Source organism: Olea europaea, chromosome 10, assembly GCF_002742605.1.
Source record: "Olea europaea var. sylvestris chromosome 10, O_europaea_v1, whole genome shotgun sequence".
NCBI lineage: Eukaryota > Viridiplantae > Streptophyta > Magnoliopsida > Lamiales > Oleaceae > Olea > Olea europaea.
Genome location: NC_036246.1, coordinates 37,066,690 through 37,138,778, shown reverse-complemented (window position 1 = coordinate 37,138,778; position 72,089 = coordinate 37,066,690). Strand labels below are relative to the sequence as shown.

The 72,089-nt window shown below is 39.1% G+C and overlaps 2 protein-coding genes across 2 annotated transcripts; both read right to left on the bottom strand.

Moving 5' to 3' along the window:
- Positions 1 to 2,722: 2,722 nt before the first annotated feature.
- On the bottom strand, positions 2,723 to 6,259 carry LOC111402083. The gene is made up of 3 exons (XM_023030136.1): positions 5,856 to 6,259; positions 3,549 to 3,572; positions 2,723 to 3,425 (listed from the first exon to the last, which is right to left on the bottom strand). The coding sequence occupies exons 1-3, from the start codon at positions 6,049 to 6,051 to the stop codon at positions 3,103 to 3,105; spliced, it is 543 nt and encodes a 180-aa protein (XP_022885904.1). The 5' UTR covers positions 6,052 to 6,259; the 3' UTR covers positions 2,723 to 3,102.
- Positions 6,260 to 55,356: 49,097 nt separating this feature from the next.
- On the bottom strand, positions 55,357 to 56,862 carry LOC111400613. The gene is made up of 2 exons (XM_023028015.1): positions 56,641 to 56,862; positions 55,357 to 56,520 (listed from the first exon to the last, which is right to left on the bottom strand). The coding sequence occupies exons 1-2, from the start codon at positions 56,860 to 56,862 to the stop codon at positions 55,357 to 55,359; spliced, it is 1,386 nt and encodes a 461-aa protein (XP_022883783.1).
- Positions 56,863 to 72,089: the final 15,227 nt, after the last annotated feature.

Sequence of the window (72,089 nt, the reverse complement as noted above, 5' to 3'; positions counted from 1 at the left end):
TACATGCTGTCCACCCATAAGCTACTCTGGTGTCCCACATGACTAATATGCCTCCAGAAACCCTTGATGATCCCATAAACTGACACCCCATATGCTGTCCTCCCCATAAGCTACTGACCACTGCCCTCGAGATGACCTCTATCTTGGTTTCTTGTAAGCAAACAAGATCCGCTCCCCAGCCCCTTAGCAGATGTCGACCACCCATCATTTTCCCAACTTCATTAAGTCCCCTTACATTCTAGCTAATGATTCGTGGTATCATTTTAACAGTCCGACATCCCTCCCTAGTACTCTATTCTTGTACTCTCCACCCTTGCCATCATAATTAATTGACCATTCGAGCCTCTTAAGTTCACGATCACCCTTTCTTCTTAGTTTGCCTTCTTGTTTACTCATCTCCTGTCCCCTATTGGCCTCCAAATCCTCAAATAATTGTAGTAATCTGTTTTCGTAACCATCACAAGACACGCCCATTAACTTACTGAAATCCTGAATTTTCTGTAGAACCTAGTTCGAAGGTGGGTGTCCAGCTTCGAATCCAATCAAATCCCCTGTTTTCTCCATCTGTATAACATCACTTTCTATTTCTCCCGTCTTGGCTCCATCTACCCACAACACCAGTGCTTTTTCCGTCCCCAAGTCACTTACCTTCATTGACTTAGAGTTCCTTCTATTATATGTATTCGCAACCCTTGTTGTCAAAGGTGTCGCGTCGTGCTCTATCACCCCTGAGGTAACTAGATCCTCCGACAGTACATGCCTCGTCCCTTGGTCACCTAGTAAAAGCCCGTCATCGTGTGGGACCGTGTCCATTGCACCCATCGTTACTGTCTCCAAGTTCACCATATTCGGCTCCCCTTCTTTAGACAAAGGTACCACCTCTAGGTCTACATTGGTCCCCGTGTCTACCTCATCCATATCCATCCCCTCTAAGACATCACCTTTGTCATATTTAGAGTGTCCCTCATCCGTTTCAGTCCGATCAATCGACTCACAAGTGATTTCGAGTCTTCCCTGCTTAACTTGATTATGTGCCGATTCCTTCTTATTCAAGCCCAATGCTTGTTTTCCAACAGCTGGATACGCATCCATACCCACCCCACACCTGTGGTAACATAACAACTTCTTGGGACCCATTTCATACTCACTTCCCACTAGCCTAATCAATTCCTCCAACGCTCCTTTCAATTCCTGGACACGGGCCATAATTTCAACCTTATTCAAACAACAATCCTGACCTTCGTTTACACTGACATTGACAGTCATCTCCTTTTGCTGTTGCCTTCGCTGGTCAGCATGCTTCGAGGCATGTAAGTTTGCTGTTACGTCTGCATAAGTCAATCTTTGTCGATTACGTTCATTTACCGATCGACGTTTGGCTTTATCCCCAACAACAAAAGAATCAACAACAGTTTGAAACACTCGCGAGATTGATGCCCATCCTTCTCCATTGGCACCTTCCGGCACCATCACAACTCCCTTCCGATGTCTATCCCCATACTGCGCTATCATCAAGTACCTACCACGGCGGTTCGCACAACGCTATGCCAAGAAGGCTCTTGATGACTCATTGAACCTAGAAACGAAATCCTCATGCTTACTAGTCACCCTCAACTAGTTCGCCATATTCACCATCCAAAGTGCACTGAACATTCCCATGCTAATTGCATTCGAAATCTTCGAGCCCCTTTCGGTCATTCTAACAGCACCAAGATTGGTAACAGAAATTGCAAACTCCTTCGCCTCAATTGAATTCATCCACTAACTTCCTTCCCTGATTGTATGTGAACGACATATTAGACGGCAAAATAGGCATCGTTATTGGACTGGGGACATTTTGCCCGTCATTCTGGTTTTTCGGCGCCAACGCGTGGGGTGACTATGGCCGAATTTTGCTGAATCTGGATTGGGCAACCCTATTTTCCGACCTGTACTTCGATCTTGACATCGGTGTCTCCAACTAGGGTGGCGGTGCTACGGTTTCCACCTAGGGTCGTCGCCTGATTATGTGGCTTATTAAGTAGCGTAAGGCCGGTGAATGAGGATTGGCCGATCGACATGATGTTGCAATCATCGACGACTGTAGCGATCGGTGGTGATGAGGTGTTCGGCGGTTGGCTAAGAGTGTGGCTTTTGCATGTTGGGTAGGAGAGATCCATTTCTATAGGCTCAGAGAAAGTTTGCTCACATGTTTTTTCACCGTCGTGGAGAGAATTGTTTTAGAATTCAAAAATTTCTAATGATCCTTTTAGTATTTGTCCAAGTTTATAGCATTTGAAAAGACAAGTGTGGCCAATCACTTCGTAACACAAGTCAAAATTAAGTCAACAACATTTAATTTTATCATTAGACCATCCGCATTTATTTTATATTGCTAACAGTGTAATCCTACCCATACATCAGGGGTTCATAACAGTGTCCAACCCTTTCATATAGAGGGAGACCCACTTCCAATAAAATATAATTTTTTCTAAATGAATCCCTTTATGTAAGAGGGTAGACAACGTTATGGACGTCGCATTATGTACAAATAGCATATTTCTTACTAATATTCTGGAGGTGCCAAGCTAGATGGAATGTCCATATGCATCCTATCCTCGACATTAACAGCTGTGTGTATATTTTTATCACAAGGAAAAGAAAACAATTGTAATCGTAAATAAAAAACAAGATTTTAACTTTATAAACTGTAAAAAGAAGTGTAAAGTGAACCACTGTGATATAAACCGAACATCTCTCCCAGTTTTGGGCACATTGAAGGACGAATATAATCAATACTTTCAACTATTCCAACATATAGATGAATATGTTCCAAACTGAAATTACTCCAACAATTTTTTCACGTACCTTTAGTAATGCTATCACGTAACACTTCTCCAAATGGAATCTTGTTACAAGTTTTCAACAAATAAATTGAATAGGGAAAAAGTCCAAAATTCCGAATACACGCTCAAATGGATTATCTGCTTTAGACTTGGATAATACTCACATACCTCATGCCCTCTTTGAGATTAGATGTGGTGGACAGAACTTCCATCTACTTGGGATAATTATATATGAAACCAACGGCGCTTTGCATAACCTGCATATCAGTGTTACTACTTACTGGGAATGAGAACGGGTGGTTCCCTCCTTCCATCCTCTTTGGCGTGCTCTCAGCTCCCACATAGAAGTCAGCCCTTTTTGTGCCAGTAGAGTTGCTTCAGCCTTTTCTCTAGCCTCTTCACATGTCTCCATCCCAGAATTGCACTTGTCTGCCTCTTTTTGGTATTGGGATGTCATTTTTTTAGCCTCAAGCAGTGCCATATCACCACGCTGCTGATTTTCCAAAGCTTCGTCTTCTCGCAGTTTTAATTCCTCTGACAATAGCTCTGCAAAGTTTTTTTGAGTATCTTCGGTCACATCAGGATCACGCTTTGCACAATCTGCAGAAAAGGAAGACAAACAGAAGAAAAGGCTTACTCTCAGGAATCAATGCACGGACATAATTTGAAAAGTCAAGGTAGTCCTGTATCTTCAGACTAAATAAATAAAAACATGGTTCTGACCTGCAAAGGATGCATTACTCAGTCCTGCAAGAGGGAAAAAAATGTAATCAGCAAAATCAAGATTTTGACAAGAACACCTGATGAAACATGGAGAAGGATGTCCATGTGTACATCGAGGAAAACCTTACCTAGGTCCTATTAGATACATGAATATCAGAAACGAGAAAAATAAATTACAAAGCACATACTACTATAAGAAAAAGAAGAGGCAGTCTACCGGCAAGAATTACACATGCTATGGAGAAAACAGTCGGTGCATGTTTAGATAATGAACTATTTGTCATAAGGGGTTCTTTTCATGTCAGAGACACTACAGGTTAAAGATCAGAACATGACCACCCAATAAATAAATCAAAGAATGAGACAAACCAACAATAAATGAGTCAGGTTACCTAGCACAAATATGATGTGACCTACTAACATAAGTTTATCCTTGCACAACTCGCTAGTTAATACTCCCTCAATCTTGAACTGAATGTCATAGGATAAACTCACATGGAGTGTTGGTAGGAGTTTAAAAGGTCAGTATTTGATGCAAGTTCAATTTTTCATCCCGAAACCAGTGTCCAACAATATTAATCAGTAACATCACATACTTTAAGAATACTGTTGGAAGAAAATGTCTATTCTAGGAAACAAGGCATTATTTCTAGACATGTTAGAAAGGTTGTGAGACAATTTAATTCCAAACAAAGGAATATTTGTGTTGTTTTTTATTCCAGATTTCTCTTGAGAACCTATAACTAGTTGATGTTCTATAGAGCTAAGACACTAGTCATTGAAGAAAGTTACAATACTGAAGTAAGCAGATAAACAGCCTAATATGATACTTCATCAAATAACCATCCCCTAAGTCCACTAGCAATAAAGAGCGTTTGAGCATTGAAAAATGGGTGGCTGCATTGAAATAAACAAAAATGAGTACCCAGAGGACTTTCTATGGTACCAGTTACATGTTTTTCTTGACTTCTTGACCTCTGAATGAGCATTTAAGGAAGGGTAAAATATTTGCAGCTTTATAACTCATTATTAAATGTCACGATGTGGAAATATGATGTACATATTATTAAAATAAACATCACATCCCACAATTCTATACTTGGCAAGTACGTAAATGATCATATAGGATAAACAACTCTTTTCATTTGACCAGTTAACTATCCATTATAGAAAGATATATCTCAAAATTATGAAGCAACACATTTGTTAGATGGTTTCATGTAAAGTCCAGCTAGGTGGTATAAAAAATTACAAAAAAATTGTAAGTGCAGCATGGCCAAAATAAAGGAATTTCTCAATTAGTATAGCATTGGCAATGCCATAATTAGAAGAGGGAAAAAAGAACACAAAGAGACATATTGAAAATTTTCAGTCTTGACCGGAGCCAGGAGAGTAGAGCTGTAAAGGCAAGGTTCACAAAATATTGTGGGAGCAAAATTGAAAATTATAAGGATATTTTTTGAAAATCTTGTGTGAAATCTTGAACAATCTATTGTAAAATCTTAGATTTCAAATTTAGTGTGGGGGAGATTCCACTGCCGCTAGTGTAGATCCGCCCTTGGTCTCAACAAACAAACAACAAGTGGAAGGCTCCATAGTGAACTTCGAATATTACTCCGATTAAAAATCTAGAAACAATCTAGACATCATGTTTCTTTCCCTTAGATCCCGCGTCCCTTAACCTAAAACCACCAATCAATACGAGGATAAATATGTGAATAGAAATGCATAAATATTAAGCCTTCTTACTGGAAAGGAATTAAATTCTGTTTTTTAAGAAAATCACAATTAACATCAATAACCAGAAAAACAAAGTAACATCAATTTCTTAGCTTTCCTTGTAGTTTATTTTCTCTCACATTGTCCTATTGCCACGGAACAGATTAAAATAATTTTATATGAAACACTTAATACCAAGAATTATGGAGTTATTCACGAGTTCATCGAATTTTGGCATATTTTACAGCTAAGAATCGAGAAGTATAACAAGAATGCAAGATAAATTTACTTATGAGAATAGAAAAACAAAGTTGATCATGGATTTCTAATAGTTGCTCAACATATCCACGAGTAAGAAGCAACCTTTAGTAATTTTGCACCTTTGTTCATCAATTTCAATTGAGCAATGACGGGAAAAAATTGATGTGGGTATCGATCAAAATGTGCTATATTGTGCGCAGATAAACTTCTAGCGCGAAATTACATATTCCCAGATGGTCAAATATGTGAAGTACCACTTTACCATCAGAGATCAAAGCAGATCCAAGTGCATATATGAATGTATATATGCAGTATGCGTATTCATACCTTGCGGAATGGTGAGATGAGGCTGAGAATCACAGTCACAAATGCAAGCAGGGCAAGTGGAGGCGGAAGAAGAGCGGCTGACGGCAGCTAAGCCTTCCAATAAGTGCCAATACAGAGGTGGGCCTACTATGTACCCTGCCAGGCACAATGCTATCAACCCCACAACAGCTTTCAAAACCCTAATTTTCACTGCCATATTTTGACAAAACTCTGTATTTCTGTTAGTGTCTTGCGTTTGTTTTTCAGCAGAGATGCATATACATATACGTAGCTGTATGTAAATGTGCAATGAGTGTTGAGAATAGTGGAATTTGTAGAAGATGAAGAGCAATGAGATCAGAATGTGAAAAGCAGGGAGGGATCACGATACCACCGACAGAAACCCGGGCCCAACCCTGACTGATGGGGAAATAAATACACGTAAGTCACCTGTGTCGTCAACAAGTTCCATTTTAGTCCCTCTAATTCCAATTTAAATTTTTAAATCACCGAATTTACGTTTTCTGTTCAACTTTGACACCCCAAAGGTTGTTGAGATCACGTTGGTAGATCCGAAAGAGAGGTTGATTAATTATACACGATGCAACATCTACAATTTGTATAGAACTTAATCATCAGACGACACTCTCGTATCCATACTTACAATATCTAATATTCACGGAACATAAAAACTTCTAGGGTGCTTATTTTCAAAATTTTTACTCATTTAAAGTATTGGAGTATTTTCGGATGATTTTCATCCTTGTCATGTCCCATGATTTAAACCTCATTTTTATCAGCTTTTCAATAACACGTTTCGTTAACTTTCATTAAAATATAGTGAAGGCTCAAGTTTGACAATTGGAAAATTCAATTCTATCTTTGTCAATGTATCAAATTTTTGTATCAAAAATGAAATAATTGATTTTTTGTGTAAGTTATTTATTTTACTATTTTATATTTTTTAATAAAGATTTTTGAAAGAAATTATAACTTGGATAATTCTATTTGTAGAGTTAAATGTTTCATTAGCCACTGAACTTTTGGGTATGTCACGATTTACTCAACGAACTTTTGAACTTGTCCCATTGGCCACTGAACTTCACCCCGTTACTGCCCATTACTCACCCGATCAGATCTGTTAGTTGACGTGTGTACGTGGCAGATGGAAATCTAGCTGGTCGGTTAAATCCTTAGAAGTGTTAAATGAATTTCCACTTAAGCATCCACGTCAGCATTGGAAGCACGCCTTTCTTTCTCCCACAAAATCAAACACACCTAACTCGAGATAATCATTTAACTCAATTCTCCAGTTCGTGAAATCAAACAATACCCATCCAACTGGAAGCCCTAATTTCCCCAGATCGTCTCGAATCGAAGCTCCAAATCAGGACACCTTCATCGCCCTGGTACCATAATCAACTTTTCGGTGGAGCGCGATCGTGATTTGAACTGCATCGAAGGTAAATTTCACATGCAATTGAAATCTAGAACCTTCGAAATTTGTTATTCCCTGTGTTGAAGCCCAATTATTTGAGTCGAGCCTTGATCCACCACTTAGCCCTAATTGTAACTTACCTTGTTTGGACAATACCCTTGGCATATATTCCTCTCAATCTCTCGGCCTCCATTTTAGAGTGAAAACCCCTCTTTGTGAGTCTCTCCCTCTCGGTCGTTTCTTCCCTCCCTCTCTGTGACCTTTGTGGTTGACATATTGTGGGTATTTTCTTGGCCTTCTCCTTCCTATATCCATAGCAACCGGACCTTGGTGGCACAAGGTGATATTGGAGTTGTCTCAAGAAATGGTGTCGATGTTTTGAGTAAACTGAGCCCGGTTTTGCATTGCTTGGCTGTGGAATTCGGTCCTACAGGTGGTATCAGAGCTAGTTGAAGCTTTCCCGGCCTGAAATTTGTCAAAAAATCGGTGGCAAATCGCGTTTTGGTGTTGAGGACCGCGGCTGCAACCTTGATTTTCGGCCAATCCAGCCACTTTCCGGCGAAACCGAACCCATATCTAGGTTCAGCAGGCTGAGGCGCTCCCTCGGCTGTGGTTCGTGGCGGCGGCGGCGGCGCGTGGCGACGGTTCCGGGCGAGCTTCCTTCGGGCAGTTTGCTTATTTTATTCCCCTGAACGCACTGACACTGTTTATTTTCTGTTTCAGGTTATATAGAAAAAGTTGGACAATTTTGCCCTCGGTGGATCGACGGTTGAATCTGCATATATCTACTGAATTACTTTAGGCCAAGATTGCGGTCCTAAAGCAGTAGATTCGCATCTCTCTCGATAATACGGACTCAGACACGTCCGCTCTGGTAAATTGGCTTAACCCGTTAATTTTTCAGCATTAGCGCGTCACCGTGTGGGGTGACAATAGGTTGGGGGTTGTCATTGCTTGGCAACCATTGCTTGTGCTAGAATTAGGGTTATGTGCTCTTAATTGATCCTTTTGATTGAGTATTTGGTTTTTTGGGGTTTAAAATCAGTTTTGTAATTCTTGGTGATCAAAATTATTGTGGGACTAGTTATCTGCTAGACGTATTTTTGCTACATTGTTATTTCCGCTGCTTACTTATTCCGTTAGAAATACCGTGACTTTACCCTTTCGAACATTCCCTTGATCTAAGACCGCGAGTCTTACGAAACCCTGGGAATCTAGAACGGAGTATATTATTGTGACCCCTAGGACTACTTTGTATGGTTTGATTGTGATTTTGTGCATTTTTGGCTATTGTGTGAAGATGACAACTCATAGTTTTGATTTGGGAATTTTTAACGGAAAGGGTGACTTTGCTATTTGGCAACAAAAAATGAAGGGTATTTTAGTCCAACAAAAGGTTTCAAGAGCCATTGAAGGCAATTTTTCAACTGATTTTTCACAAGAACAAAAAGAAGAAGCCGATGAGCTTGCTTATACCTCAATTATCCTACACTTGTCTGACGCTGTTTTAAGAAAGGTGGGTAAATTAAAAAACACCAAAGAACTTTGGAAGAAATTAGAAGACTTGTATTTGCTTAAGTCTACACCTAATAAGCTCTACCTGCTTGAACGTTTTTTCAGTTTCAAAATGGATTCTTCAAAGGATCTTGATGACAATCTAGACGTGTTTAACAAACTGGTGCAAGACATAGTTAATTGTGATGAGACTGTGTCCGAAACTTATAAGGCTATAATTTTGCTAAATGCAATCCCTGATTCCTATAAGGAAGTTAAGAATGCCATTAAGTATGGCAGAGACACGTTAACACCTGAAATTGTCATAGATTCCCTTAGAAGTAAAGAAATGAAAATTTAGGCTGAAAAACATGATAAAAGGAATGGTGAAGTACATATGATGCGAGGTAGAACTCAATTTAGGCAAAATAGTCATGAGGGATATCAAACTAGTGGCGAGTCAAGTGGTAATGGATGGAAAAAGAAGGAAAAAGGTAGGTCCAGATCAAAATCTAGAACTAAGGCAAGAAAATGCTATGGTTGTGGAAACACAGGGCATTTTATAAAGGATTGTCATAAGGAGAAGGGTAAGCTAAAAGCTAAGGAGAGAGATGAGGTAAATGTGTTAGCATCCACTTCTGATATAAGTGGTGGTGAGGTCTATATGATTACAAGTCCAGCTGCATACACTGCTGAATTAAATCTAACTGCTAATTCCCGCATTCATGAGTGGATACTTGATTCTGGTGCATCTTTTCATGTGACGTCGGAAAAGAGCTGGTTTTGTAAGTTGCATGAATCTAAAGTTGGGCATGTTGTGCTGTGTGATAACTTTGCCTATACTATCGCTGGAATTGGTGACATAAACGTAAAATTTGACACGGGTTTTGTGTATACGTTAAAGGATGTTAGATATATTCCTGAATTGTCTAGGAATTTGATTTCAGTAGGGAGACTTGAGAAGGATGACTTTACTGGTAAAATTGGAAATGGTATGCTAAAAATGATCAAGGGTGCTTTAGTTTCCATTAAGGGAATTAAGAAAAACGATATATACATTATTACTGGGGAAGTGATTAGAGATATGAATTCCTCTATCTCCTCTGTCAAGATTGCTCACACACACACATGGCACAATAGGCTTGCTCACGTAGGAGTCAAGGGACTTAAGCTACTTAATGAAAAGGGTGCTTTTGGTAATGACTGTGTGTTAGATTTGCCATTTTGTGATCATTGTGTGCTTGGTAAGCATCACATAACTTCTTTCTCCACGAGTGTTAATAGAGCTAAAGGCATGCTCGAATATGTGCACTCTGACCTTTGGGGCCCTGCCAGTAACCCCACATCTGGTGGTAATAGGTATTTCCTGTCTATTATTGATGACTACACTAGGAAAGTGTGGGTCTATCTTTTGAAGGATAAATCTGATACCTTCAATAGTTTTAATATTTGGAAGAGACAAGTGGAGAACCAGACTGGCAAGAAAATCAAATTTTTAAGGACTGATAATGGCCTAGAATTCTGCAATAAAGAATTTGATAGTATGTGTAAAGAAAGCGGCATAACTAGACATAAGACTGTTCCCTACACCCCTCAGCAAAATGGGGTAGCAGAAAGGATGAATAGAACCATACTTGATAAAGTACGTTACATGATGATCAGTTCGGGTGTTCCCAAGTCATTTTGGGGTGAGGCTGTTATGACAGCTTGCTATTTGATTAATCTTACACCCTCTGCTGCATTGAATGGTGATACTCCACATGAGAGATGGTCTGGTAAACTGAGTGATTACTCGATACTTAGAACGTTTGGCTGTACAACTTTTTCTCATCAAAGTGAGGGTAAGCTGGAACCTAAAGCTAGGAAGTGTGTTTTCTTAGGATACCCCGAAGGTGTTAAGGGTTATGGATTATGGGATAGAAGCCAAAACGGAGTTAAGATCATCATAAGTAGAGATGTCACGTTTAACGAAAAAGAAATGCCGTGTATTAAAGGGAAAACTGAACCCGAAAGTGAAGTAGAATCGGGTGAAGAGAGAGACCAATTTAAGGTGGAGTTAGGAAAACTCAATCCACCTGCCCCTACTGTCTCAAATGAGGTGGAGACTCAAACTCAGGAACCCGAAGCTGAAAATAGTAACGAAATAGTGACAGAAGAACACTATGAGGAAGAGAACCCCTTAGCTAACTATAACTTAGTTAGAGATAGAGAGAAGATACAGTCGAGGGAACCTAGAAGGTTTGATTTTGAATCTGAATTAGCTTTTGCCCAGTCTAGTTATGAGGAACTAGCTGAAAAAGAGCCAAAGTCTTTTGAAGAAGCAATAGGCAGTGATCAATCTAATGAATGGCTTAAGGCAATGAAAGAAGAGATGAGTTCTCTGGAAAAGAATCATACTTGGGAGCTAGTACCTAGGCCTAAGAACAAATCAATTGTTGATTGTAAATGGGTTTTTAAGGTTAAGGAAGGAACTAGCAGTTTGGAACCCCTAAGGTTTAAAGCTAGGTTAGTGGCTAAAGGCTACACACAGAAGGAGGACGTTGATTATAATGAAATTTTCTCACCAGTTGTTAAGTTCACCACTATTAGGGTCATGCTCGCATTGGTTGCACAATTTGACTGGGAACTTGAACAACTTGACGTAAAAACTGCTTTCTTACATGGTGAGCTTGATGAACAAATTTTCATGAATCAACCTAAAGGCTTTAAGGATAAGTCAAAACCTGATTATGTGTGTTTTTTGAGGAGATCCTTGTATGGGTTAAAACAATCTCCTAGACAGTGGTACAAGAGGTTTGATTCCTTTGTACTCACTATAGGGTTTCAAAGAAGTAAATTTGATCACTGCCTGTACTTTCAACACAATGAGACTGATGATAATTATCTGTTTTTGTTGCTCTATGTGGACGACATGCTTTTGATTGGATCATCCTCTAAGTGGATAAATGACATAAAAACAAAATTAAGTGGTGAATTTGACATGAAAGAACTAGGTAAGGCTAAGAGAATCTTAGGTATTGAAATTGAAAGAGATAGGTCAAATTCTGTTTTGTTTTTACATCAGTCTCCATATATATCCAAAGTATTGAAGAAGTTCAATATGAGTGAATGCAAACCTATCACGTTGCCCCTTGCTAATCATTTTGTTCTATCTAAGGAACAATCCCCTTGCAATGAGCGTGAAGTTGAATACATGAGTAGAGTACCTTACTCAAATGTGATTGGTTCCATAATGTACTTGATGGTTTGCACTAGACCTGATTTAGGTTTTGCTGTTAGTACTCTCAGTAGATATATGGCTAATCCGGGACCTGAACATTGGGAAGCGCTAAAGTGGCTGTTAAAGTACTTGAAGGGTACTAGTAACGTAGGCTTAAAGTTTAGTGCTAATAGAGAAGGCATAAAATTAAAAGGTTTTGTAGATGCTGACTATACGGGTGATAGGAACTACTTCATGAATTATGTGTTCTGAATGATTATGTGGTAGTGTATTCCGATAGTCAGTCATCCATACATTTATGCAAAAATCCTGTTTTTCACGAGCGCACTAAACACATTGATGTAAGACTCCACTTCATTAGAGATATAGTATCTCAAGAGGTGGTAAGACTTGAGAAAGTTCATACCCACTATAACCCATCTGATATGGGGACGAAGGTACTGCCACTGGCAAAGTTTAGGAGTTGCAAGGAACTTCTAAACATTGGTACAGGTAAATGATTTCCAATTTTATTGTTTTTCAATTAGAGGTGTCACTAATGGGAAACAATTTTCTTTGCAGGTCCTTTGACACCAAGGTGGAGGTTGTTAGGCAATTTTTGTTGTCAAACGACCTCCCCGGGCAATGATGTAACCTCGGTTGTTTATTATCAATCGGCCTCGGCCTAATGATTGATTAGCACGTCGACACAATTAACGAGACAACACAATCCACTTTGTTATGGAGCGTTCGAAGTAACCTATTTTATAGTGTTACTCACGGTTCTCGCACCATTCCTTGGAAGGCTATGTGTTGAGGCCCAATTATTTGAGTCGAGCCTTGATCCACCACTTAGCCCTAATTGTAACTTACCTTGTTTGGACAATACCCTTGGCATATATTCCTCTCAATCTCTCGGCCTCCATTTTAGAGTGAAAACCCCTCTTTGTGAGTCTCTCCCTCTCGGCCGTTTCTTCCCTCCCTCTCTCTGACCTTTGTGGTTGAAATTTCAATTACTTTTCAACTGCTGAATTACAGAAGCATTCTGGTAAGTAGTAAAATGCCAACTGACACATCACAACATATTATCATAAATCCTGCCAACATATTAATATGTTCTCAAAAATATATACCCATCACAAATCAGCAAATGCTACTTCCAAACATTTATATGTTCTCAAAATATATACCCAAGCTGTCATGCCAGTGTTCTGTCAAAATATATACCCAAGCATTAATATGTTCTCAGCAAATACCAATTGAGACTTCAAAAGCTAGTCCAAAATACCGGTGTTCTGTCAAAAAGCATGTACCGTTTGTTAGATTTGATGGAGAAATATATGCCCATTCAAAAATCAGTATAATGGCAGATTCTGTCCAACGTCCGACAAAAATATGTGGTTAAAGCTTTCCCTCAAAACACATAATTACTGCTTGCGAATGCTCGGCCCTGCCGATGCCATCTGCTTCATGCATTGTCGTCTTCCTGCCCTTGATGTGTTCCTACTGGCAAATTCCGCATTCCCCTTGAAATACCTGCTCCTGTAATGCAATAATGATTGTCGAGCCAACATTCGTACGGAGAGCCTCTGTTGCATAAGACTGCAACCCCCGACACTGCTGTTACAAATTTCCTACCAAAACTTCTTTCGCATACCTTCGTATCTTCCACGCCACATTTATGCTAATATCAGTACAGAGATCCTTCTTCACTGTTGCCAAAATAAGCTCAGTTTTCCAGTCCGGTCAGCCTTGAATTACTCTATATATCGACGTGTCAAGAATATGTAATTGCAGTGTCTATTAAATTGATCCCGACTATAGCTCGAAGTGTAAGATTTTACTTGCAATCTCTCGAATGCATCCATTCTAGAAGCCCATATTCGTCATTTGCAACCCAGTTTACAAATTCCTTGCACTCGTCTTTCCTCGTTTGCCCTAAATTTTACGTTGTGCCCATTCAATGCACCGTACATTCGAACCGCCTCTCTGAACTCTGACGCGGAACTAAAAATTTGCCCTACCTCAAATTGAGGATTTTTCATGTCCTCATCAAAAGTAAATTCGGGGAACTGATAACTGTCATCCTCAATGGATGAACATTGAGAGCGTAGTTCGTCTGATGAGGGTAGTTCCAGTTCATCCAACTCATTATCTCTGACCTCTTCTCGTTCTTCTTGAGCTTCCAATCCAATTTCAATCCCATCAGTTACATTCCTATTATATTCGATGTCGTCTTCTTCAGACCGCAAGTCGTTGTCGGAGTCAACAAAGTCTGAATCTTCCTCACAATCTGTAATACAATGAAACCACATTAAGGAAGAATCCATGAACCATCAAATAGAGAACAAAGAACTGTGGCAAAAAAAAAAAATAGTATTTGCTATATCACGTGGAGATTGATCATATTTGCTAAAAACAAAATGTATGTATTTGCTATATCCAGCAAAATCGAACTACATCAATCTGGCCGAACAATTAACTCATCTTACCAATACAATTACAATTCCCACAACTAACCATGTAAACTCGAGATTGTTTGATGCTAACCCGCGTAGCGCGATCATTACCAAATCCACAACAAATTGAGAATCAAACCCAAGAAAGTCAAAGACAAGGTTTTGGATTAAACCCAATAAACTGGAACTAAGCAACCCGAATCGCCGACAATATGCAGACTCTTGATTACGCAATTTAAATGAATCTCACCCAATTGATTTGAACGCCACAATATTAATCTTTATAAATTCACAAGTTGTTCAACGAAGAACGAGAGAAAGCAATTAATGCCTCACGAATAATATTCAATAATATGAGAGTAGTAATGTTTTACAATAAGGAATAAAGTATTTATACTATTCTAGAGAATCCTAAGTAAACTAGGAAAAATATCTAAGAATAATGCAAAATTCATCCATAATAGTCTAATTATGGTAAAAATCTACTAATAATGAAATTCTATTAAAATAAGGAAAAAATGCGAAATTTGGTAAAATTCACCTCGGACTTGGCCTATGCGGCCGCATAGTGCAATTGGTCTGCGACTTTGGGACTTCTGCTGGATGTATGCAACCACAGGACTTTAGATTTGTGCGGCCGCATGATTTAATGCTCCAACTCCGTTTTCTTCAACTTTAAACACGTTGATCCAATACTCTTCAGCCTTCGTCCCCAACACGAAACTTGCTCCATTTTGCATCCCAAACATTGTTTCATCAACCGTTGCTTTGATGAGTAATCCCATCACCTCTTTCACGCGCTTGGCCTTTGATCGCGTTATCAACCCCTTGACTATCAATGGATCTTTCCTCGGGCTCGACTCTGGACTTGACTTTGGTACTTGTGCTTCCTGGATCACATCATCCCCTCCCTCTTCGAAAAGATTTGACCTCAAATCTGCACTTGCATCGAAAAGAGATAAGCCAGAAACATTGAAAGTTGCAGAAACACTATACTCACGTGGAAGATCTATCTTATAAGCGTTGTCATTGATCTTCTCAATCACTTGGAACGGTCCATCTCCTCGTGGCAATAACTTTGATTTTCTTTGCTCTGGGAATCGTTCTTTCCTGAAATGCATCCAAACCCAATCTCCCGGTTCGAAAGTGACATATTTTCGGCCTTTGTTTGCTTGTGTTGTGCGTTGATTGTTCTTCCTCTCTATTTGCTTCCTTACCTTTTCATGGAGTGTCTTCACCAATTCGGCTTTCTTTTTCCCATCCAAGCTTCGTAACAATGCATCGGCTACTATGTTTTCCTTACCTTGTTTGTATCGAATGACATATGAAAAAGTCTCTATGAATTCCATCCAACGTACACGTCGTTTGTTTAACTTACCTTGACCCCGCAAATATTTCAATGATTCATGGTCGGTGTGAATAACAAACCCCTTCGGCCATAGGCAGTGTTGCCATGTCTCCAAGGCTCGAACTAGAGAATAAAGTCCTTCTCATAAGTAGGATAGTTAAGAGCTGCCACACTTAGTTTCTCGCTAAAGTATGCTATCAGCCTCTTTTCTTGCATCAAAACTGCTCCAATACCTATTCCTGATGCATCACACTCAATCTCAAAAGTTTTGTCAAAATTAGGAATTGCTAAAACAGGTGCTTTACATAAACATTCTTTGATGGTGTTAAATGCATGTTCTTGTTCTACACCCCACTGAAGCCCAACGCTCTTTTTGACAATTTCAGTAAGTGGTGTGGCAAATGTGCTAAAATCCCTAACAAATCGCCTATAAAAACTAGCTAACCCATGAAAACTCCTAACCTCGGTTATGTTTTTAGGTGTTGGCCAATCTTTAATAGCTTTTACCTTTTCCTCATCAACTTCAACCCCATTAGCACTCACCACAAATCCTAGAAATATGATTCTATCCATGCAAAATGTGTACTTCTTAAAATTAGCATAAAGTCGTTCATTTCTTAAAACCACAATCACACATTTAAGATGTTTTAAATGCTCTCCTAGGTCCTTGCTATAGATTAGAATGTCATCAAAGTAAGCCACAACAAATTTTTCAATGAAAGCACGCAAAATATGGTTCATTAATTACATAAACGTGCTTGGTGCATTTATGAGTCCAAAGGGCATAACTAGCCATTCATACAGCCTATATTTCGTTTTAAATGCTGTTTTCCATTCATCACCCTCATGCATACGAATTTGATGATACCCACTCTTAAGGTCAATTTTAGAAAAGATGCAAGCACCATATAATTCATCTAACATGTCATCTAACCTAGGAATTGGGTGACGAAACTTTATCGTAATGTTGTTGATAGCTCGACAATCCACACATATCCTCCAAGTTCCATTTTTCTTTAGCACCAACAATGCGGGTACGACACAGGACTCATGCTCTCCCTTACATAACCCTTTCTCATCAACTCCTCCACTTGCCTTTGAAGCTCCTTTGTCTCCTCCGGATTACTTCGATAAGCTGGTCGGTTTGGAATGACAGCTCCAGTTATGAAATTAATTTGATATTCGATCCCCCTAATGGATGGCAATCCACTAGGCACGTCTTTCGAAAATACATCGTCAAATTCCTACAATAAAGAAGTAGCCAAACTAGGGAGGGATGCGTTAGACCCCTCAAAATCCTTATATGCCAAAAGAGTCATTGGTTGTCTCTCTACTAACGCCTTTTTCAATTCACTCCCTTTTGCAAAGAAATTCACTTTCGGCTTTTCTCTCTTCTTGGAAGACTCTCTTTCTTTTATCTCATGTGGCCCCACTCTTTTTTCTTCCTCACCGGCCACCTCACTATTTTCTCTCTTTTTCTCTAACTCTCTCACTCTCTTTTCTTCCTCATTTTTCAATTTGTTTTGGTCCTCATACACTTGTACTGGTGTTAATGGCGCAAGAGTGATAAACTTTCCCTCTTTCACAAAACTATATTTATTTTTATACCTATCATGCATTGTTTTCTATCATATTGTCAAGGTCACCCTAACAAAATATGCCCCGCATGTATAGGTACAACATCACATAACACCTCATCATGATACTTCCCAATGGAAAAATTAATCAACACCCTTTTTGTCACTTTAACCTCCCCACATTCATTTAACCATTGCAACCTATAGGGTATATGATGTTTTAATAGTGTTAATCCCAATTTTTCCACTACATTAGTGCTAGCTACGTTTGTACAACTTCCACCATCAATTATTACACTGCATACCTTCACGTTGACGTGACACCGTGTGTGGAATATATTCTCCCGCTGCTGCTCCAAATCATCCGTCTTGATTTGAGCGCTAAGTACTCGCCTCGTGATCAACAACTCCCCAACTACATAGTCCGTGGTGTTTTCCTCGTCAATGTCCTCTAACTCCGGCATGTCTTCATAATCACCTTCACTCTCGGTCTCCAGTTCCCCGCTGTCTTGCAAAATCATGGTTATTTTATTTGGACATTGTGAAGTAATGTGTCCAATTCCCAAGCAACGAAAACACTTGATGTCCCGATTCCTTGATGGCTGGGATTCTACCTTTGGTGTAGTCTTGCTAGCTCCTTCCTCCTTTCCTCTCGGTACCTCCGATCTTGCTCTTGCATTAGCTCCATATCCTTTATTATTTTCCCACCTCAGCTTTTAAGAAGGATTAGAAACTGAAGATCCACCTTGATACCTTACTGTCCCCTTTCGCTTCAATTGCTTTTCTACCTTCATGACCATGTGTAGCATGTCTTTAATCTCCACATAATGTTGCAATTCCACTACATTGGCAACGTCCCTATTCAACCCCCTCAAAAATCGAGCCATAGTGGCTTCCCTATCCTCTTCCACGTTCACCCTAATCATAAGCATCTCCATCTCCTTATGGTAATCCTCTACGCTCCTAGTGCCTTGATATAGATTCTATAACCGTTGATGAAGCTCCTGGTAATAGTGATTAGGTACAAATCGTTTCCGCATTTACATCTTCAACTCCTCCCAAGTACTTATAGATTGTGCCCCAATCCTCCGCCTCGTCGTCACCACTTGATCCCACCAAGTTATTGCATAGTTGGAGAACTCAAGAACTACAATTTTCACATTTTTCTCCCCCGAGTAATTGTGACAATTGAATATCAACTCAATCTTCTTCTCCCACTCTAAGTACGCCTCCGGATCACTCCTCCCTTCGAAAGAAGGAATGGTCATTTTAATATTTCCCAAATTACCATCCAACTCGTCTCCACCAAGATTCCTACCCTCACACCTTGCCTAACGCCTCTATTCCTAACCCTTCCAACCTTCACATCCACAAGTGCATTCTTATCGAATCCACTATCAGCCTCAAAGTCATCCTGATCATCTATCCTAACTTCCTGCCTTCCATTCCGCCGTGCATTATTGGCTCTCCGTCGAGGATTAGCAGGCATTGGATTAAGCCTGTCTAACAGTACATCCTATCGATCCAACCAATCCCTCACGTCCCCCATCATCCTTTCCATTCGCAATATCTATTCCGCCATCATGTTAAGTTGATCATTGTCCTTGCCAGAATGTGTTCCTTTCTTGTCAGACATCCTATAATTTAACTTTTTTTACCTCACCAAGTTTACTCGAAATTCACTCAATTTGGCTTTTACCCTCAATTGATCTTACCACTCAGCCTTTTATCGCTCGTTGCTTTCACTACGTGCTTCAAAAAAAAATTGGAACTCAACCAAGGAATTAGTCTCGTGAAACCCAAACCGGATGTGAACGAGATTACAAAACAAAGAAGGACTCGAATTTGGAAGTTTTGAAATTCAAGAAAGTGGTTCTTGAATTGATTTGGACTAAGAAAGACAATTTAAGAAAACAAGGGACTAATTTGCAAATAAATAATTTTTTTTGAACAGTAGACGTGAACAACACTTTTTTCGACTTTTTTTGCTACTGTACGATGAACAGTACGATTTTTTAAATTTTTTTGGGACCCGAACTTTAACTACGACACGAACGAAAGAAACGGAAGTTGTTTTGGATTCTAAATGAGCCCAAAAACAACCTTTGAAATTTTAGATGAAAAGAATTCAGATCAAAGACTCAAGAATTTTATTCGACAGAAGAACGCAAATAATGAAGAAAAACTAGAAATAAAGACTCAACAAGAATTTAAAATGGATATAACCTTGATTTGGAGCCTAAGCTCTGATACCAACTGATGCGAACCGGTGTAGCGTGATCACTTCCAAAGCCACAACAAATTGATAATCAAACCCAAGAAAGTCAAAGATAAGGTTTTGGATTAAACCCAATAAATTGGAACCAAGAAACCCGAATCGCCGACAATATGCAGAGCTCTTGATTACGCAATTTAAATGAATCTCACCCAGTTGATTTGAATGCCACAAGATTAATCTTGATAAGTTCACAAATTGTTCAATGAAGAACGAGAGAAAGCAATTAATGCCTCACGAATAATATTCAATAATATGAAAGTTGTAATATTTTACAATAAGGAATAAAGTATTTATACTATTCTAGAGAATCCTAAGTAAACTAGGAAAAATATTTAAGAATAATGCAAAATTTGTTCACAATAGCCTAATTATGGTAAAAATCTACTAATAAATAAATTCTATTAAAATAAGGAAAAAATGCGAAATTTGGAAAAATTTCGCCTCAGACTTGGCCTATGCAGCCGCATAGCTTTGGAGCATGTGGTCGCATAGTGCAATTGGTCTGCGACTTTGGGACTTCTGCTGGGTGTATGCGATCGCAGGACTTTAGACCTGTGCGGCCGCACGGTTTAATGCTACAACTCCGTTTTCTTCAACTTTAAACACGTTGATCCAATACTCTTCGGCCTTCGTCCCCAACACGAAACTTGCTCCATTTTGCATCCCAAATATTGTTTCATCAACCGTTGCTTTGACGAGCAATCCCATCGCCTCTTTCATGCGCTTGGCCCTCTATCGCGTCATCGACCCCTGGACTATCAACAGATCTTTCCTCGGGCTCGACTCTGGACTTGACTTTGGTACTTGTGCTTCCTGGATCACATCATTGTTCATATTGGTAAGACCCATAAGTGTCAGAGTAATAGCAGCATCAAAATAATCCAGATGTGTTGAATAGAGAGAACAAAACCAAAAATAGTAGCTACAAAACCCATAAGTGTCGAATGAATAGCAGTTGCAAAGACTGAAATTTTGAATTGCACGGGTAGAGAGAACAAAACAAAAAATAGCAGCTATAAAATCAGTAAGTTGGAGATTCACTTCCTGTTCTCTGTCCATTGCACGGATTAAAACATGGGAATGGGAGCTACTTTTTCACGCTAGGGTATGCTGCCCAAATAAACCAAAAAATCATTTGAGAGTAACAAATTTCGTAGGTTCTAGATTTCAATTGCACACGAAATTTACCTTCAATGTAGTTCAAATAACGATCGCGCTCTATCGAAAAGTTGATTACAGTACCCCACCGGTGAAGGTGTCCTGATTTGGAGCTTCGATTTGGGATGATATGGGGATATTAGGGCTTCCAGTTGGATGGGCGTTGTCTGATTTCACGAACTGGAGAATTGGGGAGTTAAATGATTATCTCAAGTTAGGTGTGTTTGATTTTGTGGGAAAAAGAAAGGCGTGCTTCCAATGCTAACGTGAATACTGAAGTGGAAATTCAGTTAACACTTCTAAGGATTTAACCGGCCAGCTAGATTTTCCATCTGCCACGTACACACGTAAACTAACAGATCTGATCGGGTGAGTAATGGGCAGTAGCGAGGTGAAGTTCAGTGGCTAATGGGACAAGTTCGAAAGTTCGGTGAGTAAACGTGACATACCCAAAAGTTCAGTGGCTAATGAAACATTTAATTCCTATTTGTACAACCTTCTAGAAAGTTTCATGAGTTAATTATTCCAATGGTCATTGAACTTAGGTCCGTGTCTTTGATTGACCACTGAACTTTAAAATGTCGAGTTTTGACCACTGAACTTTGAAAAATATTGAGTTTTGGTCACTGAACTTATGTCTATGTCTTTGATTGGTCACTAAACTTTAAAATGTCGAGTTTTGATCACTAAACTTAGGTCCATGTCTTCAATTGCACACTAAAGTTTCAAATGTCGAGTTTTGGCCACTGAACTTTGAAATTTGCCATACGTTACTCACTAGCATAACTGTTGAATTTTAAAAAATGTCGAGTTTATAGTGAATAATGTACAATATTTTTCAAAGTTTAGTGAGTAATGTAAAATATTTTTCAAAGTTCAGTGGCTAAAACTCGACATTTTAAATTTCAGTGAGCAATCGAAGAGATGGACCTACGTTCAGTAATCAAAACTAGACATTTTTCAAAGTTTAATGGCCAAAACTTGACATTTTAAAGTTTAATGGCCAATCAAAGATATGGACCTAAATTCATTGACCGAAACTTGACATTTTAAAGTTTAGTGGCCAATCAAAGACATGAACCTAAGTTCAGTGACTATTGGAACAATTAACTCAAGTTTCACCGAATTCTGATGTGGTACCTTTTTAAAGTCAAAATCTCGTTTCCATTAATGAAAAATCCCTTTTCTTCACAAAAAAATTCTTTTTTCTAGAAAATCTGGCACTCCATATTTTCTTCTCCATTTATTCACGGAATTCTCCTCCTCCAACAATCTTAGATGACAGAAAAGTCGAAGTCCAACACATCAACGACTAGCACTTCGAGGCCAGTAAGTTTTTTTCGTTGAATTAATGTGAAGTATGGAAACGGGTTCCGTTTTTTCTAAATTGTCTTTAATGGACATCAGAAGATGTTTCAACTTCATTTTAGTTCCTTTGATGGTTTTTAGTTTCTACCACAATTCTTTCAAAATCTATTTGTACGCTTTTAGTGATGTGAATATTTTCTGAAGCACAGAGTGATAATTATTAGGGAATTTGGCCCAATAGCCTAACTTAACAATGTATTTGATTAAATAACCTTTCATCAATAATAAAAACAAATAGAAAAATGCAAAATATTTTAGTTGGAAAAATGACAAAATTCTCCTTTAGCTTTTCTCATTTCATCCTGCCATTTCTTCTCTAAATTCACTTTAAAACCCTAATTTTTTTTTAAAAAAAAATAACGTCTTATTCTTCTCATTTTCATCTTCTTCAATTTTTGGTCCTCAAAATTACGATCACATTTTTTCTTTCTCTTCAATCACCATTCTTGTTATCCTAAAATTATGTTCTTTATTATATTCTTCATTTATTTTGAGTATCTTTTGAGTGAAGAAAGATGCTCTTAGAAATTGCATCTATGTTGTATTTTTATTATTAAACAATATTTAGTTAGTATTGTTTTCGTATTTAATGTATTTTTTGTGTTATATGCAACCATTGGATGTAAGAGGACTCCAACTACTATACGAAATACAAAACACCACTCTAGTTATTATCTATAAAGTAAAACGACACTACAGTCGTTATCTGTTGTAATTTGATTTTTTCAATAAAATGACCTCTAATAATGGATTCGCTAACGTATATAATACAAAAAGATTGACTAGTTACAAAGAACGATTGAAATGACATATTTTATATTATTGAAATGGTAAAAGCAAAAGTCATCACACTCATATGTATCGTTTACATTAATGAACATATCTATCAACTTTTGTACGTATCATGTACATATTACAATATAAATAAGTTTCACTTATTATTTTTAGGGAACAAACGGACCATAACTGCTCATACTCGTATTTATGCACGTAACAGCACAAGTGTCATTTTCATGTCCAGTAACGACACTTGTGCCGTTTCGAAAGTTTCACATATATTCGATTTTTTCAACAAAACAACATTCAATAATGAACTCCCTAACGTATGTAACTGACATGAAAATGTTTATGTTTCGTTAGGGGTCCAATGTTTGAAATCATTGTGCTAGAATAAAATCAAAATACAGGAGAAATCAATAGAACGACATAAGAGTCGTTACTGAAATGAAACAACCATTCCGTGTTCTATCTATAAATATGAGTTGAGAGAAATATACTCATTAATTGTCAGTCTAACCTCCCAATGATGGCACGACTGCCATTATGATTGTAAATTTACTTGTCTATGAGAGCGACACTTGTGCCGTTACTAAGATGAGAACGTCTATAAGAGCTTTATAGCTATCATTATGCTTGTAAATATACTTGTCTATGAAAATGGCACTTAAATTGCTGAGATAAAAAGTCTTTGAGAACAGTATTAGCGTCGTTACTGGAATTAAAAGTTCTAAGAGAACTGCATAAGAGATGTTATCAAAATATAAACTTCTATTATTACTGTGAGAACAACATAACTTGAGGTGTTCAATTCCAAAAGTCGTAGCTTTGGAAACAAACGAAAATAAATGAGAAATTAATACAACAGTTCAAGTGTCGTTACTGATAATAAAACGGCATTTGTGCCATTCTATCTATAATTACGAGTTTAAGCAACCACAACCCTCCTTGAGTCAAGAAGTAATAGGTTGAACTCAATTAAGTTGCAAGGTGGACCTAACATTTAAAAAAATTAAGAGATATGCTCATTACTTTTATTTTGTTGAAAATAATAGAATCGCTTGTACTTCAACAACTTTATATCAAATAATTTACATCATTTCAATCGTTCTTTGTCACGTGATTTATTTTTCTCGTGTACTTTATAGATCCAATGCTTGAGGATGAAATGTCATTGAGAACGACACTTGTGCTGTTATTGAAATGAAAAGTTATAAAAGAATGGAACAAGTGCCGCTTAAAGGAAGAAAATGTCATTAAGTACGGCACTTCTGCCATTTTTTGAGATAAAAAGTTCTAAAAGAACGATACAAGTGCAGTTATCGAAATATAATTTCTCCATGAGAATGGCACTTGTGCTGTTACTGTAAAGAAAACTACACTTGTGTCGTTCTATCTATAAACACGAGTATAGATAACCCCGAAACTCATTTCAGCTGCAAGATGGACATGTCGTTTACGAAAATTAAGAGATGTGCTCATTAATTATATTTTCTACTAGTCAATATAATGACTTATGATTTCACCAACTCGATATCGTATAACTTATATCAATTCAACCATTCTTTGTTATGTGATTAACCTTTCTAACTTTCTTAAGTTAGGGGATCCATGTTTGAGATCGCTGCGTTGGAAAAGAAGCAAAATATTTGAAAAATTAACAGAATGACACAAGAGCTATTAAACAACACTTGTTTTATTTTCTGTCTATAAACACGAGTATACGTAGCCACAACCCATCCATGTCCCGAGAATCAATAAGTTGAACTCATTTCAATTACAATATGAACATTTCGTTTACAAAAGTTGAGAGATGTGTTCATTGATTATATTTTATAACGAATCAATACAATGACTTGTGATTTCACCAACTTAATGTCGTATAATCTATGTCAATTCACCATTCTTTGTCATGTGATCAACCTTTCTAACTTTCTTAAGTTAGGGGGTCCATGTGTTGATATCCCTGTGTTGAAAAAGAAGAATTTTTTTTGTGAAATCAACATAACGACACAAGAGCAGTTAAACGACACTTGTGTCGTTCTGTCTATAAACACGAGTATACGTAGCCACGACCCATCTATGTCCCAAGAATCAATAAGTTGAACTCATTTCAATTACAATATGAATATTCCTTTTACAAAAGTTGAGAGATGTGATCATTGATTATATTTTCTAACGAATCAATACAATGACTTGTGATTTCACCAACTCAATGTCGTATAATCTATGTCAATTCAACCGTTCTTTGTCACATGATCAACCTTTCTAACTTTCTTAAGTTAGAGGGTCCATGTTTGAGGTCGCTACGTTGAAAAAGAAGCAAAATTTTTGAGAAATCGACAGAACGAGACAAGAGCAGTTAAACGACACTTGTGTCATTCTGTCTATAGACACGATTATAAGTAGCCACGACCCATCCATGCCCCGAGAATCAATAAGTTGAACTCATTTCAATTGCAATATGAACATTACGTTTACAAAAGTTGAGAGATGTGCTCATTGATTATATTTTCTAACGAATCAATACAATGACTTGTGATTTCACCAACTCAATGTCGTATAATCTATGTCAATTTAACCATTCTTTGTCACATGATCAATCTTTCTAACTTTTTTAAGTTAGGGGGTCCATGTTTGAGGTTGCTTCGTTGAAAAAGAAGTAAATTTTTTGAGAAATCAACGGAACGGGATAAGAACAGTTAAACAACACTTATGTCGTTCTGTCTATAGACACGATTATACGTAGCCACGACTTATCCATGCCCCGAGAATCAATAAGTTGAACTCATTTCAATTGCAATATGAACATTCCATTTACAAAAGTTGAGAGATGTGTTCATTGATTATATTTTTTAACGAATCAATACAATGACTTGTGATTTCACCAACTCAATGTTGTATAATCTATGTCAATTCAACCGTTCTTTGTCACGTGATCAACCTTTCTAACTTTTCTAAGTTAGGGGATCTATGTTTGAGGTCACTGCGTTGAAAAAGAAGCAAAATTTTTGAGAAATCAACAGAACGACACAAGAACAGTTAAACGACACTTGTGTCGTTTTGTCTATAAACACGAGTATACGTAGCCACGGCACATCCATGCCCCAAGAATCAATAAGTTGAACTCATTTCAATTGCAATATGAACATTCTGTTTACAAAAGTTGAGAGATATGCCCACTGATTATTTTTTCTAACGAATCAATACAATGACTTGTAATTTCACCAACTCAATGTCGTATAATCTATGTCAATTTAACCGTTTTTTGTCACGTTGTCACGTGATCAACCTTTCTAACTTTCTTAAGTTAGGGAATCCATGTTTGAGGTTGCTGCGTTGAAAAAGAAGTAAAATATTTGAGAAATCAACAGAACGACACAAGAGCTGTTAAACGATACTTGTGTCGTTCTGTCTATAAACAAGATTATACGTAGCCTTGACCCATTCATACCCCGAGAATCAATAAGTTAAACTCATTTCAATTGCAATATGAACATTCCGTTCACAAAAGTTGAGAGATGTGCTCATTGATTATATTTTTTAACGAATCAATACAATGACTTGTGATTTCACCAACTTAATGTCATATAATCTATGTCAATTCAACCGTTCTATGTCATGTGATCAACCTTTCTAACTTTCTTAAGTTAAGAAATCCATATTTGAGGTCGCTGCATTGGGAAAAGAAAGAAAATATTTGAGAAATTAACAGAACGACACAAGAGCAGTTAAACGACACTTGTGTCGTTCTGCCTATAAACACGAGTATACGTAGCCATGACCCATCCATGCTTAAAGAACGAATAAGTTAAACTCATTTTGGTTTTAAGATATACATGATATATACAAAAGTTGAGAGATATGCTCATTAATTATATTATAATAAACTAGTAGAATAACTTATATTTTTATCAACTAAATATCATATGATCCAATCATTTAAATTCATTCTTTGTCACGTGATTAACGTTTCTATCTTACGCACGTTAGTGGGTTTAATGCTAGAAGTTTTGAGTTAAAAATAAATCAAAATATAGAAAAAATCAACAAAATGACACAAGTGCATTACTGAGAAGAAAACGACCCATTAGTCGTTCTGTTTGTAAACATGATTATAAAACGGTCACGTTCTGTTCACTACTCCGAGAACCAATAAGTTAAACTCATTTAAATTATAAGATGAACATGATATGTACAAAAGTCGAGAGATATGCTTATTATTTATATTTTAATTAATCAGTTGAATAACTTATACTTTCACCAATTTGATATCACATGATCTATATCATTTCAATTGTTCTTTATCATGTGAATAACTTTTTCATTTTATTTATGTTAGATGGTCCAATGCTTGATGTCTTTGTCTTGAAAATAAATCAAAATATTTTAGAATTCAACGGAACGATATAAGTTCCTTTATTGAGAAAAAACGACCCTTGTATCGTTCTATTTGTAAAAACGAATACAAGCAGTAATGCTCCATTCGTGTCTCAATAAATAACAAGTGAAACTTGTTTACATTATAATATGTACATGAAATGTACAAAGATTAAGTAATATGTTCATTAACTTAATCGACGCATATGAGTGGGATGACTTGTGCTTTCACCATTTCGATAATATAAAAGTTGTCATTTCAACCGTTCTTTATGATATTGTTAATCTTTCTATGTTTCATACATTATGGACTCCATTATTAGAGGTTATTTAATTGAAAATGATTAAATATAGGTAAAAACTTCTGAACGGTACAAGTGTCGTTACTGGACATGAAAACGACACATGTGTAAACATGACTATAAGTAGTTGTGATTCATACGTATCCTTAAAAAATAATAAGTTATACTTATTTATGTAGTGATATGCACATGACACGTACAAAAGTTGAAAGATATGCTCATTAATTTAATCGACACATATGAGTAGGACAACTTATGGTTTCACCATCTCGATAATATAAAAACTATATCATTTCAATATTTCTTTGTGACATAGTCAAGTTTTCTGTGTTATTTACATCAATGGTTCATTATTAGAGATTGTTACGTTGAAAAAAATAAATCATAGTAGATAACGACTGTAGTTCTGTTTTACGCAGCGAAAAACGACTGGAGTGACGTTTTACATTTTGGATAACAGTTGGAGTGTCATTACCATCTAATAGTTGCAGAAAACACAAAAAAACATACCAATTATAAAAACAACATCAACTTAAATATTATTCAATAATAAATGTACTATTTATATAAGATTTCTAAAATTATCTTTCTTCTTTCTTCAAATCTAAATGAGATCTTTCAATATAGACGATAAATGTTCAAAGGATATCCATATAGGTGAAGAATATAATGAAGACTAAGATTTTAGAGTAACAGGAATGGTTGAAGAGAAGAAATCGGGTTACTGTGATTTTGGGGACCAAAAATTGAATTGGAAAATTTAATTGGATTGATAAGGGTGTTAGAATCTTTTCCAATAATGAAGGTATTTATGACGTTTGACATTATTTGTTTATTGTGTTTAATAGTTGGAGGCTATTTGTTCAAAAAACATTGAAAGGAGGTTATATAACCAATAAAATTGTTTGACTAGGTTTTTTAACAAATTCCCCCTAATTTATTTTGTAGATGAACTTCTATTTAGTTCATGCAATGTTCAAGCAGTAGAGTTAATTGTCCCAATGGTCATTGAACTAAAGTCCATGTCTTTAATTGGTTATTGAAATTTAAAATGTCGAATTTTGACCACTAAACTTTAAAAAATGTTGTGAGTAAACTCGACATTTTCCAAAGTTCAACATTTATGCTAGTGTGTAACTACAACATTTTCCAGAGTTCAATGGTCAAAACTCGACATTTTAAATTTAATGAGCAATCGAAAACATAGACCTAAGTTCAGCGATCAAAACTCGACATTTTAAACTTCAGTGACGAATCAAAGACATGGACTTAAGTTCAATTACCACCGGAACAATTAATTCCAAGCAGTATTTTTTAGCAAACTTTTCATTAATTAGACCCTCGGAGTATTGATCTAAAAACGAGCATTCAAATATGTTTAGTGACATCGCTTTTTCTTCAGATTTCATGAAATGAAACTTTAACCATCATAGGAGGAAGATTTGAAGGTAATCTTCTATCACAGAAAATGATTTGTAATACAAACTACACAAAAAGCAATGAACCATTTAAGATTCAAGACAACTATCAAAAGTTAAAGAGTTCTAAACGCTTGTAATCCAAGTGAAAACAAAGAAGATTTGTCTAAACACTGAAAACATGACAAACCTCTCTATTCTCTAAGATCTACCTACCAACATCTTCTAATGATATTGTCCTGCGTTTCACAATGAACTTACTGATTGCCTAAAACAAAATCAAGGTTAAGTTTTTATTTATTTTTTGGATGGACAAAATTAATTGAAGATGAACTAAAACTGAATTTGTAAGCAGTGTAGGGAAGGATGGACGAGAAAAGTTCCTTTACTAATAGGATCATGATTCGACTTTGATCGTTATGTGTTGGAAAAGCAACAAATGGCACTTTCCCCGCGAGTAGCATGTCAAAAAAGAGGAATTGAGATCCTGCCTATGGGTGAATCAATGAAGACATTTTCCCTTAGGAGATATCCTTCAATGTAACTATTCGTAAGGGAAAAAGGAAATCAGAAAAGATAGAGAAAAACAATGGAAGAGATCATTGAATTTGTATTCCTTCAATATAACTAGCCTATATAATCGATTAAGTGACTGATATTATAATTATCTTGTTTATATTGCAATCTAAATTAGACTTTAAGTTGGATGGTCCAGTTGAATGGCTATGGTTATTGTTTTCAATCGAATCATATTCTTCCTAGTTTTTGGAATGTACATTGTAAAGGTTGCCTTGTTATTGTTCACCTTGGACTCCTTTTACAAATGTGTATTGTAATGATAGAAATGAAGCTATGGACGGTACAGGTTATGCTTGTAACCATCTGTTGTTTGGTTGAGTAAGTTTGTTCCGAGTAAGCATGAATAATGAGTTTTCACGATAAAGTGACTAGCAAACTTCAGCAAGCAGATTTGTTTCATGTCTGACATTTAACCTTTACTGTCCATAGATAATCAATGGAATAAACACATTTCTCCAACCATAAACGATGGAGAGCTAACTATTTCCATCTTGCTAAATAAAAAGATCACACTGCAACAGAGGCGAAACTTCATCAGAAAGAGGTAACTAAGCATAAAAGAATTTCACATCAAGTTATTTATCAAAAAATACATGTCTTGCTAAAAAGATCAACACTCGTCTCTTGTTCTACGTTTTGCAAATCAGGGCTGATCAAGTCGAGCAAAAGAAATATTATTTCATAAAAACTATCACAGACAACGGTGTCCCCGAGCAAAGCAATGCCCTCAGCTTTTCCTTCAATTTCATCATCTTTGACAGCGCAAACGGCTCTTTAGAAGTGGGACTTTCTGTTCAACAACTGCCTAGTGACTGCAGCCCCTGCAAGCTTTCTTGTGTCCCAATAACTTGAGGCATTAGAAAAGATGTCACCTTCGTATTTTGAATCCGTTTCCTATTAAATGTCTCATCATTGAAGGATTGAGTATCCATTCCTACAAAGAAATGTAGCCACTATATACAAAACACAAAATCAATAAGCCCAATTTAAAAAATCCATCTAGCAAAAACAGTATGACCCAAAATTGGACAAGGTTGAATTCAAAGGAAGCAAACAATCCATCTATGCTTTATTTTTGATATTTTACGGGAGCCATTTTTAAGGGTACTTGCTAAAATCTCAAGATCGTATAATTAATTGCTCACATGGAAAACTAGTATTTGCATACAATGTTCTCTCGAAAAAAAAGAAGAAGGCGGCCAGTGAACATCTGCACTCTCATTCCTTCAACATTTAGTTAAAAAAAATATCCTTCTTTTTTGAAATTTCAAACCAAATGTAAAGGAAGAAAAAAAAATTACGCTATTTTCGTTACTGACGTCCATTTCACCGATGTTGATGTAAATCTTGTGAAACATGTTTCGCATCTCTCCTTCCATCTGGGTCGAGTTCTCATGGTTGCGAATGAATTGTATAGAAACGAGGGTTTATATTTCTGAATTAATTGTTCCAATGGTTACTGAACTTAGGTCCATATCTTCGATTGCTCATCGAAGTTTAAAATGTTGAGTTTAATCCACTGAATTTTGGAAAATGTCGTACGTTACTCACTAGCATAATTGCTGAAATTTGAAAAATATCGAGTTTACAGTGAGTAATGTACAACATTTTTCAAAGTTCAGTGGTAAAAACTAGATATTTTAAATTTCTGTGAGCAATTGAAGATATGAACCTATGTTCAGTCACCAAAACTCGATATTTTAAACTTTAGTGATCAATCAAAGACGTGGACCTAAGTTCAGTTACTATTGAAATAATTAACTCTTCTTTCTTTTCTTTTGGTTCAATATCTCGTCAAAATATCATCAGCTCAGTATTCGGTAAATGCTTCTGTAATGCGGTAGCACGTTTTGCATGATCAGACGAAGCGCACACACTCATCCATTAGACATCATCACTGAAATCAATCTTCAGAAACCATGCAATTACCAAAACTATGCTCGCGGTTCTATGTGATTTGATCCGGAGGACTCAGATATCGACCCGAAATGTAGCTATACTCTTGACCTCGAGAATTGGACCCTCAACGTGACCAACGGATAGCTACTCCACGTAATCCTCCCCGTGCACAACAACACATGGTCAGAAGCACACAATCGGAACTAGCAGTGGTGGTGACGGTCGCATACACTCCGACGATCAAGTTAGCATTGGGTGATCGGAACAGTGCTCAAGTTATGCAAGAGAGTGGGAAAGAGAATATATATATGTCTTAGTATGGAGAGTTAAGTTATAAGAGTTTCATTACCTTTGTTTCTTGCCAAACCTTGGGTATTTGTAGATGTAGGAGCACTGCTGGATGTTGGACAAGTGTATGTATCTGACAGTGTGAGGCGTCCACTCATAGGCGTCAATCAGCCGCATTTAGAGTGGGCGGGCAATTAGTTCTTCTGAGTTGAGTTGATATAAAGTTGATAAGTCACATCAACTAGACCTATGGAGACGTCACATCAATTAATCTTTGGAGGTAGAGGGGATCCTGACAGATACTTTTGTGACAGTGGCGACGAAGGGAGCTGTTAAGGGAGTGCCTCGGAGTGCTCAAAGCTTTGAAATTGAGGACACTTCAGTCGCTTCAGTGGATCCACTCTTCACTTGCAGTGCGCCATGTTGAGGTCGTTAGGAGTCGGCACCACTTCGGGTGAACATGTGGAACTTCGGGAGGGGGTGGTGTGACTATTGTTTCGAAGTGGTTTAGTTAGAGGTGTAACAGTGGTCCCCCCACTGAAGAAGAGGTCCTATAACGAGCTTATCAGGAAGAACATCCACTTCGTTACACACGAGCTGATGGCCTCCCAAGGTAATTATTTGGAGTGTTCATATTGTAAAGAATTTTTGACCTCCTTGCTAACCCATTTTGTTTTTCCATAGATGATTCTAATAAGAAGTGGTCGATGAGGCCTGACTTTAAAACAATCCAACGAATGATGGTCGAGGCAAGGGCGTTGAAGACCTCCTCCTCTGCCTATAAAAAGAAAATGGAGGACTTAGTGGCTGGGAGTAAACAGCTCCAGCCCGCGGTAGAGGAGGAGGAAGAGGATCTAGAGGCAGCTCTCCAAAGGAAAGGGAAAAGGGCTGCCAGTTCATCAAAGGGGCCCCACAGTGGCGAGGGCTGCCTCGATCCTCTATCAAATAGAAATCCCCACTGGGGTGGCCATAAGGGAGAGGACGACGGCCCCTTTTGCCACTGCTACTGCCACTGCCCCGACTGACCTCCCAGTTTCTGCCATCCCAATCACACAAGTGCCGGGGCAGCAGAGTAGGAAGAGGCCTCACCCGGAGAAGGAGGTAGACTTCCTGGGCACCAATAAAGAAGAGCCGGTGAGGGAGGTGTTGGAGGCCTTACCTCCGGAGACGGCGGCCGTTGCCCTGGTCCATAGTAAATATTGGACCGAGGAGTGGAAAGACCATACAGCCTCCTACACTGTCAAAGATCTGGTAGCTGCCAACAGTGCTCGCGTTGCCCGGGCCCTGAGTACAAGTGTTCAAGTTCAGGGCTTGGTCAAGGACCTCAATACGAAGATGGGAGATTTGGCCAAGCGTTTGGAGGAGGTGATGTACTATGGGGACGCAGTGTGGACAGCCCAAGAAAAGGCATCTGAGGCAGAGAAGGCGAGGTAGGAGGCGGAAGGTTGGCTGGTGAGGGTCAATAAGGAGATGGAGAGGCTGAAGAAGGAGCTATATGAAATGGAGTGCCAGGTGGCTGCTATGACAAGAAGGCTTTATCATGCCAACGAGCACTACCAGTTTGCTACTGAGGCTCTGGAGGCCTCCAGGAAAAAGAAGGCTGAGCTGAGACAACGAGCGGAGGCCCAGGCTGAGGAGATCGAGTCTTTGAAGGCCGAGGTGAAGTCGACAGGGGAGTCAGTAGTACAAAATTTTATCGATCACTTCAAAGAACATCCACTGTATGACGACTTCGCCAACTTCTGGGCCTTATGGAATGCCAGGCAATGTTGGATCGCCTAAGGGAGGTCTACCCAACTCTGGATCTAACATCCTTGGAAGCAACGTTCGGTGGGCCTACCGGAGGTCGACCCGACAAGGCCATCGAGGAAGCTGCTGAAGCCCTCCAAGAGGCCGAGCCAGAGGTTGGAGCTAAAGACGCCCCTCCAGTAGAATAGAAACATTTTATAATGGCCTCGACCCACCTCTTGTAATTAAACTCTAATGCTAACGAGATAAAAGAATTTTCCAAGTGTTGTTGCTTCTTCTCTTTACATTTATGTTGAACTGTTTGTATCTCGATGAGTAATAAGCAAACATTAAGCATTACTTACAATAATAACCAGTTGACAACAGAAGAACTATTCCATATAAAATACTGAAACTGAGGCATAAGTTGATTGACCCATATAACATAACGGAGAATTGATGTATTATAACAAGTCTTTCACATCTTTTACTAAGGTAGTTTCAGCACTTAGGAAAATAGGAATGTTACAATAGACTGGATAAAATGGAGATTGGATTAGAACATATACTTATCACTGATAGTATTTTCTCAAGTATTTAATGTTCCACCGATGAGGCAGTACTTTCCCTGTCATATCTTCAATTTCATAAGTGCCGGGTCGGGACTCCTTGCAGATATGATAAGGACCTTCCTAGTTCGATCCAAACACTCCGGACCCAGTTGGCTTCGATGATTGAAAAACCCTTCTAAGGATGAGGTCCCCAACACGAAGAGTTCGATTTTTGACCTTAGTATTGTAGTAACGGGCCATCTTTCTTTGATACTTGACCAATTTTATTTGAGAGGAATCCTTCCTTCCTTCAAGGAGGTGAAGCTCGTGCACTCGAGCTTTGTCGTTGTTGCCCTCATTGAAATGTATCCGACGATGAGAGGGGACACTCACTTCAACAGGACTTATGGCTTCGGATCCGTAGGTCATGGAGAAAGGTGTTTCACCTGTTGCAGTTCGGCTGGTTGTTCGAATGGCCCAGAGGACATGGAAAAGTTCATCGACCCATGCCCCTTTTGAGGCGTCAAGCTTCCTTTTCAGGTTGTGCTTGATGGTCTTGTTTACTGCCTCAACCTGCCCATTTGCTTGGGGGTGATGGGGTGTTGAGAAGTTCTTCCTTATGCAGAGTTCGTTACATAAGTCTCACATCTTTTTGTTGTCGAATTGCCTTTCGTTGTCAGACGCTAAATAGTGGGAAATGCCGAACCGACAAATGATATTTTTCCAGACGAACTTTGTGGTGCTCGCTTCAGTGGTTTTTACTAGAGGTTCAGCTTTAACCTACTTGGTGAATTAGTCAATGACAACAATGGCAAAAGTGGCACTTCCTCTTCCTTTTGGGAGTAGGCCGATAAAGTCTATGCCCCACTTGACGAACGACTACGGGTTGGTGACCACGGAGAGGCTTTGAGCAAGCTACCATTAATTATTTGGGAAGCCCTGACACTTGTCACATCTTTGAACAAACTGGTAAGAGTCCCCTTTCAGGGTTGGCCAAAAGTAGCCTTATCGAAATACTTTGTGGACCACAGCCGTTCTTCCGAAGTGGTTACCGCAGACTCCCTTATGAATCTCCTTGAGTATATACATAGCTTTTTCTCCTCTCACGCATTGAAGAAGTGGCGAGGCGAAGCCCCTTATGTAGAGGACATCATCTTGGAGAACAAAGTGAGTCGCTCTCCTCCTCAATTTCTTCGTCTCGCTCTTCGAGGTCGGCAGTGGTTGATCTTTGAGGTAGGCCACAATGGGTGTTCGCGAAATATTTCTTTCGATTTAAATTACCGCAAGTGTATGGTTCGTTAACAAGTAATAAAGTGGATTAAATGAGTCCGAATATCGTCCCACAGAGATTGATTAGTTCAATTTTATCTATCGTCGCCTTAATCGAAACAATAGAAATTCTTGATATTTTCGCTAACTAAATTGTGATTTAATAACCTACTTATAAATATAAAGCCTAAATTAACTAAATTAAATGCGTGATTATAACTAAATGCAAGTTTTATAAAAATATGATAATGAAATACGTACTAGGATCCCGAATCCCCTTATATCAATCCTCTTTAATCCGAATTTTATAAAATTGACAACACGATTCAATTATGAAGACCAATATTCCTAATTTGTTTAACAATCTCTCTCGAGTAGAATTAAACCTATTTTCACATGCGATCCGACTATATTTCTATGACGGATGCGAACATATGAAAATGCATTAAACATTTATGAATACTTAAAGATCACGTAAAGCATAGCGATATATTTCTATCCCCTATCGAACTTTACGACAATTAACATAATGTCTAACTTATTTTCCATCTCTCGAGGGTAAAACAAGTCACAAATCTCATACAACTATTGCGTACATAATTGTAGAGAAAATAAAATCCATGCCAATCATTCAATAGTTAAAAACATGTTTTAACGTCAAATTAATAAAATTAAAGATTAAGGGTTCATAATATAAGGTTCATCGTAAATCCTAGCACATGAAAATCTAGCCTAACATAATGGAAAATAAAGAGAAAGAATAATCAAAACCAAGGAAGAACATCACCCAATTGATTCTTGAAGTGAAATCTTGAATCTTGAAGTGGATTGCCTTGTTTTTGCCTTGTTCTTCCTCTCCAAATCCTCCAAAATTGTGTATAATCCCCTCCAATTCTGTAAAAGTGGCGTCCCATCATTCTGGTCGAGTTTTAGTTTATATAGAACCCTAAAAATCTCCTTTCCATAAGAGTTTCGACGAAATAAGGAAACTGCTGAATCGGCCCCGAATCTTGTTCTATGCGACTGCATAGTACATTTCTATGCTGTCGCATAGAGTAAAATATTTTGAGAAAAAGTTCTCGGGAGGCTTCTATGCGACCGCATAGAATTTATACTATGCGACCGCATAGTTATACCATTCTTTCCGCCAAACAGCTTTTAGTATTTTGATCATAACTTTCTCTCCTGATCTCTGATTGAAGTGATTCAAAGTTCATTGTGAAGAAAACTAAAAGATCTACACTTTTGATAGAAATAGACTTCCTCAAATTCTGATTTTTACTATGTCAAAAATGAATCTCAAGTAGAGATTAAAAATCACGAGCATAACTTTTTCGCCTGAAAGTTGATACTTGATAATACTTCGATCATATTTCACCTCTTGACTCCTTTCCTCATTTGATTAACCTCTAACACTCTTGAATCTTAATTCCATTTCCCGTCTCATCTATGGATTATTTGCAACTTGGTCCTCGAACTATCACTTTGCTCCATTTTAGTCTTTTTTCGACTCTTTTCTTCTGAATTTCACCATGTTCATCGGTATTCCCTACAATTCACAAATATAACGAGATTAAGTCACAATTCAATCATTTTGCTCATTATTAAGTCATGTTTGTGACCTAAATAAGTGTGCAAAAACACACTTATCAATGGGTTGCATCCAAAGTGGGGTGCCTTCGATCCATAGTACCTCTTCACCTCCAGAGATGGAGGGTTTCGGTAGGCGCTCAATTGGGACAATTTTTACCAACTTCGAATCCCTGCTGTTGGCCAACTTGGACAGGACATCAGCGTGTGTATTTTCGAGGCGTGGGCTTGAACCAGTTCGAATATTTCAAAGTGAGGGACTAGGTTTATAACCAATTTCGAGTATGCAGCCATGCCACTATTTTTGACTGCAAACTTTTTGTTGACCTGACTTACTACAAGTTGCGAATTGCTACTTGCTAGGAGTCTTTTCACTTGCATTTTCTTCACTAGTCTAAGGCTTGCTAGGAGGGCCTCATATTTTGCAACGTTGTTCGAGACTTTGAAGCCGAATCTGACCGCGCAGTTTAGTTTATGGCCCACTGGGCTTTCCAAAACTACTCCTGCTCCGGAACCAGTCTCTTCTGACGACCCATCCATAAATAGGCTCTATGTTGGGGGCTCGGCTTATTTCATTGTTGCCTCCATTTCTGGGGCTTTGGCGAACTCAGCCACAAAATCTACGAGGGCTTGGCCCTTGATAGCATTTCGAGCCTTGAAATAGTAGGTCGAACTCGCTAAGCTCGATTGCCCATTTTAGCAAATGGCCCGAAGCGTATGTTCTCTGCAACACTTGCTTCAGGGGAAAATTGGTGAGAACTTCAATTGAATGGGCCAGGAAGTATGGTCTCAACTTCCTTGATGTTGTAACAGGGGAGAGTGCAAGCTTTTCCATGTCTAGGTAGCGCATCTTTGCTGGGAGTAGTGTCTTGCTAATATAGTACACCGACAGTTGATGCGTGTTTTCTTCTCTGACAAAGACTGTGCTGATAGCCTCATCTGAGATCGCTAAGTACAGTAGCAATGGTTCTCGTGGTTCAAGTTTGGATAGTAGGGGTGCCTCTCCTAAGTGCTTCTTCAGCGCTCGAAAGACTTCCTCGCACTCATCCATCCATTGGAACTTCTTTCCTTGCTTCAAGATTTTGAAGAATGGTAGGCTCTTGTTAGTGGCCCTAGAGATGAAGCGACTGAGTGCGGCGATCCATCCGCTGAGGCTTTGGACCTCCTTTAGCTTCTGAGGCGACCTCATTTCCAATAAGGCCCTTATCTTTTCCAAATTTGCTTCGATTCCTCTTTGGTTCACAATATACCCTAGAAATTGACCCGAAGGTGCACTTTAGAGGGTTCAACTTCATCTTATTCTTTCTAAGAATTCGAAAGGTCTGGTCGAGGTGACTTACGTGTTCTTTCGCCTGGAGGCTTTTAACTAGCATGTCGTCCACGTAGACATCTATGATTTTGCCAATGAGCTCGGTAAACATCATATTGACCAGCCTTTGGTATGTAGCTCTGGCATTTTTCAATTCGAAGGGCATCACCTTATAGCAATACAATCATCTGTCTATGATAAACGATGTGGATTCATCATCAGGTCGGAGTCCACCAGTTGGTCTATCTTTGGGAGGGGGAAGCTATCCTTGGGACATGCCTTATTCAAGTTCGTGCAGTCTACACACACTCTCCATTTTCCACTAGATTTCTTTACGAGGACCGGTTTGGATATCCACTTCGGATAGATAGCTTCTCTGATAAAGCTGCTGCGACTGAGTTTGTCGACTTCTTCTTTGAGCGCTTCATATTACTCTAAATTGAGGGCTCATCTTTTTTGCCGATGTGGGGCGCAGGAGGAGCTGATGTTAAGGTGGTGGAAACTGATCCTTGGGTCTATTCCCACCATGTCTTCGTGCTTCTAGGCGAAGACATCCAGGTTCCTTTTCAGGAAGTTCATCACATCTTCTTTCACTTCGGGGGATAGTGGTTTCCTAATCCGCAAGACCTGAGCGGGGTCTTCAAGGTTGATGGGGAAAGTTTCCAGTTCTTCTATTGGAGTCGCATTTGGTTCGGACTCGATAATTCAAGGGTCCAACTTGTCAAGAGGGTGCCTTTCTTCAGGGGCCTCTAACATGTCAACGTCTTCCTTAAGTTCGGAGGTGTGCCCTTGTTCAGGGGCGTCGAGCATCTCTATGTCCATGTCGGCTTCATTGCCGGCCTCTGTTATAATGACATTAACAGTGCGGGGGGCTCAAATTTTCGTAGAGAGTTGAGGTAACATACCCTTGAGCCCATTTAGTCGTCTCGAACTGTGGCAATCCCATGTTCAGTTGGGAACTTCATACACATGTAATGGATGTATGTAACTGCCCAAAGATCTTTCAAGGTAGGTCGGCCCAATACTCTATGGTAAGCTGATTTGTGGTCCACTACCAGGAACTCCATAAAGTAATGGGCCAATAGGGGGCTGACTCCATCTCGACAGGTAGAGTAATTCGCCCTCGTGGGACAATACTGTCGCCAGTAAATCCAAATAGCGGGTCGATCATGGGGATCAACCCATGTTGAATCTACATTTTATCAAAGGAGGATCCGAATAGTATATTCATCGAGCTGCCATTGTCGACGAACATGCGTTTAAGCCCGTTTCGAGCCACTACGGATCTTACCACTAACGCATCATAATGGGAATGGTGAACTTCTTGTGCTTCTTCTTGAGAGAAAGTGATCGGGGCTATCATGTTGGCCTCTTGGGTTTGATTGACAATGTAAGTAATCATTGGTGGATCCTTTGCTTCCCTTGTATAGTTCCTTTGGGCGTTCCTGGTATTGCCCCCGATGTGAGGTCCTCCGATGATTGTATCAATTTCCCTGATAACTTGGCCACCAAATAGGGCCGAATCCCTATGCCTGAATTTTCCTTTGTCCCTGGATTCTCTCCTCCGGGGTGATTGGTCTCTATATCGCTTCTCTCCTCCTATTCAGAGAGGTGGACCTGCTGGGGTATTCATCCCTTCTCGAGGAGAGTGGGTTACTCCGGTTCGAGGATTGAGGAACATCTCTACATTCGCTGGTGCTGTGTCCGTAAAGTTGGTGAAAAGTGCAAAACCTTACCCCTTCAAGGGGCCTGTTTGATCGCTTCTTCTTCTTCTTCTTCTTCTTTCGATTGTTTGTTTCCCCAAATGGTTATACTTTGACAGGAGCATTTTCATATGCTAGCACTAGTACTGCATTTAGTGTGGTTGAAGTCAACGCCTATCTGGTCGTGGGGGCTACCGTGTGACTGGCCTAGGTCCATTGTTGGGTGACGAGGTGTGCGGCTGATCCTTGACCTATCTGCCTCTGAGGCGGGGAAAGTCCCTAAGCTGCATGGTTCTGGTGGTCAATCATTTCCTCATTGACGATCTCCACCCTCATCATTTCAACCAACTCGTCATAGGTGGTGGGATTCTTTGTGCGTACATACCTCTAGAGCAGAGTGTTCATATTGAGGCCACCTTTCAAGGCTGAAAGGGCCTCCCTGTTAGCGGCTTGCTCGTAGTACGTGATTTCATTGGTGAATCTGGCAAGATAGCTTTTCAGCGTCTTGTCAAGAGCTTGCCTCATGTCTTGAAGGCGTTGCACTGGACCTCACCTTACCTTCGTGAAAGGTATTCGTTCAGAAATGCCTTCTTCAAGTATGACCAGCTTCTAATGCTCAGGGGTGGTAATTTGCTGTACCACACTTCAGCAGCTCCGGTGCGGGTTAGATGAAAGGCCCTACATTTCAGTGCCAATGAGGCTCCTCTGAGGCTCATCTGCGTCATGTACTTATTCAGGTGTTTCTGTAGGTCCCCATTTCCTTCATACTTTGGGATTTTAGGGGGCATGAAGTTTGCAGGCATCAGGAAGCTTCAAATTTCTCTGGGAGCGGCATGACCCTTTAGAGCCTTTCCCCTCCGATGCATTTTAGGGAGGTGGAAGTGCGTCTTCTCGACTATCCCAATCCACTAGGCTTCTCCTCTCCTGTCTATTCCTAGGCGGAGGAGGTACTTCTTGCTCCTACTCTTGTCGGACTGATCTTTGTACGGAGCGAACCCTATTGCTAGGGTTCTGCTCTATTCTGTCGAAGACACTGACAGACCTTTGGGGTTCGTATTCTGGTGGGAAGTTCTCTCCTAGTGGTGGTGCTGCTGGTTGGCTTCCTTGTGCGCAGGATGTCACATCCACACCCACTTCTCTTTCAAGGAGGTGTGCCGAGTGCTGGCTTGAATGGCTTCGGCCATGAGGTGCAGGAATTTCTTGAGCTGGATATGATCCTTGAGGCATCTGGAAGCCCTGATGACCTCGGGCCTGCATGAAGAATTCATGCATCACCACATTCTGAGCGGCAATGTCCCTCATTTTGACAGCTATTTGAGTCATTCCTTCAGTGAGCGCTGTTGTCCGATTGCCTCGGCGACGCCAATGATGGGGTATCCTATGCGTAACATTGGTCTTGATTACCTCTTCTTCAAAAGCGTCCCTGTACCCTTCAAAATTTGCATCTTCATTACTATAGCTCATTTTGTTTATCCTTTCAAGGGTGTTAAGAAACTTGTAGGTTGACCTTGTTCTTTTTCAAGAATGTGCCCTTTTCAGGGCCATTCGATGGTTTGCTAGTGGCTTTTCTGGTGGACAATGTAAAACTTTTGGATGAAAAGTTTCCACAAACGGCGCCAATTGGTTGACCTCGAGAATTGGACCCTCTACGTGGCCAACGGATAGCTACTCCACGTAATATTCCTTGCGCACAACAACGCATGGTCAAAAGCATACGGTCCGAACCAGCAGTGGTGGTGGCGACCGCATACAATCTGACGATCAAGTCAGAGTTGGATGATCGGAGCAGTACTCAAGTTATGGAAGAGAGTGGGGGGAAAATTTATATATGTCTTAGTATAGAGAGCTAAGTTATAAGAGTTTCATTACCTTTGTTTCCTGCCAAACCTTGGGTATTTATAGAGGTAAGAGCACCGCTGGATATGAGACACGTGTATGCATCTGACGGTGTGAGGCGTCCGCTCATAAGCGTCAATCAGCCTCGTCTAGAGTGGGCGGGCAATTAGTTCTTCTGAGTTGAGTTGACATAAAGTTGATAAGTCACATCAACTAGATCTATGGAGACGTCACATCAACTGATCTTTGGAGGCAGAGGGGATCCTGACATATATCTTTGACACAGTGGTGGGGGAGGGAGCTGTTAAGGGAGTGCCTTGGGGTGCTCAAAGCTTCGGAGTTGAGGGACACTTCGGTTGCTTTAGTGGATCCACTCTTCACTTGCAGCGCACCATGTTGAGGTCGTCAGGAGCGAGCACCACTTCGGGCGAACATGTGGAACTCGGGGGTGGTGTGACTATTGTTCCGAAGTGGTTTAGTTAGGGGTGTAACATGTACTATCCAGGTACGACCTAGAAAACCTGACCCTGCCCACCCTCTCGTCTCTCTTGGCAACCATCGCATCCTTGGAACCTTTGCTGCCATATCTTCGCTGCATCCACTGCAAAGGGAGGCTCCTAAGAGCCTTACAGTTTTTCATTTGCGTCTACTGTAGTCTATGGCAATCCCCACCAAAATGACATTGCTTCCGATCACATTTTCTTTAATTCCACCATTGGGTATCAGTCGTTGCTGCAGTCTCTTTAGCTCGATGGATCGGTATGATTTAATCATCACTTCCGTTATTATTCTTTAGATAATTGTACGGTTACAAGGTACACAATTTGGGTGCAAGGTTCTGCTTTTGTTGTTCTTGTACACCATTTCTCCTTGGAAAGATTTGGGTACATCCTGTTGGATTTGGAGATACGATTAGAAGGGATAAGATTAAGGTAGATTAGGTTGTATTGTTAGGCAATTTATGTGACATTTGCATCATAATTTACAAATTTATACTATTCATTATTTAGTGATACACTTTGAAGGTTGGAAATTATATCTTGTTGATATGCAATTAAAATTGATATGTTGATTTCTTACTGTCCCATTATTAAAGTTTGTCACCGCTAAAATCATGCCATGGCACACATAGTTATCTTAGATGGGTTGTTCATGTCTAAGTTTTGAAGGATATGAGGGGGTATATTAACGTATCCACAGAGCCAGCATTGAGATTTTGGGTGTCCTGTGCGAGATTCTAAAATGGTGCTCCTTTCAAGTAACTAAAACATAAATTAAAAAAAAATATTTCAATAATATTATTTCATTGCAAAAATATGATATTTAATTTAATTTTATTTGTTTATTTGTTTATTTTTACATACATGAACAAGAAAAATATAAATAAAGCTCAAAAGCATCTCTCGAATTTCATCAAAATTCATATATTATCAATAAAGAACTATCCAAGCCACTAGCCTCTTCGTGCGATTCCATATAAGCAAATCTTAAAAAATTATATATATATATATCAAGTGTAAAGCTTGAAATGCAACAAATCTCATGTAAAAATATTTTTTCTCGCATTTTAAGAAGCAAACTCATCAATTAAATTTTCATAATCAATATTTTCTAGAAAGTCTTGTTCAATAAATAACAAAACTAATCCATTCAATCATTCTTATAGCATGGTTGATCGCAAATAAGATTTTAATAACTTCAATTTCGAAAAAAATTCTTTCAGCAGATGCAACAATAACAAGAATTGTCAATAATATCTATAAGCAATACATGTATTTGGAAAGCAATCCAATTTTTTCAAATAAGTCAATATATCAAAATACGTCTTTATTTCTTTTGGTAAAAGATTTCGCAAAACTTTTAACTATTGAAATAAATATTCACCATAAAGATCGCAAAAAATTACATTTCTTAAAACAATATCAAGATGATCACAACATGCTTTCAAATTAGCATCATCTAATGAGTTTAACTTATCAGAAGAAAATAGAAATCAAATTTTTTTCATATGAATTGAATTGATCAAACCTTCGTTCAAGTGATCTAATTGCTTGATCTATTATATATAAAATAAATAATTGATTTTGTAAAAATCTTCAGGTGATTGTGCATTGTCTACAGTAGCATTTTCATCAAAACGTTTCTTCCTGCTTTTTGGCAAAGTGAATTCAGATTTTAACAAGTTATTGCAAAGCAAATTCAAGTCAGTGAAATCACGGAACGAGATTGACGAAAAGATAATAAAGAAAATATAATAGGTAATTCAGATTTTCATCGAGGGTTTAATGAAAAATATGAATCGTCAATCCTCGTTTAAGGAAAAGAGAGAATTTTTTGAAACCCTATCAAAGATGATTAGAGAAAAGGATGATTTTTCCAAAAAGACGATTAGTTTCTCTCTTCTCTACTTCAATCATTTTTGGTGCAATTGGAAAAGATGGCTAGTTTCTTTAATTCTTTTATTCAAAAAGACGATTGCTCAATTTTTCTTTCTTCCCTCAATTCTCTAGTCGTCTTGATCTTTTTTCGATTTTTTCCTTTTTCCTCACATTATTTAAGGTAGGAATATTATTTAAGGATATTACATTCAAGGAAATTATATTTAGTTAGTCACATTATTCTTAATTTTAATATCTTATGCATAATAATAATAAATTTATATTTTAAAATTAATATAATTTTAAATATTTAATTATAAATAAATATACAACTATAAAAAATTTTTTTTGGTGCTCCTACAATTTTGAAGTCCCGTGCAGTCGCTCAACTCGCGCACCTCAAGCCGCCTCTGCGTATCCACATTGTTGGTAGTAGCGATTAGGGAACATTCGGTAGAACAAAGACATATTTCCATGAAATAAACACAAAAATATGTTATTATTGTTTATGTTTGTACACAACCATATATATCTAAATGTACAGTGGTCGCAGTGTCTTATCAGAGATTGTACGTAGATTGATCTGCTCAAGCCCGCATTACCCAATTCATTGCGTGGAATATTCTAGACTTAGGTTGCTCTGTTTGATTTGTTGTTTTTTCCCCCTCCTTTTTGCCTTATTTTTTGTGGTATTATGCTAAAAAAATCACCGGCATTGTCCTTTATATTTGCTATCCTTGCTTTACACGTGCTGGGCCTTGGTTTGATTACCCATGCTACATCTTGCATGATTTTTCCCTATATTTTCTTGCTACACACTTTTGGATTACGCTCAAAAAATCACTTTGTCATTTATATTTGCTATCCTTGCTCTACACGTGCTGGGCCTTGGTTTGATTACCCATGCTACATCTTGCATGATTTTTCCCTATATTTTCTTGCTACACACTTTTGGACTGTATTTCACACAGGTTATATAGTGAAAAAGGGTAGTCTCAGTTTTATTTATCTGAGCCAAGCAGATTCAAAAATCCATAAAATCTCTCCTTCAGTTTTATTTGGCTGTACAATTTTTTCTCATTTGCGCTCTTTTGATTGAGAAGATAGCAGTTATTTCGAACTTCGGAGAATACAGGTGGTAGATTGTCTCATAATGAGAGAACAAGAGATTGATATAAAAGTTGTTAATTATCTACTTACTTACTAACTTCTTGTTCTAGCTTGGGAAGGGGGGTGGGGGGATACTTGAGCTTAATATTTAGCACCTTTTTTAGCTTCTGCTGTAAAGGTTTCTGTTGTTAAAAATGTAGATACCAGAAAAGGACAGATGGCATTTTTGTGTGTTTTGTTGATTTTGTTGTTGGCTATGTTGAGCTCCCCTGCTGCCACTGGATTGATCGTATCCTTTTAAACCCAGTTCTTGCTGACATTCAGAGTGCATAACTTAATTTGCATTGCCCACCCCCTCACAAAACCCTATAAAACAAAATAATAATAAAGAAACCAACATACACCACGCCAGAGCAATGGACAAGGCTAATATTTGTGGACGATGCTAAATTTGGTAAGGATTTCATTTTAGTTTTATGAGCTGCGAATTTGATTTTCTTTTTACTGGCTTATAACCTGGGTTTCTGACATGTTTAATTTTCTAATCCTCAACCTGCCCCCTTGTTGTGTCTATACGGATTCCAATATAAATAAATCTCATCAATTTGTAGGAACTGATTGGACCACTGATAGAAAAAAGTGAACCTATTCGGGCACAAGGTCCTTCTAAAGGTGAAATCGCCCTGTCTGATTCCTTAAATTTTAGAATAGCATGGCCATCCGAGTCACAGAAGCAAGACGCGATTGTTTCAGATGAGAAGCCAGAATGGAGTAAACGATCTTTGAATTTAACTGGAATTGATCTGGACGATTTCTTTTCCAAACCGCAAAGGGATGTTTCTGATAGATCTTTTGAACAGCCGGTAACGGGCAACCTGGTCAACACTTCAGAGTTAGAAGTTGCAGCTCCTGACAACCTAAATTTATTTCAGAACGTTCAGCCATCCGAGCTAGCTGTTAGAGCTTCTGAAGGCCAGAATGACAATGCATTTTCCGGATGGGAGGCAGAGTTTCAGCCTTCTGCTTCCAAAAATCAACACGGTGGTTCAATTACATCTGACCTTCTTATAAGTTCTTACTTGGATTCTGGAAAGAAAATCGAGGATACCAAATCATTTGATCCTCTGGGTTCTGAGGCTGATCTTTCTGCCCACGTGGAATCTATTTTAGGACCTGGAACCAATCTAAATGATGGAAAGTTGAAAGATAATTCTGCAGATTCTCCTGCATTTAGTGTCTGGGATTCAAATGACCTACTGAATAATGTGGCCTCTAATGCGTCCCAGCTAGCTGAGGGGTTTGATGCCACTTTCCGGGACAAGGATGGTAACATTTTAGAATATTCAAATTATTCTGCTACTGAAGTTGACTGGTTTGAAGACAATCTGGTTTCAAGACAATCAATGGAAAACTAACAAAATGGACGAACCGGGAATACCATAGTAAGTAGAGATGATGACTCATTTGATGAATGGGATGATTTTACAGGCTCAACTAGCACACAGGATCCTTCTAAAAATGCTTTGACACAAAATGATAATCAACTTTCTGCGTCTCTTGCAAATCCTTCAGAAATAGAGCTGTTTGGTTCAAACACTAATTTGAAGAAATGGATTTTGGTAGCTTTTTACAACCTAATCTTTTTTCTGGCTCACCAAGCAATAAAAATTTTTCTACAGAAGGGAACACTATGTTGCAAGAAGTTTCTGCTTCAGACAGGTGCGTATATACTTTTCTGAGAGAGCTCCTTGATTAAATTGATATGGTCAATTGCTGGCTTTCTGACCAGAATTATGTTTGTCTTACAAATTTGTCTCCAAATAATTTATCATCCCCTTTCGCATTAATCATTCATGTTGGCATATGCGTTTCTTCTCCATAAAGTCAAAAACAGGTGTTTGTATATCTCCTTGACAACCGAATTAGACTTCAGGTTATGGTATGTGTTAATGTGGGAAGTATCTAACATAATCTTCAAGTGATGAAGCTATAAGTATTTTTTTTTTTCAGCTTCTTTATTTAGAATCTAGGTTAGAAAAGAAGATAAGACCATTCTTTTTGCTTGATGTCTTATGCCCTTGTTTGGTGGTACAGATTCTTTAAAAGTCAAAATTTACATCAAACATGTCCTAAAAGTAATGACTTTTGACAGTCATTTCCCTTTATTCATATACCTACAAGATCAAGAGGAGATGAAGAGCAGAAAATTATGTGGTGCTGAGGCAAATAAGTGATGTAGAGCTTCAAAAGGAAGCTGACCTAGAATGAAGTAAAAATAAAACTAAATGATGATCTTTTTACTGTTCAGCTTTTTTAATTTGCGCATGTGTCTGTCTTTTCAGTATCATGGAGCCTCTACATTTTATTTAATTGCCCGCACTGCTACACAGGACCAGTATCCTTGATTACTTGCTCTTTCATGCTCCTAGTACTCTTAAGTCTCACGTTCACTGGATTATAATGTAGGACTGAGATGATGATGCAGGTAGAAGGCGAGAAGTATTAGATATACTTCGATTACTTTCTAATTTTTTACTACTTTTGGACAACAATGTCAAATTTATCCTTATTAGACAAGGTCTTCTTCCACAACCTTGTCTTCTCCCTTCTACCTCACCTGTGACCCACTGACCCCGACCCCCACGCTGACAACAAGCCACCATCCCCAGCACCTTCAGCCACCACACACCACTAGACCCTGCCAGGACAGCCACAACTCGACCTCAAGCAAAAAGAATGGAAAAAATCTGGGTAGGAATGGAAAGGAAAAATAAATAAATAAATAAATAAAGCTCTGCTTGGGAGCTCAAAGGATCCTGAGCAGTTGGGAAATTGGGGAAAGGGGACAACATTTTCCACCAACGACTGAACTGCAGCTTTTGTTTATCTATGGCTGAAAGAGCACAGAAGTAAAGCAAGAAAGACAAAAAAAAGTTGGCAGGTGTCTCATCACAGATTCGACATTGCTTTGGATTATTATAATAGAGGAGAATATGAAGATTTGAAATTCAGCCATCTTGTCATAATCAAATTTCAGAAACGGAAAGGAGAAAACAACAGAAATGGTGGGAATGAGGGTACATCGTAATATGATAACAGGAGGCTTACTTACATAACTTTATTAGTGAGGCTCCTTTCTTAAAGGTTGAATCTCAATCTTAAGAGTTCCCACTGCTCTGTCACTAGAATTTGGTGAGGGAGGTAAATCGTGAGATGTGTCTCAACAGGCCAGGAAATAAGAACTGTCTGTATACTGCGCCTACAAGGAGTCCAATTTCATGTCTCAGGAATCGAACCCTCTACACTGCGACTGCCAGCAAGACGTGAGATAACCTAATTCCTATCCTTTTGCACCACTAGACTATGCCCCGGGGGCCTAGTGAGGCTCTTTTCTTTCTTTCTCTTCAACTTGATCTGTGAATACCCTCAACATATAACTGAAAGGCGGATTGGAATTAGTAATGTAAGTTTGCAAAGAGGCGGTTGCATGTGATTGAACGCGGAGTCCACAAATACTGCTAACTATAAACTTGTAAACCAAGATACATGGCTAAAGAGGAAATGATGAGATGAGAGTTCCCCTAAATTAGCTTTTGTTTTCTTCAGTTTTTTTTTCCTTATCCATGGATCTGATATTTTTGAATGATGCGATGAGACGAGACGAGTCAATGGATCTTGGTTTAAAAATTCGTTAAGTAACTGTTATTTTGTAATTTGTTTCCTTTCCCATGTTTACACAAGAATTGCAAATTTGATGAAAGAGGAGCTCTATTTAATCTTACGCATCTATATGAGATATATTAATTTTACAATCTTCATGCACTGTGATAAGGAACTATGGTAGGGCTAGAAGTTAAAATATATTTGTGTAAAAAACACATATTTAGATTAGGCGATTTGTATTAAATTTCGTTGCCTTATTTCAAATTAAAGTATTCAGGAAGTTATATCAAGACATTGATGGTGCACAATTGATGACATATTTCATTTGTTTTACACTGCTAATGATATACTGTCTCCATCAACGGTTAAGTAACTTGGTTTGAGTTTTGTTCTCAAATAAATGGTTCTAATGTATTATCTGTTTGCTTATCATTTCTGGATGAAAATAATTTCCAAATAGTGGTGATGTGTACAAAAATTATAGCCCGACCCCGAACTTTCAAGTATGGCCCGAGGTCAATACCTCGACCACCCTCATCTTCAAATATCCTCTAAAAAGTGGTCGGGCCTCTTAGAAGTCGAGCCTAATAATATGGCCCCGCTAAGGTCAGGCCCACATGCCAAAATATTGTCCTCGTCTCGAGCCTTTTATGTGTTTTTGTCATCTTATAACTCAATTGCTCTATCTGATGAGGATAAGGACTCTAAATGGTTGAATCCTTCTACAACTCAACTACCTGCCTCCATAAATACAAAACCTTGAGCCATTATTCAGGTACGTTTTCATTATTTTCAGTTTATAGCCTTACGCACATAATTTCATTTTTGACTTAAGTATCGGAGGGACGACGAGAACATACCTCGTTGCCTTTATTTCAGGTATCGGAAGACTACAATCGTACTCATTCAAAATTCTCAGGCTCAGGAAATCACCAAGTACGATTTTTGGTAGCATCATTGGCGCCGTCTATGGGAAACTAATTACAATTAACCATGAGGAAAACAAATGAGAAAAAGTCGACCAAAATATTCTCAAGAGAAAAGAAGAAGATTGTCGAAACTCCCAAGATAATCTCAAATTTAGAGAACTGACTCGAGAAAATAAAAACAAACACAAAAAATCTTGTCATCCTCAATTCCATCCCAATTCTCATGTTATTTTCAAGCCTCAGTCCTGTCCTTAATTTTCGTTCTATTTCCCTCCTACCAACAACAATCATGTATGCTCGTTCACGACAGTTGGAATCCCCTCCTCTGCAACCTCTGAGTTGCCCTACAGAACCCTCCGCCGTGAACGACACCACCATCGCCTATTCAAAGTTGGAAATTCCTCCTGACCCATCAAGCTCTCGTTTGATCAACGACGCAAAATTCGAAAGAAAAGATAAAAAGAAAAAGAAAACCCCAGTTACAAAACCCTCATTATTACTGATGCTACCAAAACTCGTACCTGCAGATTTCCCGAGGTTGATGATTCGGGTTGATTACGATCGTAGTCTTTCGGTACCTGAAGTAAAGGCAACGAGGTGTGTTCTCATCGCCCCTTCGATGTTTAAGTGAGAAAGGGAATTATATGCGTGAGACTATATGCTGGAGAACAATGAAAAACGTACCTGAATAATGACTCAGGGTTCTGTATTTATAGTAGTAAGCGACATTCTCCTAGTGGGACTCTACTAGCTAGATGTCCTTATCTGTTGGAGTTCTAAATAGTTAAGGAGTTGGCCAAATTCCATAATTATATGTGGGATAGAATCCTTGCGGGAGTCAAGAGTCCTAATTGCGTAGGAATTCTAAAGGGTCAACAATCGTAGGTTGTGAGGGGAGCATATGCTCGAGGACAAGTATTGCAATATGCGAAGCAACTAGGCGGGATGTGGTCGGGCATAATGTCAAGAGGTCGCCATATGCTCGAGGACTCCCATAGTTGGAGTTATAAGTTCGTCAAAAATAGTCGTCAGGATAATTTTGTGATCGGGTTGCTGGGAATGTCACTATCATTGGCCCCCGTGCATATTTGCTCGAAGCCTTCACTCGAGGATATGATGCAAAGAGATTGGAAATAAAAGCTCGGGCATTTTGGTCGAGTACATTTTTGATGACAGGTGTTCAAAAGGGCTGACGTGTAATGAGGTAAGCCCTAAATAGGAAAAGGCGATAAAAATGGTAGGGGGTGGATGTAGGATACGTGGCCAGACCTGACGGGCGGGGTAGTGACCTTTGGACTACCCGCTCCTGTTGCCTATAAATACCCTCTCCACATTTCATTTTTCACTTTTTATTCTCAATAAACTTCTCTTGCTAATCGTCAGGATCAGAACTTTGTATTTTTAGGCGTCAACTTTAAGGTAAGACCTCGAGTTTTTAAGTTATTCTTTAGGCACTTTTTTACCTAGGTCAGGATGTCTAGTAGTAGTAGTAGTGAGTCTTTGTCCTCCTCCTCGATGAGTACTCCCGAGGACATGGGATGCTCGATCATACCTATGGCCGCCCCAATTAATGCCCAACCTCGGGCACAAAGTATCTCGACCCCATTTAGGTACCCCGAGGTTCCTTGTAAATTTAAAGAGCATCTAGCAATATCGACGGCTAGGGAGCATGGGCTCATGCTGAAATGTGATGTTAGGACGCTAGGGAAAGAGGATAGGATGGGCTTTGCTCAGGATGGAGAGTTCGTGAATTTTAGGGACTCACTAAAGGGGGGATTTAGATGGCCTCTGTATCCCCTTTTTTGTGTCTTTATTGGTTGAGCATAACATGAGCCCTGGACAGCTCGTGCCAAATGGGTGGTGGATGTTCACCTATTTTTTATAGCCTGTAGATACCTAGGAATTAACCCATACATCGATCTCTGTAGAATGGTCTTCGACCTGAAACATCTACCTCAATATACTTGTTTTGCTTATCTTTTATCCCGAGGAGGCTTTAGATTACCGAGGATGCCCAGTTCATTGAAAGGATGGAAAGAAAAGTGGTTTTATATCGTAGCTCAAGATAGTGACCTTCCTTTTAGTCCTAGGTAGATTTCGCCCGACACTCCCAGGTTTTGTGAAGGCCAGACCTATTTTGAGTCTTTAGAAAAGCATAGGATGATGTTAGAGAACCTCGAGCCTCTTGTATATGATATAGATGACATCCTCGGGGATGACGTTCTCGATCTCGCGGATGTGAAAGGTATTGAGGGTAGGGATCATCTTTTTGCCTTCTTCCATACTGATCTGTCTTTGAACGTATAATTGTGCTCATGTTAATGACTTATTTTTTGCAGAGATGACTTTTGATCCTCTAGCCCTCAAACAGGCCGTGAACAAAAGGTCGAAGGCCCCTCAAGCTCGAGCTCTAGGTCAAAAGAGAGATAAGAAGAGAGCTTGAGATTCAGGCCCCGAGAATATTAGGAGTGGGCCAGGGAAACCTTCTGCCCCGGGACAATCCCCGACCATACAGACCAATGAGACTCCAACTGCCCCACCTCGGTTAAGTCCTCAGCCAAGGAGTACTCCCGAGGTTGTTGACCTCGAGGATGAGGTCCCACCTATGCCCTCGTTCCAAAATCAAGATCCTGACTGGTGTCCCCTGGTGTCCAGCATCGTGGACAAGTATCGAAAGGACCTCGATTTTGATGAGGGTATGAAGGCTCTTGAATCTCTCACACTGAAGGTAAGCTCGCTCAACTTACTTGGTGTAATTTATGGGTTTATATGATGTGTTCGCTTAAGCTTAGGTTTATATGACGCAGGCTCTGAGCATTGCTCGAGGCCTTTCTCTGAAGGGGAAAGATGTGGCATAAAAAACTACTGAGCTCGAGGACACTTCTCGAGCACATGAGAAGAGGATAGCCGACCTGGAAGCTGAGCACTTCCTTCTCCAGAGGGAGCTCGAGGACTCGAAGAACGACGTCTAGAGAGCTAGGGAAGAGGCTGGAGTTGCCAAGGGCGAGGCCGAGGATTTAAAGCTTGAGATCGAGCGTTTGAAGATTGATTTCAAAACTCGCCTGGCTGAAGCTCGAGGGGTTGCGATCGAGGACTTCAAAATGTCAGAGGAGTTCAACGGGGTTAAGGGAGAGTACACCATGGGCTCGTACTTCCACGCTTTCAAAGAGGCTCGGGCATTTTTGAGGTCGAAGCCTGACGCCAAACCTGAGGATTTAAAGAGCATCCCTGAGGTCGCTAATGACCTCGAGCTTTCAGAGTCCGAGGAAACCGTTGAGGACCATGAGGTCGATATTGAAGGCGAGGACGCGGCGGAAGAGCCAGGGAGCACGGCCTCGGGAGAAAGAGCCGAGGACCTAGATTAGTTTATGTTTTTTCTCATGATGACATCCCTCTAATTTTGTATTTTGAACACGTATTCTGCTCGATCTTAGATAATGTTCCATTTATGGTATTTTGCTCGATCAAGTATTTTTCATTTTGCGCGATCATGTATGGCTGATGAAAGATCATGACAAACTCAAATAGCTCGACGTTAAGATGATTCAATAACTTGACGCCTAAGATGAATTGACAACTCGACGCCTAGATTAATTAAATATCTCGACGCCTAGGGTGAATTGACAATGCGACGCCTAGATTAATTAAATATCTCGAGGACTCAATTTGTAAAATCATTTATGAACATCAAGTGTTGAACTCGAGCATGTAGACAAGTTATCTCGAGGACTCAATTTGTAAAATCATTTATGAACATTATGTGTTGAGCTCGAGCATACACATAGTTATCTCGAGGACTCAATTTGTAAAATCATTTATGAACATTAAAGCATGTACATAGTTATCTCGAGAACTCAATTTGTAAAATCATTTATGAACATTAAGTGTTGAACTCAAGCATGTAGACAAGTTATCTTGAGGACTCAATTTGTAAAATCATTTATGAACATTATGTGTTGAGCTCGAGCATGCATGACGACGTAATTGTATCAACCTATAGCATGATTCTCGAGGACTGTAAATGGCCTTTTATAAGATCTCTGATACCATTGATCGGGCACTATGTGATCGGGAATGTTACTTAACGTGCTTGCGCGGGGCAAGGCTTGAGTTGCTTGCGCAGGGCAAGGCTTTAGTTGCTTGCGTGGGACAAGACTTTTTTGATTGCTAGCGTGGGGCAAGGCTTTAGTTGCTTGCGCGGGATAAGGCTTTTTTGATTGCTTGCGCGGGGCAAGGCTTGAGTTGCTTGCGTGGGGCAAGGATTTTCGTAGCTAGATCATATTTTGACGAATTGCTTAATTCTTATTATACTTTAAAAACAAACTTGGCATGCAGGCCTGACAACTAAAAATGTGAACCTTGGCACGCAGGCCTGACTACCGAAAAATAAAACTTGGCACGCAGGCCTGACAATTGAAAACGTGAACCTTGATGCGCAGGCCTGATTACTGATAACTGGAAGACCAAGTTACTTGTAATATATCTTTAAATTCTCGGCATTCCATGGTCTTGGAAGCGGCCTTCCTGACGTATCCCTTAAACTGAATGCACCTCTTTGGAGTTGTCGTATGACTTCGAAGGGCCCTTCCCAAACCAGCCCTAACTTGCCCGGGGCATGACCTACTGCTTCAGCCCTTCTTAACACAAAGTCTCCGGCTCTAAATCTCCGCATCCTTACTTTTTTATTGAAGTACTTTGCTGTTTTATCCTGGTAGGAGGCCATTTTTAAAGCTGCCCTATCACGAGCTTCTTCCAAGAGGTCGAGGTGTTCAGTGGTGCGCCCTGCATCTTCGAGCTCGAGCCTCCTTTGGCTGGGCAACCTGACTTCAACAGGGATGGTGGCCTCAATTCCAAAAGCCAACATGAAGGGGGTTTCCCCTATAGCAGTTCTGTGTGACGTCCTATACATCCAAAGTATGGAAGGCAACTCGTCAGACCAGGAACCTCTTGCATCGCCAATCCTTGTACGGAGGTCTTGCAATATAATCCGATTGGTCACTTCGACGAGACCATTACTTTGAGGATGGGAAACCGACGTCAAACAGTGATCAACACCTAGGTCGGTACAAAAGTTTTTAAATTGTGCATTGTCAAACTGCCTGCCATTATCAGTTATGAGGACTTCTGGTATCCCGAACCTGCATATGATGGATCTCCAAATGAAACTTCTTACCTTCGGCTCTGAAATTGTTGCTAAAGGCTCGGCCTCTACCCACTTAGTGAAATACTCTACAGCCACAGCCACAAACTTCAATTGTCCCCTACTTATTGGAAAGGGACCAAGGATGTCAATTTCCCACTGCTCAAATGGGGCTGTGCAACTAATGCTAGTGAGGTCTTCTGCGGGAGGGTGGATGACATTGCCAAATCTTTGGCACTTGTCACACTTCTTGACATATTCCTGGGCGTCTTTCTTCATGGTTGGCCAATAATATCCATACCTTATGAGCTTGAAGGCTAATGCCCGAGCTCCTTGATGGTTCCTACATACACCTTAGTGAACTTCTTCTAGGGCCTTGGATGATTCAGAAGGCCTAAGGCATTTGAGGTACGGAAGTGTGAGGCTCCTGCAAAATAAAATGCCTTCAATTATGCAATACCTCAGAGCTTTGGACCGGATGCTTCTCACTGCCTGAGGATCTGCTGGAAGACTACCATGTTTTATGAAGTCCACTATTGGGTCCATCCATGATGGCTCATTATCAATATCCATGACGCCTATGGTCTGATTGATGCTTGGCTTGGTTACAATTCTGACATGGACTGTCTTGTGAAGCCCATCTATTCCCATGAACACCAATCTTGACAAGGTATCTGCCCTACAATTCTCAGCCCAAGAAATTTTTACAATTTTACAACTCTTAAACTTTCTCTGGAGATCATGCACTTTCAAGCAGTATAAGCTCATCTTTTCATCCTTTCTATCGAACGTCCCTTCAATTTGCTCAACCACCAACTGGGAATCACTATAAATTTTGATATTTTCAAGCTCGAGATTTATGGCGAGTTCCATAGCTATGATGACGGCCTCATACTCAGCTTTATTATTGTTCGCCTCAAATTCGAACCTTAGTGCACACTGAATGTTTATGAGCATGTCCGGGCTTATGATTATGACCCCTGCGCCCAAGCTCGAGGAGTTCGATGCTCCATCTATTAAAATTTCCCACATAGCTATGCTCGAGCTCGAGCTACTATCTAGCCCCCGAGGCCTTAGAGTGAGTTCTGCAATGAAGTCAGCTAAGGCTTGAGCTTTGATAGATGGACGGGGCTTGAACTCTATGTCAAATTCTCCGAGTTCAATTGTCCACCTTAGTAATCTTCCTGAGATGTCTGGTTTCTGAAGAATGTGTTTTAGAGGCTGATTGGTGAGCACAACAATAGGATGTGACTGAAAATATTGCCAAAGTTTTCGTGGCGCTACTATCAGTGCAAGGGCAAGTTGTTCTGCCAAAGTGTAACTTGTTTCTGTATCAAGTAGGACTTTGCTTATGTAATAAATGGGTTGCTGGCCCCTGTTAACCTCTTTCACCAAGACACCACTCACTGCATTCTGAGATACGGCTAAGTACAAATACAGAGTATCTCCGAGCTCGGGTTTGGTGAGGATAGGAGGAGATTTCAATGTCTGCTTGAGCTCTTGAAAAGCCTTCTCACACTCCTCATTTCATTCAAAGCAATGATTACCCCTGAGGGCTTTGAAGAAGGGGAAGCACCTGTCTGCTGCTAGGGACACGAACCCGTTTAAGGCGGCTACCCTGCTTGTCAACTTTTAAACCTCTTTCTTAGTCCTTGGTGATTCCATTGCTGCCAGAGCCTGAATCTTGTCAGGGTTAGCCTCAATCCCCCGATGAGTGATCATGAAACCCAGAAACTTTCCTGAAGCTACGCCAAATACACACTTCTCTGGGTTGAGCTTCATCTTATATTTTTGTAGGGTGGCGAACACCTCCTCAAGGTCGGACATATGTTCCTCTACCTTCTTACTTTTTACAACCATGTCATCCACATAGGCCTCGATGTTCTTCCCTATCAAATTGACGAAGACTTTGTTGATGAGCCTCTAATATGTTACCCCAACATTTTTCAAGCTAAATGGCATAACCTTATAGCAATATATGGCTGAATCAACCATGAATGAAGTCTTTTCTTAGTCTTCTTTGGCCATGATTATTTGATGATACCCTGAGAATGCATCTAAGAAGCTGTACAGCTTATGTTCGGATGTGCTATCCACAAGATTATCGATCCTAGGTAGTGGGTAGCTGTCCTTTGGACATGCCTTATTCAGATCTGTGAAGTCAATGCAGACCCTCCACTTATCGTGGTCTTTTTCACCAAAACAACATTAGTGAGCCAATCGGGGTATTGGACTTCCCTTATGAACCCCATTCCCAACAATTTTCCGACTTCTTCCTGAATGACCACACGTCTTTCTGGCGCAAATTGCCTCTTCCTTTGCTTAACAAGTTTGGCCCCTGGGCTGATATTAAGTTTATGGACAGCTACTACTGGGTCTATCCCTGGCATATCCCCTACCTTCCATGCAAAAACATTAATGGTGCGGGACAGACAACTGATGACTTCCTCCCGGAGGTTGGGTTTCAGATCCCGACCAATAGTAACGGTTTTTCCGTGCTCAAGCTCGACCACCTCCAATTCCTCAACGAGGGCCAATCTACCCCTTGGCTCGAGGTCTACGAGTTGCATGATGTCAGCACTCATTCCTCGGATGCTTGTGACATAGCACTATCTAGCCGCCGTTTTGTCTCCTCGAACTACTCCGATGCCATGACATGTGGGAAACCTCATGGCGAGGTGGAAAGTTGACACAATAGCGTGGATCTTGTTCAGTAGGGGTCTTCCCAAAATGATGTTGTAGGCCATTGGGGTGTTAACCACTTGGAATGGCGTGATCTACGTCACTTGTGTACTACCAGCTCTTAATGTAAGAGGGAGTTCGACGATGCCTTCAAGGATAATGATTCCACCACCAAATCCTTGTAGGGGAGTTTTTACTGCTTTGAGCTGTTTGGGAGAGATTCCCATTTTGGTGAAAGCCTCCTGCGACAGTATGTTCACGACACTCCCATTATCAACCAGAATCCTCCTTACTTCGAAGTTAGCCACAACCGCAGAAACGACCAAGACATCGTCATGAAGATATGATATTCCTTCCAAATCTCTTGTACCAAAAGTGATGTCTTTAACTTCATCACTGGGTTCTCTTAGGGTATGAGCATGTTGGCGGGCATACTGCTTCCGCCCACTACTTGTGTCTTCGCCGGATGCTATGCCCCCAACGATAATATTAATGATTCCGGCAGTGGGTTGAGCACTACTTCCAGCCTCAGGATCTTTCCTATTGTCACGGTCATTCCTTGGCCATTTATCATGACCAATGTAATTCTTTAAAAATCTTCTTTTGATAAGGGCTTGAATTTCTCGCTGTAAAGCATGATAGTCCTCTGTAGTATGCCCATGATCCCGGTGAAATTCGCAATACTTGCTCCTATCTTTTGTGTCAGGGGGCGACTTCATCCTTGAAGGCCACTTTAATTCTTTCATATCCTTAACCTCCATCAAAATGTTTGTCTTAGAAGTGTTCAACCGAGTGAGAGGTGCTGATGGTGCCTCATTCCTGCGCATATCCCAAGGAACCTCATGCCTGGGGACGAGATCATGTTGCCTCTTGTTCTCGGTCTTTTCATGAGAAGGACCAGGTCTCCTTGGATTTAGTGTTTCCTCTATATTAATGTATTTTTCAGCTCGGGGCTCAGTCACTATCTGCGGCGGGGTCTTTTATAAAGACATCTTGAAAGTTTCACATCTTACTGCGTAAGTGAGGGCGGAGACAGCTGCTGTGATGTGGAGGTCGGGTATTTGAAGCCTTTCTTTGTTAAACCTTGTCATAAATCCTCGCAGGGTTTCGGTTGTTCCCTAGCGAAGTTGTATGAGAGAGGCCGCGATTTTCCTGATTCGCTTGCTACTTGCAAAGAAGGCTGAGAACTTATCAGCCAAATTTGAAAATGAGGCTATGGAGTTGGGCTCTAATGTCGAGAACCAATCCCTAGCAGCATTAGTCAGCATTCATGGAAAGGCTTTGCACATAACCTGATCCGGCGCAACTTGCAAGTTCATGACATCAGTGTACACATTGAGATGGTTGATGGGGTCGGTCGTCCCATCATACTCTTTAATGCGAGGATATTTGAATCTGTCGAGCAAGGGATATGTCAATATCTCTGGCGTGAATGGAGTGTTAGGGGTGAAACCTGTTGGCCCCCGAGCATTACGTTACAGGCCAGTTGTAAATCCTTCTTGAATGATATAGGCAATTTCACCGGAATCCATGGCGACCGATCTCGAGCCTGAGGCCATATTATGAATACCCGAGGTTCCTACTCTGCCATTTGCTGGGTTTGGTGGTCGTGCTTGAGCATCGGCCATAAAACTGCCATACTCTGCCTGCGCTGGTGACGGATATGAATTTCTTTGACTTAAAAGTTGCATGAGCGTGGCCACCTGCTGACACAGCTCTTCAAAGTCTTCGGTTGTAATGACTGCTGGCAGAGGTGTGGGCACTCCCGAGGATTCTTCATGAGGAGCCGGTTGATCTTTGACAGGATGAGGGATGGGAGCGGATGAGCTTGCAGGAGGAAGACCTGATCGCATGTTAACCATGAATTTTTTTGACTTAACAGTTGCGTGAGTGTGGTCACTTGCTGACGCAGCTCTTCAAAGGCTTCGGTTGTAATGACTGCTGGCAGAGGTGAGGGCACTCCCGAGGATTCTTCATGAGGAGCCGGTTGATCTTCGACAAGATGAGGGATAGGAACGGATGAGCTTGCAGGAGGAAGACCTGATCGCATGTTAACCATGGCTTTTGGTAGCATTTTCCATAGACGGCGCCAATGATGCTACCGAAATTCGTACCTGCAGATTTTCCGAGGTTGATGATTCGGGTTGATCACGATCATAGTCTTTCGGTACCTGAAGTAAAGGCAACGAGATGTGTTCTTGTCGCCCCTCCGATGCTTAAGTCAGAAAGGGAATTATATGCATGAGGCTATATGCTGGAGAACAATGAAAAACGTACCTGAATAATGGCTCAAGGTTCTGTATTTATAGTAGTAAGCGACATTCTCCTAGTGGGACTCAACTAGCTGGATGCCCTTATCTGTTGGAGTCCTGAATAGTTAAGGAGTTGGTCAAATTCCATAATTATATGTGGGATAGAATCCTTGCGGGAGTCAAGAGTCCTAATTGCGTAGGAATTCTAAATGGTCAACAATCGTAGGTTGTGAGGGGAGCATATGCTCGAGGACTTCTGATGCTCGAGGACAAGTATTGCAATATGCGAAGCAGCCAGGCGGGATGTGGTCGGGCACAATGTCACAAGGCCGCCATATGCTCGAGGACTCTCATAGTTGGAGTTATAAGTTCATCAAAAATAGTCGTCGGGATAATTTTGTGATCTGGCTGCTGGGAATGTCACTATCAACCATCATCATCAGTATCATCATCAAGTAATTGTTTTTGTTCAAGTTCGAAGATAAAAGGGTCTCAAGATTTTGAAGAATTCTAAAAAAATTTTGAGTTGGGTCGACCACAAATCGGAGAAGTACGAATTTCATAAATTTTAACGTCGATACCCTTGCTCTTCCTCTGGGAATGTCAATTGCTGTTGTTGTTTCCCAGTTTTTGGACAAGAAAAATGCACCTGGAGGAACACCGATTATGCCACCATTTATTTGGCTTTCGAGGTAATTGAAGCTCCAACGAAGCTCTTCTAATATGGTAAATGCAAACCTCAAGCACAAACGAACGCAATTTCTAGATTTCGGGAGGCCTTTGATAGCCTCCAATAGTAAGTATGAACCTATGTAACCTAAGTGCAAACCTCCAGCAATCTTCGGTTAATTGCAGGCAAAAAACTATTTACTGATTTGAGTGGAAAATCTGCCTTTCAAAGGCATTAATATAGGAGGAAGATTGATCAGTTAGGTTAGAAATTAACTTTTGAAATTTGGATTGGTAAGCTGACAAAGGGAAAATAGAATATGGGAAAAATGAGAAAGTAAAGAATATTTATCCATTGAATTGAAAAATGCACTCTAGGTGCTCGATGATATTCCCAGCTCGAAATCCAACTCCCTAGCTTCTACCTTTAGGTGAAATTGTAAAGGGATGCCTATTCCTTGAGAGTGGGCAGATGGTGTTAACAAGCTTCTACAGTGACTAGCAAAGCTATTTTAGGCTCCGGCGACATGTCTCCTTTGGACTCTGATGATGTCGTTGTGGCACCGATAAAATCTGACTAGGAAGTTTTGAGCAATTGAATCTCTAAGATTTTGGACTCCACTATTAGCTTTGGAAGCTCATTAAGTTCTATGCATCTCGACACACAAAATCAAAATTGTTAACTAGCAAAATGCTATCTTTCCAGTCGGCTCATAACTAAGGTAATGGACAAAGCTATTCACTTTTTTATTCTGTTGTGAATTTATATTCTCCAAGCATTTCAACCCCTGATATGTCAATATGCTAGCCTTTCATTGATAGCCTGCCCATTTAATGTATTGATACGGAGAAGAGAATATAATGTAGCTTTACCTGGTCTAATTGAAAGCACCCACTTAACTACAAAATAATATAAAAATGGAGCTTACCTCCAAATAAAATTCTTTATCTCCCTTGCCTGTTCATAATAATTCACAAAAAGAAAAATATCAATAGCTAAAATTCATGTGGAAAACATTCAAAGAATTTTATTGAGTTTTACATCACCTGAGGACCTTAGCTCCAAGAATAAATCATCATTGTGAAAAATGACAACTTTGTAATTCTAAGATAATGAATGCATGTGGGCAATTAGTTTGTGATGTTAAATGAATTTTTGTGCTTTTGATGATTTTATGATTTACATATGAATAGACAAAGGCAAAACATCGAAAATATTATAAAACCACTATTTGCCTATATCTTATATGCTACTGCTAATGCAGAGCAACCATCAAGATTAATTAAAATGGTAGCTCATGTGCACATGCCAGAAAAATATTATGGATCTTTAAAGACACCAATCAGACAACATACATTATGATCTGTGTTTTAGTCTTTAAAAAAGCATATATTTTGATGTCATCAATGCTCATGCTTATGGTATGATTATTTGCAGAATTGCCCTGTGTTTGTCGGGGATCGAGGCGAAATCCAAAAATTAGGCCCCCAAAAGCAACGTAAATGCAAAACTCAACGATATATTATGCAATATATTGTTAACTTAAAATAACAAACAAATATCTCAATCATCTCACAATTAATGAAAAATTATTTTCCTTTTCCTTTTCTTTCTTTTAATATTTAAAAAAAAAACTTTGGGCCAAAATAGGCCCTTCGTGGTTTTGGGCCTAAGGCACACGCCTCATTTGCCTGTACCCAGGACTGGCCCTGATTATTTGGTTGTGAATTACAATAACATTTGGTTCACTCACACTAAGTGCTCCCTCAAAGCCCTGTCCCGTGCAGGCATATAAAACCCTGCTCCGTGCAGGCACTTAAAAGCCCTATCCCGTGCAGGCACCACAAAGTCCTGCTTCGCACAGGCACACAAAGCCCTGCTCTGTGCAGGCACCTCAAAGCCCTACTCCGTGCAAGCACCACAAAGCCCTGCGCCGCGCAGGCAGACCAACCCCTTACCCCTCCCAGGCAGACCAAAGCCCTACCCTGGGCAAGCACACCAAAGCCCTGTCCTGAGCAAGCACCAAAGCCCTGTCACGAGCAGGCACATCAAAAGCCTTGCCTCGCACAAGCACAAAGGCCCTCTCCCGTGCAGGCATCTAAGCCTTATCCCATGCAAGCACAAAAGCCCTGTCCATCGCAGGCATCAAAGCCTTACCCCACGCAAACACAAAAGCCCTGTCCCTCGCAGACATCTAAGCTTTGTCCCCTGCAAGCACAAAAGCCCTGTCCATCGCAGGCATCAAAGCCTTACCTCACGTAAGCACAAAAACCCTGTCATAAGTAGGCACCAACAAAAGCCCTGTCATTCGTAGGCACCTAAGTCTTGTCCCACGCAAGCACCTCTAAGTCTCACAATGCATCAAGTAAAAAAACCCGACCATGGTCTATCTGGAGCTTGCCAGGCTTGACCTATTCTCAAATTCATCAGAGCAAAGATCAAAATATTATTTCACGTTTGGCTCGGGGGCCTATCCTCGAGCTCAACGCATTGTCAAAAACCCAGCCACAAGGGCTCGGGATATTATTTCACATTGGACTCGGGCTATGTTCTGGAGCTCAAATTATTGTCAAACCGCAGGCAACAAGCTTGAGATAAATATATTTAGAATAGGATTGAGCTTCCACTTAGCCTCCTATATGAAACTTTGTCTATTCGTCAAACTCATTACTTCCAAAACTTTTAACAAAGCTCAAGGTCGAGCTCGTTCTTTTCAACTTCTAAACAAAGTAGAGGTCAAGCTCTTTCACTTCAAGTACTGATAGAGCTTGAGGTTGAGCTCATTCATGCCAAATTATTTTACAAGGTCGAAGTCGAGCTTAGTTCTCTCAAAAATTTTAACAAGGGCAGGATCAAGTTCTTTTTTTCAAAATTCCTAATAAGCCATAAGATCGAGCTCATTCCTTTCAAATTTTAAATAGTCAATACTTGCTATCCTAGACCTATGTGCTCGGGGGCCTATCGACTCGACATGAGCATGCATATTCTAGAACTTAATATACTTATGCATCTCATGCCGGAAACTCTCACATTGCGCATGAGCTCCTGACATGGATGCACGGGGGCCTATGATGTGTATAAAAATTATAGCCCGACCCCGAACTTTCAAGCATGGCTCGAGGTCAATACCTCGACCACTCTCGTCTTCAAATATCCTCTAAAAAGTTGTCGGGCCTTTTAGAAGTCGAGCCTAATAATCTAGCCCCACTAAGGTTAGGCCCACATGCCAAAAAATTGTCCTCGTCTCGAGCCTTTTACGTGTTTTTGTCCTCTTATAACTCAATTACTCTATCCGATAAGGATAAGGATTCTAAATGGTTGAATCCTTCTAAAACTCAACTACTACCTCTATAAATACAGAACCTTGAGCATTATTCAAGTACGTTTTCATTATTTTTAGTTTATAGCGTTACGCACATAATTCTCTTTCTGACTTAAGCATCGGAAGGGCGACGAAGAACATACCTCATTACCTTTATTTCAGGTATCGAAAGACTATGATTGTGCTCATTCAAAATCCTCAGGCTCAGGAAATCACCAGGTATGATTTTGGTAGCATCAAATAGTATTAAATTTCATTCTTGATATTCGATCAGTTAATATTGTCCATAAATTTGATCTATTTTTCTTTTTTTTTTCTCCTCCTTCTTTTAATTTCGGTGTTTTACTTCCCCACTCCTTAATCATATCATCCAACTGTAGGTTAGTTGATACCAGAGGGATTTCTGATAATGCTGGATATAGTGAAGAGGTTTTTGGTAAATCTGAAAAGCGAAATGATGACATCACAATGTTGATTTCTCAGACGCATGATCTTTCCTTCATGCTCAAGAGCGATCTTTTTATCCCCTCCTAATCATATAGCTATAATGCCGCCCAACAAGATTGAAAAGCTGTGTATTTGTCAACCTCTAAATATGGTGTAGTTTTATTCTGGTATGTATTCTAGTTCTGAAGCTTATTTATTTTTGTTTCTTGTTGATATTGTAGTTGTTCTCTCTGGTTTCTTCCTATGCATAAAAACAAGTCGTAGATGTAGCACACTCAATTGCATTGATAAGCAAAAAATAATTGTCTGGCTTATACGGGCTGTCTTCATATCTTTTAAGCGAGTCAAGATTATTTAGATGTGTAATCCTCAGTATCTATTGATCTTCAATTACTGTAGGATTCTATGAGCAGTGAATCATATACAGTCAGGGATAGGTTATTTTTATGGGGATTCTATTTATTGCTGTAGGATTCCTAGTATAATTTTATATGCTTTCTTTTTTTCTTCTCTTTCCAAGTCATAGTGAGTCTAGTTCTAATCATTCCCTTGCTACCGGATGAGTGAACTCTACCTGCCTATGTACGTGTGTAGCTAACAATAGTCACAATAATTTGAGTAAGAAACTCGACAATTCAAAGCATCGAGGTAAAAAATGACGGACCCAACGAACCAAAAAATTTAAACAAAGCAACAAACAACATAAAGTACACGACTCATCACCAAGAACCTATTACTCTTGGCACATCTACAATTACTTATCATTTATTAAGGATAAAACCTAAAATAACAAAAATAGTTCACACAGCCTCGGGTTTTTTGCAAAACATCACTTGTGCAATTGTTGTTCGTATTTATAAAACAATCGAGCTACACTGTTAAAGAAAAATTGACCGAAGCCCTGACTAACCCTCACAATAGGGGGTGGGGCCAATTTTTTTTTTCCAATTGTTTACTCATGCGAGGCCTAGCGCTTGTGAGAGGCAATTAAAGCCTCTATTATTCTTTTTTCTGGTAGGGAGGCTTTTTTTCTTAATAGGATATACTATCGAGTCATTTGATTTTGATTTTAACTATTTAAATTATTTTCACACGAGACTTGTCTTTACAACATTGTGTAACATTACACCAAATGGATTACTAATCACATTCTTAGGAAAGTCACTTATCAAATTGACATGTTAGTATTATTGTTATTGCTTCATCATCAGAAGCACAAAAAGTTCTGAATGCTACAAGTATTACAGGTTCATATAAAGCATGACATTGCCAAATTAGACATCCAAGCAAACTATATAGAAAGAAAGACATATATGAACCATGTGTAAAGAAAGAAGAGGCCATGAAAACCGCATTTGCCACGTTAGAGTTAACTAACCTCAACACTAAGTGCCTCGCTAGGTTAAAACCACTTCGCCAGTACCACCTGTGTAAGAGGACTCATTGAGGTGGTTTGTCCATTTACAAAGCTTCAACTAGATGATAGAAAATAAGTTTCAACCGATAAATAGGTATGCCTTGCTATAAACAGACGAAGGAACAATCGAATATTCTCATTGCCACGTGCACACATACTATTAGAAAAGCAATAGCATCAAACAAAATCAGTTGGTTGACAACAACTAAATGGTTGACTTGAGTCCAAAAAGTAAGAGGATCAAACCCTTTATCTTCCCTATAGACAATCCATGCAAGTTAAATGAAGCCCCTAGAGATATATCCCAGTAGTGTAAAAGATAAGGGTGAGTTATACTAAGCCTTGCTAGCAGTCGTACTGTGAGGGTTCAATTCCTGAAACATGGATTGAGACCTTTTGTGAGTACCAGTGTACAGACAGTTCTTGTTCCTTAACCTGTTGGGGCACATCTTGTTATTAACCTCTCTCACGATGCTCTAGGGACAGGGTGGGGCAGTGGGGGGACCGGTTCAACTTTTTTTTTTTTCATGCAAGTTAAATGAAAAAGTATGCCTCTAGTCAAAACTATATTCATTTATACCTTCCACACCCAATTACTTTACAATTACATTTTTGACTTGATATCAGAGTGGAAACAATCATGCTCTCCTTCGAAACGGTTGCTTCTGCAAGCTTATGGCATTAAAGTGTGCAAGTGAAGTATGACGAGATTTATTGGCAACTCCTCTAGTTGGATTTTGAGGTTAATATTAATATTAATTTTTTTTAAAGGTACATGTTTTATTTAATAGAGTTCTCCCTATTATTGACTACTGTTAAAAACTGTTTTCACACCATTTGCAAGGTGAGAGTTGTCTCTTCTGTATTAATTCCGTTTAAAAGTTTGGTACCTGTACCAAGGTTCATAATATTATTAGCAAAACTCTACAATTAAATTTACTTATTTTGAATTAAAAAGAAAAAGAGGATATTTCATTGGGTGTAAAAATTTGAGTATGAATTATCAAAAATGTCATCTTTTAAATTATCTATCAAAAATGTCAATTTAGGACAATTTTGCCCCTCTGAATCATTACAATACCTTTTGTGTCCTTGTACCAACTCTGAGTAATTGTCAGATGAAATGACAATTAGTGTTGGAAACCAAACCAAAAAAAAAAAAAAAAAAAAAAAAAAAAAAAAAAAAAAAAAAAAAAAAAAAAAAAAAAAATTACAAATAAAAAAAAAACAATCCCCAATCTCACTCGTCTCTCTCACTGCAATCGACCATTGCCCGGCCGTTGACGAAATTGGAAGTTCTGCTGCAATCGCCCGTTGGCCCATCGTCGAAGACCACCGACAGAACCTTCGGCGTCAAAGGTTCTGTACGATTCTTCAGGTTAGGTGTTTTCTTTCGATTTGGTCGCTGCAGTGTAAATTTTTTACCTTAATCGGAATAAATGTTGTTGGTTCACGGAGGAAAATGTAATCCTTTGCTCGATTCTATGTTTCAAATTCTTTGAATTCATTTTGTGAATAGGTAAAAGATCGGACTGTTTTATCAATTTCGTTTAATTCTTCTTCTTTGTTGTTCAGTGTGCTTGAGCTCTTCGAGCTATGAACCGGTAATTTTCCCTATTTGGTGGAAAATTTTATAGGTCGATTTCGGTTATTTTTTTCGTAGTTTGCTGTTGATGCATATTCGAGTGGTTTTTGTTTTTTTCCTTCAAAAAAATCTTCAATTAATTTATTTTGAATTTGACCACTGCCACTGCCTTTTCTCGTTAGGCCAAAATTTTGAATCTTGTATTTCTTACTTTTGTTCTGACCATTGTCATTATTGTATTTTGATGATTTTGTGTTTGATGGTGTTACTTTAGTCATTTGCTAGGGATGTTCACGAGGATTATTAGACTGTTAGAAGCTGGGATTATTTATCTTCCTTATGCTTCAATTTATCGCTAAATGTTAAACTCTTATTACTCTAGCATGCTTGCTAGGATAACCTTAGAAATGGACTAAAATCTTACAATAAAATGGTTTTTGGATGAAAATTTTAAACTTTAAGCTTTTGCATTCTCTCATTGATAAACTACATATTTGAATATGGAGTTTGTTTTGTTGTTACAATACTATTGTTTTCAACTGACAAAAAGTAGCCCCCGTTTGATGGCCATTATTTGGAGTTGGTTCTGTTGTTACGATACTATTATTTGTAACTGTAAAAAATAGCCCCATTTTGATGGCCATTATTCTGAGAAAATGGAGTTTTGAATAGTGATTGTTTGAATAACATATGGTTAAGTTGATTTTATGTGCAAAATATTGTATTGTGTAATTATATGGTTGAAATGAGTATGAGAATTAACGAGTGATGAAATAACGGTTGGTAATTGGGGCTTAATTTGTGTAACTTCAAAATTGTCTGCCATCTTGTGATTTTTAAATTTTGAGTAGTTCCACTAATGAATTTGTGAGGATGTAAGAGCCTCTCGGTATACTTTTAGGCACTTTATCTCATTTGAGGCCCAAAAAAAATTGTGAGGCTTAAAGATTTTTGTTTGGAGGGTCATTTTTCAAATGAAGAGGGAAGTGAGCTGGTTTGATTAGATACCCATTGTTTGCAATATGAAGCACGATAAAGGCTGTATGCTAAGTTCTTGTCAATTTACTCGTGTCTATTCAGAAAGAAACTGAGGTATGAACAAATCATAGAAACCACTCTCTTGTGGCTTTAGTACTTGCAAATTGTGGAGAATTAATAAATAGTATGGTTAGATGGAAAGGAACTTCCATTTTACCTGGTTAAAATTTCATTTTAACATTTTTCTTGTATCTGCCCCCATTATTTGCACGTAGCAAACAACAATGCAGCTTTTCATTCATTTCATTTCATAGTGGTCCTCATCTTTAAGTACGTGATATCCTACAAGCAAATGTGTTGTATAACATGTTGATCGAATTTCTCTAATGTTTTCCGGACCTTATTCATAATCTTTGATTTTTCCCCATCATTTTGTAATGATATGTGGTCATACTTGACGTCTAATGGTAGACATTGTTTTTTTGTAGAAATTTGTTGGCTTATCTATATCTGAAGGCTATATTGCAATTGGCTAGGAAACAACTTTTGAGCATGCAGAAGTGTACATTTTGGAAAATGGACTAGAGGTTAAAAAGGCATCCTTCAGTTAAGATTTGTTTGGTTAGATCTAAATATTTGGTTTCTCTTGACTTTAGTTTTAATTTCGTCATTACAATGTGATTCATGCTATTGGACTATCATTACAATGTGATTCATGCTACTGGCCTATCTTATGAAGATTGTTGCGATTTCATGTTTTTTCTATAGCATGTAGTCTTACATATAAATTCTGGTGTAAAATTTTGAATAAAGTGAAGGTTAAAAGTTGAATCTTCCTTCTACGCCAAATAAATGACTTATCTCCAATTTTTGAAGTTGGACCTCAACCATGAAAACTACGAGTAGTTTGTAGATATAGCCCTTGTTTGATCCCCATTGCTGGGGAAATTAATGCATTTCGAATAGTAAATTAATGGAGAATGTATAGTTGAGAATGGAAGTCTGTTAATTTTCAAGGAATGCCATTTTGGTTGTGTGCATAACATAGGTTCTTTGTGCAGTTCAAGTAAGGAAATTATTGATGGAAGTATATACCTTAAGAATTCTTAAAACTCCAGTAAATGTTGTGTAACTTGTGGTGCATTTCTTGATAATTTATGGAAACAACCTTTTTGTTAGACATCTGGTGCTAAGCATGTTGAGGTACACAATGCATTCCACTATAATTTTACTTGTGAAACGAAATATATTAAAACCAGTTTTCTTAGTATGCCTTTTATGGATAACATTTAGAATTGTACTCTGATGCAGAACTTGTTGAATTATTTTATACTTTATGAACTTGTAGAATTATATTAAACTTCGGGGAATTACCTATGAAAAAAATGTTATACTTCAGGCAATTGTTGTACAATTTGAAAAATACTTGAGAAGAAGTTTATATAAGGTACACATCTGTTGAGAGGCCATTGTTTAGCTGGATTATTAACGGTATTGATTTCACAGGGGAAAATTTGTAAATAACTTTTTAGTTCATGTTGATTTTTTTCCATAAATTGTCCTTGTTCAATTCCTTGTTTCTTTCAATAGCGTGCTTGCCACAACTCTTCCATTCTTACGTACAGGTAGTCCAATTTAATTGCTGACAACATTTATCCGTTCCATATCAAAGCAATAGCACGCCCGCCGCCATCCGCCACTACCGTCGCTGTAAGCTTCTCTCTTCCCCCCTCCCGCTTAGTTTTCTAATTTTCATTTATTATTTCCTTCAATTTAATTTACAGTAATTTGCATTTCTCTTCAAGTGATGTGAATTTCATTCGATGTGCTTGCATGTCAATGTTGTTCGCCTGCACATGTCAGTTTAGCAAGCAGACCAACTCCCAGCTAACTGTCATACCCGAGGTTTCACCTCAATTTTTCTCTACAGTTAACTCTCCAAACCGTCGGTATCCGTAGGTCTCGACAGATGATTTGTCGGTACCGACGGTTGACTTCAGTTTTTCTCGACAGTTCACTGTTCTAACGCCTCATTTCCCTTCATTAAATTGCTATATACGTTACAATTGTTTATGTTCATCCCGTAACCCCGTTTATATGAATATACCTTACAGGCATGGAGTTCGAATTCCGTATTCCGGAAAGTGCAAGGTTGCGGGCCCACATTTCGCAACGTAGCAACCTCAAGTACATGAAGACTATCATGGACCAATTCGACGAGCAGCACCGAGAGGACTTCCGCAACTCCTCTCTTAGGTATCTGGCCGACGTTTCGGACATTCAATTCTCTACCCAACTCATCTAGTAGCTAGTTTTCAGAACCATCCACACCGATAAGCTGTATGAGCTATGGTTCAGCGTGCAAGGGCATCTCATGAGATTCGATCTATAGGAGTATGCGCTTGTGACAGGGTTAAGATGCGGTGCATTCCCAGAGGGTGCTAAATTTGATCGATTGCTAGAGAGGAGGCGGTTGAAAGAGAGGTACTTCAAATCCAATAACAAGATTTCGTTAGCTCAACTGCAGTCTGCTATGGCCGAAGTTCGACGCCTCGAGCTGATCGCTACAAGCTAGGGCTGGTTCTAATTCTCGAGAGAGTTTTCAATGCTCCGGATAATAATGTCGGTATCCATTTGCCTACATTATTGCGGACGACCTGGACTTATTTTTTGCCTATCCTTAGGGTAGGGTTGGATATAGGTAGGGTTGGCAATGGGCCGAGCCAAGTCGGCTCGACCCTTAATGCCACGAGCTCGGCTCGTACTCGGGCTCGGGCTCGGGCTCGGCTCATTGAAATTGGGCGAGCTCGTGGGCTCGCCTATTTTTTTAAAAAATAAAGAATAGAGTTTTAAAAATAAAAAATGTTAAAAAATACAAATAATTTAACGAAAACAAATTTTTATTTATTTTTATTTATATCATATTGTAATTTGTAATACTTTTTATAAAGTATAAAATATTTATATAATGAAAACGAATTATTTTTTGAAGTACATTTACAAAAAATATTTTTTTGATTTCTTTTTAAAGTTAATAAAGAATAGAGTTTTAAAAATAAAAAGTGTTAAAAAATATAAATAATTTAACGAGAACAAGTTTTTATTTTTTTTATTTACATCATATTGTAATTTGTAATACTTTTTATAAAGTATAAAATATTTATATAATGAAAACGAATTATTTTTTGAAATACATTTACAAAAAATATATTTTTTTGATTTCTTTTTAAAGTTAATAAAATACAAACCCTCCTCCTTTATCCGGTCTTAAGACCGGCTACATCAATTTTAAGTAGGCGGAGTTAAAAATTGTACACGACCAACTTGTTGTAACGTGTACAATTTTTTAAAGAAAATTAAATTTAACGATTAAAAAATAAATAAATAATTTGATTAATATAATTAAATCAAATATCACTTACCTGACGACATGCAATTTCAGCGTATTTATCTTGTAACGCTTCCAAAACATCTTCTTTCAGTCGACTCCTAACATCGGTCAAAACCCTTTTACTTGCACTAAAAGAAAACTCCGAAGCAACAGTGCTAACCGGAGGTGTCAATAAATCTTTCGCAATTGCAGAAACAATTGGCCAACGTCTTTCATACTTTCGCCAGAATTCAATTACTTCTTCTGAAGTTTTTTTAATAATTGTTCTATCTGTTGGCATATTATGATTGAAATAATCAATTAATTCGACAGGCATCGCATTTTGAGTTTCGACCGATGTTTG

Coding starts and splice junctions, on each gene's coding strand:
- LOC111402083 (XM_023030136.1), bottom strand. CDS start 6,051: ATGGCAGTGAAAATTAGGGTTTTGAAAGCTGTTGTGGGGTTGATAGCA. Junction 3,573..5,855: donor TCATCTCACCATTCCGCAAG/GTATGAATACGC, acceptor TCCCTCTTGCAG/GACTGAGTAATGCATCCTTT. Junction 3,426..3,548: donor GAGTAATGCATCCTTTGCAG/GTCAGAACCATG, acceptor CCTTTTCTGCAG/ATTGTGCAAAGCGTGATCCT.
- LOC111400613 (XM_023028015.1), bottom strand. CDS start 56,862: ATGGTTGTAAAAAGTAAGAAGGTAGAGGAACATATGTCCGACCTTGAG. Junction 56,521..56,640: donor CACCAAGGACTAAGAAAGAG/GTTTAAAAGTTG, acceptor TGAAATGAGGAG/TGTGAGAAGGCTTTTCAAGA.